This window comes from Salmo salar, chromosome 04 (assembly GCF_965601325.2).
Source record: "Salmo salar chromosome 04, fSalSal1, whole genome shotgun sequence".
In the NCBI taxonomy this organism is placed as follows: Eukaryota; Metazoa; Chordata; class Actinopteri; order Salmoniformes; family Salmonidae; genus Salmo; species Salmo salar.
The window spans coordinates 31,149,412-31,221,500 of NC_138294.1; the positions used below are offsets into that span (position 1 = coordinate 31,149,412).

At 40.6% G+C, this 72,089-nt stretch overlaps 1 protein-coding gene across 6 annotated transcripts; it reads left to right on the forward strand.

Annotated features, from left to right (window-relative positions):
- Positions 1-23,764: 23,764 nt before the first annotated feature.
- On the forward strand, positions 23,765-58,257 carry LOC106602781 (signaling lymphocytic activation molecule). 6 transcript variants are annotated; one of them, XM_045716748.2, is made up of 6 exons: positions 23,765-23,961; positions 50,719-51,042; positions 53,002-53,280; positions 53,422-53,538; positions 53,969-54,039; positions 54,886-58,257. In XM_045716748.2, exons 1-6 carry the CDS (start codon positions 23,910-23,912, stop codon positions 55,003-55,005), a joined length of 963 nt encoding a protein of 320 aa, XP_045572704.2. In that variant the 5' UTR covers positions 23,765-23,909; the 3' UTR covers positions 55,006-58,257. The 6 variants fall into 6 exon arrangements, with proteins under 6 accessions (XP_045572704.2, XP_045572705.2, XP_082830464.1 ...); XM_045716749.2 differs by having other exon boundaries at positions 53,969-54,031; XM_082974338.1 differs by having other exon boundaries at positions 53,485-53,538.
- The last annotated feature ends 13,832 nt before the right edge of the window (positions 58,258-72,089 follow it).

Consider the following 72,089-nt stretch of genomic DNA (forward strand, 5'->3'; position numbering starts at 1 on the left):
TGAATGGTGTCTGTGAGTATAACAGAACTCATATGGTATGCAAAAACCTGAGAAGATTTCAAGCAGGAAGTGCCCTGTCTGCGATTTTGTAGTTGTGCTTTTGCTTGTCTATCGAAACTACAGTATCCGTGGGGTTATGTTGCACTTTCTAAGGCTTCCATTGGCTCTCTAAAGCCGCCAGAAAGTGGATTGGGGGGTCGCCTGTCTCTGGGCAAAGTATACTAGCACTGTTTGTTGGTGGACTGCCTGAGGACAAAGGGAATGGAAATGCTCGTTCACGAGAGATCACAATTTTTTTTCTTTCCCTGTTTGAATGAATACAAGGTTGCCCGGTTGGAATATTATCGCTATTTTACGAGAAAAATCGCTTAAAAATTGATTTTAAAAACAGCGTTTGACATGCTTCTAAGTACGGTAAAGGAACATTTACACATTTTTTGTCACGAAATGCGCCCGTGCGTTACACTTTGGATAGTGACCTGAACTCACGAACAAAACGGAGGTATTTCGACATAACTATGGATTATTTGGAACCAAAACAACATTTGTTGTTGAAGTAGTGTCACAACATTCATCGTCTTCAGAAGAAATAGAAAAGTCCTCGTCAGAAAAGGTAGACCAATACGCAGCGGAGGTCGTGTTCATCTTTGAATTTAATAAATCTCTAACGTGAACACGATACAAAAAACAATAAACAACGATAGTGCAACAGTTTTACAGGCTACAAAACACGCAATGCAAAAACAATCTCCCACAATTAGACAAACAAACACACCCAACTAATATAGGACTTCCAATCAAAGGCAACACCACACAGCTGCCTTCAATTGGAAGTCCACCCCAATTAACCAAACATAGACATACAACTAACTAGATAAAACATAGAAATACATAAACACAGACCATAACCCAAAAACCCGGAAATACTAAATCAAACACCCTATTTTCCAAAACACAACCCCGAACCACATAAAACAAATACCCTCTGCCACGTCCTGACCAAATTACAATACCAATTGACCTTATACTGGCCAGGACGTGACAAGTAGATGTCCTGGGAGTGCATTCTGACGATGAACAGCAAAGGTAATACCATTTTTCTAATAGTAATTCTGAGTTTACTGAGCCTCGACGTTGGCGGGTGTCTGAATAGCTAGCCTTGATGGCCAAGCTATGTACTCAGAATATTACAAAATGTGCTTTCGCCGAAAAGCTATTTTAAAATCTGACACCGCGATTGCCTAAAGGAGTTCTGTATCTATAATTATTAAAATAATTGTTGTTTTTTTGTCAAGGTTTATCATGAGTAATTTAGTAAATTCACCGGAAGTTTTCGATGTATATGCTAGTTCTGAACATCACATGTCTGGTTTTTGATATAAATATGAACTTGATTGATCAAAACATGCATGTATTGTATAACATAATGTCCTAGGAGTGTCATCTGATGAAGATCATCAAAGGTTAGTGCTGCATTTAGCTGTGGTTTGGGTTTTTGTGACATATATGCTTGCTTTGAAAATGGCTGTGTGATTATTTCTGGCTGGGTACTCTCCTGACATAATCTAATGTTTTGCTTTCGCTGTAAAGCCTTTTTGAAATCGGACAATGTGGTTGGATTAACGAGAGTCTTATCTTTGAAATGGTGTAAAATAGTCACATGTTTGAGAAATTGAAGTTATAGCATTTTTAAGGTTTTTGTATTTCGCGCCACGGTCTTCCACTGGCTGATGAATAGAGTGGGACGCTCACGTCCTACGTTTCCCATAGAAGTTAAGATAACCTTCGGGCCAACTGGGGCCCCAAGGCTGGTTAGGGTAGCACTGTATTAGGGTAGCACTGTAATTCATTAATCATATGCTGTCTGCCGCTGTTCTTACCACTTTCCCTTTCTGTCTTCTACATCTCTCTCCCCACCTTCTCTTTTTTTCCTCGTTTTATAATGCACACCATATATGCATTGAAGTACAGACTGAACTTGTATTTATAATATAATATTACAATTATCATAATTATAATGCATGTATTTGTGTTTTTATAACACCTTGATAATGAACTTCTTTAAATAAAGCGTTTCACGTTCTCCACTGGTTGAAATTAACCTGTTAGGGCTAGGGGGCAGCATTTGCACGTCTGGATAAAAAAATGTACCCGATTTAATCTGGTTACTAATCCTACCCAGTAACTAGAATATGCATATACTTATTATATATGGATAGAAAACACTCTAAAGTTTCTAAAACTGTTTGAATGGTGTCTGTGAGTATAACAGAACTCATTTGGCAGGCAAAACCCTGAGACATTTTCTGACAGGAAGTGGATACCTGATGTGTTGTATTACCTTTAAACCTATCCCATTGAAAAACACAGGGGCTGAGGAATATTTTGGCACTTCCTATTGCTTCCACTAGATGTCACCAGCCTTTACAAAGTGTTTTGAGTCTTCTGGAGGGAGATCTGACCGAACAAGAGCCATGGAACGATGATGTCCCATTAGACACCTGGCGCGCGAGTTCATGTTGGGTACCCTCGTTCCAATACGTTATAAAAGAGTATGCATTCGTCCACCTTGAATATTATTCATGTTCTGGTTAAAAAAGGCCCTAATGATTTATGCTATACAACGTTTGACATGTTTGAACGAACGTAAATATAATTTTTCCCCTCGTTCATGACGAGAAGTCCGACTGGCTTAGATCATGTGCTAACAAGACGGAGATTTTTGGACATAAATGATGAGCTTTTTTGAACAAAACTACATTCGTTATGGACCTGTGATAACTGGAAGTGACATCTGATGAAGAGAATCAAAGGTAATGGATTATTTACATAGTATTTTCGATTTTAGATCTCCCCAACATGACGTCTAGTCTGTATCGCAACGCGTATTTTTCTGGGCGCAGTGCTCAGATTATTGCAAAGTGTGATTTCCCAGTAAGGTTATTTTTAAATCTGGCAAGTTGATTGCGTTCAAGAGATGTAAATCTATAATTCTTTAAATGACAATATAATATTTTACCAATGTTTTCTAATTTTAATTATTTAATTTCTGACGCTGACTTGACTGCCGGTTATTGGAGGGAAACGATTTCCTCAACATCAATGCCATAGTAAAACGCTGTTTTTGTATATAAATATGAACTTGATAGAACTAAAAATGCATGCATTGTCTAACATAATGTCCTAGGAGTGTCATCTGATGGAGATTGTAAAAGGTTAGTGCATCATTTTAGCTGGTTTTATGGTTTTTGACTTGACAAAACATTACACACAACTCTTGTAAATGTACTGTCCTAACATACTCTAAATTTATGCTTTCGCCGTAAAACCTTTTTGAAATCGTAAAACGTGGTTAGATTAAGGAGATGTTTATCTTTCAAATGGTGTAAAATAGTTGTATTTTTGAAAAATTTGAATTTTGACATTTATTTGGATTCAAATTTGCCGCTCTTGAAATGCACCTGCTGTTGATGGAGTGCACCACGGGTGGCACGCTAGCGTCCCACCTAGCCCATAGAGGTTAAAATCAACAATATTCTAGTGGAAAATGCTAGTGGATAATTCAAGTGAATAGGATCCTAAACCATTTTAGATGAACAGGAGTTTGGTATGTGAGTTTGTGTGGGTGAGACATAAACACAGAAAGATATTAACCTTATACCGTATGCATGCTATATTATCAAGTGTCTGGAGTCTGTACGCTGGAATCATCACCAATTTGCATACCTCATTCACTTAGATAATGTCAAAACAATGTTGTAGAGAAGCATTGTAAAGTTACACTCCCAGACCTACCCACCCATGTAGAATAGCCCTCTTTTTTCCAGTGTAACACTTTAACTTTTAGAAATCCTAAGGCCTACATGGATCCGACAAAACTATGAGTAGACCTTAAATATTAATGAGAACTATTTTGTTCGCTGCAGTAGAATGTATTCATAGCAGTGGTATTTCACCACATAGGCCTGTGTGTCAGACGGGACTCCTGTGCGCAGAGAAGACTGTGTGGGGCTGCTTCTCAGTGGGGTCAAACCACTAGTAACATGTGACAGAAAAGTGCTGACCACACAATGTGACAGACTGATGGGAAAGGAAATTAGTCTGTGATCACAAGCAGAGACAGTCGCATATGTACAGTGGGGTCCGCAATTATTGGATGCCTTGATAAAAGGTAAGCAAAAAATCTAAATAATACACCCATTGGTGTGCATGGCCAAAGACCTCTATTTTCATGACATCTGACCATATCACTGCCTGGAATTTGATAAATGGCATTGGCACTTTGATTGGAACCAGTACTATGGTCATATGACCTGAAAATAGAGCTTGTTGGCCACACACAGTTTTGCCTGTGAAAGAACAATGCATATGCAGAAAATACCTCATCCCTACTGTAAAATATGGTGGTTGATCTTTGATGTTATGGGGCTATTTTGCTTCAACTGGTCCCCTTAAGGTCAACGGCATTGTGAACTGTACAGTACCAGGACATTTTAGCCAAAAAAACTCAGACATGTTTGGACACAGGGTGCAGGTCAAATAAAGTGGCACTTCCTCTGCTTGGTCAGACAGCTGCATTTTTTTTTTACCTGTCTGATTCACTTCTCTAAATGTTGAAAAAGCAGAAGTAACACAAACACTCTAACAATGATTACTTGAATAGCTGGACTTCTGACGCCAAAAAGACTGCAAGCACAGACACAGATAGTACACATAGTAACACATGACTCCTGAGTGTTTGCAGAACCTTTCCTTAGAGGTGAGCATCTGTGTATCTCTGTCAGTTAGTCACACCCTCCCTAGCCATATATTTACTTTCCTTTATTTGTACTTCATCTCAAGAATGCAAGTTGACATTCAGTTCGCAGCCCTCATGGCTACAACTGTAGGCTTCAGCTCTGTGCCAGTGGGTTAATGTGGTCATGAGTGTCACAGACCACCTGAGTTTGATACCCAGCTGATGTCATTGCAACCAGTTTTGCCCATATGATATGGTTGGTTTGCACAATGAGAATCCATACAGCACATACAGTATATAGTAACGCCTTTATTATATTCATATAGTCTTTTACAGTATTTGCAAAGTCTGTGGACATTTGAAGCTTGGCTTCATGGTTCCTCCCACTACCTTTAGGAATGGTTCTAGATGTGTGTTGTGTTAACTGTTGAGTTACCTACTGCAGAACAATGAAAGTAGACAAGAGAGCTTGTCTTGTTTCTTTCCTCTGGCCCCAAGTATCTAATAATGAAACATATTACGATTTGAACTTTGTTGCTTTTCTACCCCCTCTCTCTGCCCCTCTTTCCCTGTCATTTTTAACCTGTCCCTCTCCATCCTTTCCTACCTCCCTCCCTCTGTCGAGGAGGCCCAAAAAGGTATACCAGAATCAATTCATGATACACTCCAGTTACATCGCATGGCTGCCTGCAGGGATATTGATACAGCATGAAGGAGCAAAACTAGTAGTCAATTGTGAGGCCAAAATGATAATTCACATCCTGGAGAGGACAGTCCTTCCTTAAAATAAGACGTTGAAACAATATGAACATATGTTAAGGGTATTATGGGAGAAATAAATGTTGCGCTGATGTCATCATTTCAGGCTTCCTGTGTTGGTCATTTCCACAGTCTTTCTCACGGGGTGGCAGGTAGCCTAGTGTTTAGAGCGTTGGACTAGTAACGGAGAAGTTGCAAGATCAAATCCCTGAGCTGACAAGATAAAAATCTGCAGTTCTGCCCCTGAACAAGGCGGTTAACCCACTATTCCTATGCCGTCATTCAAAATAAGAATTTGTTCTTAACTGACCTGCCTAGTTAAATAAATATACAATAAAAATAGGGGCCTCAATGACATCCACTGATACAGACCAGTTCAATAGCTATGCATTGAGTTAGTATCAAGATAATCTTTCTTTTTAGATGCCTTTTGTCCCAAATCCCAATGTATAGGTTAAAACAAATGGAACCTATCTTTTAAAACAATTCACTAGTGTGTTTGCTATGCTACTGCTGGGCCAAAGCTTCTTCAGTATTGACTGTTCTGTTGTTTAAATGTCCATTTTAGGTGCCTCCCCTGCCTGTATTTGTTATAGCTGTTAAATGTTAAGCTTGTCAGTGGATAGCAGCTGTATATAATAAAAATAGCAGGTGTTTGAGATAAATCCACCTACTCCTTCGAAGCAGTGGTTGTTAGGCTATGTTAGAAACAAAAGGTCCATAGGTTTATTTTTCCTTTCACCATGTAGATTCTGTTGAAACATTTCTGAGGGGTAGATATTGATTTCCATTTCGACTTAGAAAGTGATCTCGGGTGACATTTTACTCTTCGCAAAATTCAGACGTAATTCAGCGTAGTTCAGGTCTGGCTCCAACCCCATATTCATGATCCCCAGCACCATGACACCAGTGACTACATATGTGAAATGGCACGTTTTAAACTCTGAGACACATTCCAAAGAAGATCCTACAAGACATGCACACGTCATATAAGTGTTTACTGAGTGATAACTTGTTTAAAGACTATATTTACCTTGATTCATCTCAAACAGAGAGGGTGGATCTAGAGAGCACAAGACTGTCAAACTTCAAAAATGGAACTGAAACCACAATCTATAACTAGTTTTTCAGCCAAACAGCACCTCCATCAGTTGGTTTGCTATGACATTCATAGATGGAGCTATGGATATAATGAGTCCATGAGATCTGTCACGCCCTGATCTGTTTCACCTGTCTTTGTGCTTGTCTCCACCCCCCTCCAAGTGTCGCCCATCTTCCCCATTATCCCCTGTGTATTTACACCTGTGTTCTCTGTTTGTCTGTTGCCAATTTATTTAGTTTCATCAAGCCTACCAGCGGTTTTCACTCTGTTCCTGTCTCTTCATTTTTCCTGTTTTTCCCGGTTTTGACCTTTTCTGCCCACCATGAGCCTGCCTGACATCCTGTACCTTTGCCCCACTACACTGGATTACTGACCTATGCCTGACCTGACCCTGCCTGCCATCCTGTACCTTTGGCCCGCTAATCTGTATTATCGACCCCTGCCTGCCTTGACCGGTCATTTGCCTGCCCCTGTTGCTGTAATAAACATTGTTACTTCAACACAGTCGGCATTTGGGTCTTACCTGAATTGTGATAAGATCACAATTAAAGTTTTAAACATACAGTATTATGAGGAAAAACATTATTGGTTTATAAAAATATTGTGAGGCATTCAGAAGTTATATTATCATTAATTGTATCAATAATTGAAATGAGAATACAGCTGTAAATATTTTAGATTGTCCCTTTACTGTACAATGCATTCAGAAAGTATTCAGACCCCTTCCCATTTTCCACATTTTGTAACATTACAGCTTTATTCTAAAATGGATTAAATGCATTTTTTCCCCCCTCATACATCTACATCAATCCACACCCCATAATGACGAAGCAAAAAATGTTTTTTAGAAATGTTTGCAAAAAAACGGAAATATCACATTTACGTAAGTATTCAAACCCTTTGTTATGAGACTCGAAATTGAGCCCAGGTGTATCCTGCTTCCATTGATCGTCCTTGAGATGTTAGGACAATTTGATTGTAAATTCAATTGATTGGACATGATTTGGAAAGACACATACCTGTCTGTATAAGGTCCCACAGTTGACAGTTCATATCAGTGCAAAAACCAAGCCATGATGTCAAAGGAATTGTCCGTAGAGCTCCGAGACAGGACTGTGTTGAGGCACAGATCTGGGAAAGGGTACCAGAACATTTCTGAAGCATTGGAGGTCCCCAAGAATACAGGGGCCTCATCATTCTTAAATGGAAGAGGTTGGGAACCTCCAAGACTCTTCGTAGAGCTGGCCGCCCAACCAAACTGACCAATCATGGTAGAAGGGCCTTGGTCATGGAGGTGACCAAGAACCCAATGGCCACTCTGACAGAGCTCCAGAGTTCCTCTGTGGAGATGGGAGAACCTTCCAGAAGGATAACCATCTCTGCAGCACTCCACCAATCAGGCCTTTCTGGTAGAGTGGCCAGACAGAAGCCACTCCTCAGTATTATGCATTTGGCAGCCCGCTTGGAGTTTGCCAAAAGGCACCTAAAGGACTCTCAGACCATGAGAAACAAGGTTCTCTGGTCTGATGAAACCAAGATTGAACTCTTTGGCCTGACTGCCAAGCGTCACAATTGGAGGAAACCTGGCACCATCCTTACGGTGAAGCATGGTTGTGGCTGTGGGGATGTTTTTCAGCAGCAGGAACTGGGAGACTAGTCAGGATCGAGGAAAAGAAATGAACGGAGCAATGTACAGAGAGATCCTTGATGAAAATCTGCTCTAGAGCGCTCAGGACCTCAGACTGTGGTGATGGTTCACCTTCCAACAGAACAACGACCCAAAGCACACAGCCAAGACAACGCAGGAGTGGCTTTGGGACTGAATGTCCTTGAGTGGCCCAGCCATTGCCAGGACGAACCCAATTGAAGATCTCTAGAGATACCTGAAAATCGCTGTGCAGCGACGCTCCCCATCCAACCTGACAGAGTTTGAGAGGATCTACAGAGAAGAATGGGAGAAACTCCCCAAAAACAAGTATGCAAGCCTGTAGCAAGAAGAAGGCTGTAATCGCTGACAAAAGAACTTCAACAAAGTACTGAGTAAAGGGTCTGAACACTTATGTAAATGTGATATTTCATTTTTTACTTTGTCATTATGTGGTATTGTGTATAGATTGATGAGGGAAAAAAACGATTTAATCAATTTTAGAATAAGGCTGTTGCAGTGAATGTCTAAGGCACTGCATCGCAGTGTTAGTGGCGTCACTACAGACCCGGGTTCGAACTGGCTTACGTAGTTAAATAATTATTAAAAATGTTTTATTAAGATGCTGCTGTTAATCTTGTTGTCTATTTCTCAGCAAATGGAAGATAAGTTTTCAAATTAACACATCTCTCTGCCACGTTAGTGCATGCCAACCACCCCTAACACTAAATTCCGGTCAAGCCCTGCCCATCATTACCACATGGTGCCAGGCAACACATACAGCACTTTGGAATGGTATGGTTAATGTTTTTTATTGATCCAATATGGTGTGTCCCCTTATAACCCAAGGCAGCAAGATAATAAACTCCATATAAGACACTATTAGTAAAATATCAACCATACTGTGCATACAGTATTTCTGTAGTGACGCAGTCTTCTTTGACTTTGCATACATGTTTTATTATATTCTCCTCTGACAGAGAACAGAGGGATGTTTTATCAGGTGAGGTTAGCTACAGTTAAACCTAGTGTGATAAAGGCACAGAAAAACCAAGATGGAGGTGAAAATACACTGTGACCAATACTCTTAAAGTCTGAGAAAGTCACATCCAGACCTAAAATAGAAATGAGGAGTGGGAGTAAAGGAGATTGAGAGCATGGGTTGTGGCTTGAGCTGTATTGCGTAAGAGAAGCTGTACAGTGCTGGAGGAAGGTACCACATCTTTCATATAAGCAAGTGAGAATGAGAGTGACTGACCCATATAGGCTACTGACTACAAAGTGAAAAGACAGAGAAGCGATAACCACACGCTATGGTGAGAAAGAAGCTCATTTCTACACAGCATGCAATGCACATGCACACATGCATATTCACGCAACCACCATACTATGGGGATGATGAAGGGGTTGATGGAATACATGTGGGTTGACATGTTCATTTTGATACATGTGTATTTGCAGTCTTTATTGAGCAAACAGAAGCATCTACCACACTCTCTCTCCATTTGTGGGTGTTGTTATGAGACTAACGTCAGGGGCTTATTCAAAGAACCTTGCAGATAGAACAGTGATGTACAGAAGATCAGAAGTCGTCTGTGTAGGCCTATATTCTGTAAAAAACATTCCTATCAGCTATGCTTCTGATCACATGTAAATAAAATAACTACACCACAGCCATAGAAAGGGACATGCAACTCTGATGGTAGCTGCAGAATGCTGGATAACTTTCAAATATAGTGTTCTTTAATCCTGCATAGTGTTGAAAATATATAGCATCTGACAACTCAAACATTTATATTTCTACAAAGGCAATTTGTTTTTCAGGTATTTTCACCATGCAGTTCTGGACGTATTTATTCCATTTTCTTTTATTTACTGCGTTGTTTTGTCTTGACACATTTACTACCATTTTCCATTCTCTCACAATGGACATTAACATTCAGTAACCTTCATTGTAAATGTACACAATACCACAATAAATCTGCTCCTTTTATTCTCTGTCCCCAACGCACTAGACGACCAGTTCCTACAGCCTTTAGCCGTACCCTTATCCTATTCCTCCTCTGTTCCTCTGGAGATGTAGAGGTTAACCCAGGCCCTGTAGCCCCCAGTTCCACTCCTACTCCCCAGCCGTTATCATTTGTTGACTTCTGTAACCGTAAAAGCCTTGGTTTCATGCATGATAACATCAGAAGCCTCCTCCCTAAGTTTGTTTTATTCACTGCTTTAGCACACTCCGCCAACCCTGATGTCCTAGTCGTGTCTGAATCCTGGCTTAAGAAGGCCTACAAATATTCTGAAATTTCCATCCCCAACCACAACATTTTCCGCCAAGATAGAATTGCCAAAGGGGGTGGAGTTGCAATCTACTGCAGAGATAGCCTGCAGAGTTCTTTCATGCTATCCAGGTCTGTGCGCAAACAGTTCGAGCTTCTACTTTTAAAAATCCACCTTTCCAGAAACAAGTCTCTCTTATAGACCCCCTCAGCCCCCAGCTTTGCCCTGGACACCATATGTGAATTAATTGCCCCCCATTTATCTTCAGAGTTGGTACTGTTAGGGGACCTAAACTGGGAAATGCTTAACAGCTGGCCATGCTTTACACCTGGCTACCCCTACTCTGGTCAACAGCTCTGCACCCCCCACAGCAAATTGCCCAAGCCTCACCCATTTCTCCTTCACCCAAATCCAGATAGCTGATGTTCTAAAAACAAAATCAGCTGGGCTAGACAATCTGGACCCTCTCTTTCTAAAATTATCCGCAGCAATTTTTGCAACCCCTATTACTAGCCTGTTCAAACTCTCTTTTGTATCTTCTGAGATCCCTAAAGATTGGAAAGCTGCCGCAGTCATCCCCCTCTTCAAAGGGGAGACACTCTAGACCAAAGCTGCTACAGACCTATATCTATCCTACCCTGCCTGTTTAAAGTCTTCAAAAGCCAAGTTAACAAACAGATCACCAACCATTTCGAATCCCACCATACCTTCTCCGCTATGCAATCTGGTTTCAGAGCTGGTCATGGGTGCTCCTCAGCCACGCTCAAGGTCCTAAACGATATCATAACCGCCATCGATAAGAGACAAAACTGTGCAGCCGTCTTCATCGACCTGGATAAGGCTTTCGACTCTGTCAATCACCACATTCTTATCGGCAGACTCAATAGCCTAGGTTTCTCAAATGACCGCCTCGCCTGCTTCACCAACTACTTCTCAGATAGAGTTCACTGTGTCAAATCGGAGGACCTGTTGTCCGGACCTCTGGCAGTTTCTTCGGGGGTGCCACAGGGTTCAATTCTCGGCCAACTCTTTTCTCTGTATACATCAATGATGTCGCTCTTGCTGCTGGTGATTCTCTGACCCACCTCTACGCAGACGACACCATTCTGTATACATCTGGCCCTTCTTTGGACACTGTGTTAACAAACCTCCAGACGAGCTTCAATGCCATACAACACTCCTTCCGTGGCCTCCAACTGCTCTTAAATGCAAGTAAAACTAAATGAATGCTCTTCAACCGATCGCTGCCCACACCCGCCTGCCCTTCTAGTATCACTACTCTGGACGGTTCTGACTTAGAATATTTGGACAACTACAAATACCTAGGTGTCTGGTTAGACTGTAAACTCTTCATCCAGACTCACATTAAGCATCTCCAATCCAAAATTAAATCTAGAATCGGCTTCCTATTTTGCAAGAAAGTATCCTTCACTCATGCTGCCAAACATACCCTCGTAAAACTGACTATCCTACCGATCCTTAACTTCGGCGATGTCATTTACAAAATAGCCTCCAACACTCTACTCAGCAAATTGGATGTAGTCTATCACAGTGCCATCCGATTTGTCACCAAAGCCCCATATACTACCCACCACTGTGACCTGTATGCTCTCGTTGGCTGGCTCTCGCTTCATATTCGTCGCCAAATCCACTGGCTCCACGTCATCCATTAGTCTTTGCTAGGTAAAGCCCCGCCTTATCTCAGCTCACTGGTCACCATAGCAGCACCCACCCGTAGCACGTGCTCCAGCAGGTATATTTCACTGGTCATCCCCAAAGCCAACTCCTCCTTTGGCCACCTTTCCTTCCAGTTCTCTGCTGCCAATGACTGGAACGAATTGCAAAAATCACTTAAGCTGGAGTATCCCTCACTAACTTTAAGCATCAGCTGTCAGAGCAGCTTACCGATCATTGCACCTGACATAGCCCATCTGTAAATAGCCCAGCCAACTACCTCATTCCCATATTATATATTTTTTGCTCCTTTGCACACCAGTATCTCTACTTGCACATTCATCTTCTATCACTCCAGTGTTTAATTGCTAAAATGTAATTATTTCACCACTATGGCCTATTTATTGCCTTACTTCCCTTATCTTACTACATTTGCACACACTATATATAGACTTTCCTATTGTGTTATTGACTGTACGTTTGTTTATCCCATGTGTAATTCTGTGTTGTTTGTGTCGCACTGCTTTGCTTTATCTTGGCCAGGTCACAGTTGTAAATGAGAACTTCTTCTCAACTGGCCTACCTGGTTAAATAAAGGTGAAATAAAAAAAATTTAAAACCTGGCCATATCTAATTTTTTGGGCCTTCAGGCAGTTTACATTTTGTTTATCTATTTGGTCATTCCTTGTCATTTCAGCAAGCCATGTCACCCACCATCTCAGATTGTTCTGAAATGAGTTCTGTAGCTAGAAACAGATAAGATTAGCATTCCTAGATTAAAATATATATATATATATATATATATATATATATATATATATATATATATATATATATATATATATATATAATTTGGTCTCTGAGAAAATAAGCTAACTGATTGCACCTAAATTGGCCATTTTCATCTATAGGAATCATTCACATTAACCATAAGCACTCCCATTACATTGCGCATGATGTCATTCATTTGACATCCACAGCGGAGTGGAAATGCAATGCCCCCTTGTGGTTGAAGGCTCCATTGTGGTTGAAGGATCGAAACCATGTGTCTTCTTCAGTCCGGCCAGAGTCCGTCACAGAACAGGAAGTTTTTGATGATAATTAAAAACAGGTCGCAAGCTAGAATTTAGCGTAGCTTTTAGCTAGCTAGTTAGATGCTCTGTAGGCTTGCTTGACTTGCTAGAAAGTTACAGAAACAAGTTGATGAAAAAGTAACTAAACAAACATGTTTTATTATCAACTGAAACAATATTGTTCTACTGCATTGAATGAAAAGGTCATATTTTGCAATCTCCCAAAATAAATTAAATCCCCGACGAGAGACTAGGCTATATTTTGTCTTGCGTGTTGTGAAACCCTCCCTGAGCTCTTCGTCCAGTACCGGAACGAGATTGCATGAAGATAACGTACAGCATCATTAAATATGTCACGATGTATTTCAAGATCAATGCATGTGTTGTCAATGTAAGACTTCAAAATGTATGTGTTTTCAGATAGGCCTAACAAGATTCAGGTTTTACAATTATACAGCAGTCCCGGCGACGCTCTGTGTAAAATTTAATAATCCTCGGTTGCAATACGGTTTTGGAAACCTTTGAAACTTTACTTTCAAATCATCGAGAAATCATATTTAAAAACAAAAAGGATCCCACGGCCATATTTCCATATTACACCAACTCTGTGTGTGCTTGTTCATGGAACAGAAAAACGACCACTAATTATGTCACGTCCTGACCCTAGTAAGATGTCATTTTCTATATTAGAGTAGGGCAGAGTGTGACAGGGGGTGTTTTTGGTTGTTCTAAGTTTTCTATTTCTATGTTTAAGTTCTAGTTTTTCTATTTCTATGTTGTGATCGTTTGGGGTTGATCTCTAATTGGAGGCAGCTGATCCTCATTGCCTCTGATTAGATATCATATTTAAGTAGGGGGTTTTCTCTTCCTGTTTTCTGGGTGATTATATTTTGAGTAGTGTGTTTTCTTCTCTGCGTCACGGTTTGTTGTTTTTGTGGTTTCAAGTATTTAAGTTTATTGCATTCAGTTTCACATTTAATAAATATGTGGAACGAAAACTACGCTGCATTTTGGTCCAATCCTTCAAACAGCTGTGACAAATTAGCTATCCAGCATCTCAGAACACCTGTGTGTAACAGAAGAGGGAAGCCAAAAAAGTGTTCAACTGAAAATATAAATGTATTAATCAAGACTCGCAGACTGTTTTGGCTGCCAGAGCCAGTTCAATTCTGGACATAAAATATAAAGATCTTGGACGCTAATGGAGTAGACTAGCCATCATGGGGTAGGCTACCGGTTGCTTGCCTATCAGCAGATTCATTTCTCTTTCCACTGCTGTTATAGAGACATCCTCTTGTTTATCTTATCTGAGCATAGGCCTGTTTATGGCATTTTATTACACAAATATTTACAGAGGAGGGAGAGACAGCAGGTGAGAGAGAGCATGGGGGGTGGTGTGTGAGTGTAAGGGTGGTGGTGTGTGTGTGGTGATTTATAGGCCCCAGGCAGAGTCCATGTCTATTTAACACAATCATGTTTTCTGAATGAAGGGAAGTTCGGAGCCGGCTCTTTTAGGTGAATGAATCAGAATGAAAACCCTAGCTGATAATACTTTTCCTGAATGATTTTTTTCTTCGAAAGCTGTTTGCGGTGCAGAAAAAGGACAGGTATTTTAAAATATATAGGTCCATTATCATTTCTACATATTTTCTAACTCTTCTCTTTCAGTCGGTCACTCGGTATAACATACTACGGGGAGTTAACGACCAATCATATTTACCTGAAAACTGAAATCACGCCCAATGGGTCAATGGATGCCGAGCCCGCACTCGAAAGCACCTGTCTTCCTGGTGCTAATACCGGGGCACGCATTCATTTCTTATTCTTTGCTCTTCAGATTGCCTGAAGGAAGAATGTGTCAAGGAATTTACAAAATGTTCAATCACACAAAGACTACGAAATTCAGCTGTGACTTCAGTCTATGATAGTGGGTTGAGAGTACTCGTGCCCTTAGATGTTGTGAGTTTTGGGTCGTGGTATCGGTTTTTGTATTTGCTAAAAGCCAACTATTTTCTGCTCTGCTTGTGTAGCCAGTGCTTCCTTGCTTGAGTGAGATGGCCAGTGGTAAGATTAAGTTCACAAAGGCTAACCAGCCGAGTTTGAACCTCCGGCCATACCCTAGGGCATGTAGTTTGACAATGCAAATAAAAGATACTCAGGAGTGCTGTCCTGTTTGTCTGGGGTAGAAACACACTCAGGAGGCTTTGGCTCGTACCAGTTTGTGTGACCATTGTCTCTGGCTGCGTTCAACTTCCATTGAGCGTCGGGCTGACTTTGTGAGAGAGATTGAGACTGCTGGCAAATGGTCTTCCGGTGAAGCGACCTCGGCAATGACGAAGTCTGAGGCCGGAAGAGAGCAGAGACAATTTCTCTGGCAGTGTTTAGAGTATGGATTCTGGAATGATATACTATCCCTGGTTGGCTCTGGAGGATTTTCAGAGTTTGAATAGGATTAACTCAGTCTGGGGGAGCCTAAAGCCCCGGCTTTGGATTCGGCGGGGGAGAGTGAACTATTGGTCTTCTCCCCTGCAGTGGAGTTCCACCAGGTTTGGGGGAAGGTATTTATCTCCTGTCCCTGCATTGGTGAAGCCGTCGCTTACCCCTCTTTAAAGATTTTGCCGATGAGCTAAAGGCGAGCTGTGATACCCCTCTTTTGGCCAAGCTGGTAAAATTGTGTGCCGCCCTATGGGACTCCCAATCACGGCCAGATGTGATACAGTCTGGATTCAAACCAGGGACTGAGATGCAGTGCCTTAGACTGCTGTGCCACTCAGGAGCCCTGTAGAGGGTATGGAGGAGGCTGGGCTTGTTTGCACACCGCTGATAGATGGAATGCTGGCGAATTACTTAGCTCCAGATGCTAACAAGGGGCCAAATCCTAGCGCGGTGCTTCTGAATAAACACTGCCGATTCTCAGAGCATCAGCTGGACAAAGAGTACCAAGCTGCGGGTGTCGCGGACCGGTTGTTGAATGTGGTCACAATGCTATAGATGTATCATATCGATTTGCTGCAAGAGTTTAACAAGAACATGGAGGCGGGGTTCTCATGGGCCGGGTAGTGACTGCAGGGTCATCGTGACCGAAGCATCCTTACTGAGATATGGAGCGCTACTCAGAAAGAGGGATTTGGTAAACAGCGCAAAGGATGCTGCATATTAATTCCCTAGAACTACAGACAGTTTTGCTATAGCTGAGGTTTTTATTTCAGATGTTGGAGGGCCAGTATGTGCTGGTAAGGTCTATCAACAGGCAAGGGGGATGTGGTCTCTCTCTCTCCTAAACCTGGCACATTATCTGTTCTTAAGGAGCAGTGCGAATTTCCTGTCGCTCAGGGCGATGTATCTTCACAGCTATCTCTATGGCGTGGAGACTGCACCCTTCAGTGGTTGAGTTTCTCATTTTCAGAACTCTTTGGTGGACATTTTGACATTCTTGCTATAACTTTTTGTGTAGGGCCTTTCTTTTTCCGCATTGAAGGTTTAAATGGCAGCCATTTTGGCGTGTCATGTAGGAATTGATGGCTCTACCCCGGGGTCTCAGCCTCTTGTGTGCAGTTCCTAAAAGGCGTGCGTGAGCTCAGACCAGTGTCGAAGGCTATGGCACCGACCTGGGACCTGGCTTTGGTCCTGGACGCTCTGTGTGAGCCTTATTGGACTGTGGCTCTGACAATCCTTTCCTACAAGACTGTCCTGCTCATGGCCTTGGTGTCGGCCAAGCGTGTTTGGGATCTCCACGAGCTATCAGTACACCCTTCCTGTTTGGAGTTCGCACCTGGCGACTCCAAAATGATGTTACATCCTAATACATCTTTTGCTCCCAATGTTATAACTACTGTATGTCTTACAGGTCCCACTTTTCAAACTATTCCCTTTCTCATCTCCTCCATATGGGTGTGGCAGCTTCTTGGCCATTGTTCAGGGGCATGACGATTGGTGATAACTGTGCTGCAGTGAATTGGGGTTCCACACATACCTTTGTAAGGTTTTATCGCTTGGATTTAACGGCTCCCAGTGTTGCTCATAGCGTTTGGCAGCGTACAGGTTGTGCTGCCTGGTAACCCTTATCCGGTTTACCACAGTTCCCTGTGAGTTTGAGCCTTGTGCTGCCTTTAGGTGTGGCAGCACCTAAAGTGCACATTATCAGGATTACCTCAGCTTTCTGTGGATTTGAGCCTTTGGTTGCTGTGGCAGCGTGCGAGTATATAGTTTTCAGGTTACTGCAGATTTCCTGTGTGTTTGGGCCTCGGGCTGCCATGGTTAATCGACTCTAGTCTATGCTATGCAGCGCACATGTGTGTTTCACCAAGTCATGACAGGTGTTCTAATGTTTTGGCCTTGAGGTTCTGACATTTTAGACTCGCAAGGTGAGTATAGTTTTTGAAACCATGGGGTCTATGGAATTGGTCTACATGTGGCTCTGACAGTTCAGGCTTCTCTGGTAAATATTAGGGAAAAAGGTGGCTTCTGTAACTAGGGTTGCACGATATAGGCAAAAAATCATATAGCGTTATTAAAAAAACTAATATTACAATTGCAATTTGACTTGCAATAAATATCAAAACACTTGGGTGAACTGTTGGAATAATTGAAGTTTGATGATGTATATTTAGAAACAAAGTGGAAAGCAGCATCATTCTTGTTTGGAACAATCTGTTGACTGCATTTGACCTAACAGAACAGCATGCAAACTTATAGTAAATACTACAGCGAGGAGGAATTGTGCTGTTGGAGTGGCGGGGCCGGACTTGTTGTGTGTGAAAAGCAGCCGCAAGAGGGGAAAAAAACGGAATAAAAAAAGGACGCGATACATGGCCGGGTGGCGTTTCAAAATATTGCACACCATATGGATCTCTTGTGATATGGATATCTGAATTCAATTAATTGTGCAGCTGTAATCCCTTTTTGGAGCCGGTGGAACCTGTGTGTGCTTGGACTGCGCTGGGCCTCCTAGTTTGGTACCCTCTAAACTGACTTGGGGCGTGACCATTATCCCAGAAACCCTTGACCCACTCCAATTTGCATACCGCCCCAACAGATACACAGATGATGCAATCTCTATTGCACCCCACACTGCCCTTTCCCATCTGGACAAAAGGAACACCTATGTGAGAATGCTATTCATTGACTACAGCTCAGCGTTCAACCCCGTAGTGCCCTCAAAGCTCATCACTAAGCTAAGGATCCTGGGATTAAACACCTCTCTTTGCAACTGGATCCTGGACTTCCTGATGGGCCGCCCCCAGGTGGTACGGGTAGATAACAACACATCTGCCACGCTGATCCTCAACACTGGGGCCCCTCAGGGGTGGGTGCTCAGTCCCCTCCTGTATTCCCTGTTCACCCATGACTGCATGGCCAAGCACGACACACCATCATTAAGTTTGCCGACGACACAACAGTGTTAGGCCTGATCACCGACAATAATGAAACAGCCTATAGGGAGTAAGTCAGAGACCAGGATAACAACCTCTCCCTCAACCTGATCAAGACAAAGGAGATGATTGTGGACTATAGGAAAAGGAGGACCAAGCACAGCCCCATTCTCATCGACGGGACTGTAGTGGTGCAGGTTGAGAGCTTCAAGCTCCTTGGTGTCCACATCACCAACAAACTATCATGGTCCAAACACACCAAGACAGTTATGAGGAGGGCACGTCAAAGCCTATTCCCCCTCAGGAGATTTAAAAGATTTCGCATGTGTCTTCAGATCCTCAAAAGGTTCTAAAGCTGCACCATCACTATTTTTAATTAACCTTTATTTAACTAGGCAAGTCAGTTAAGAACAAATTCTTATTTACAATGACGGCCTACTCCGGTCAAACCCGGACACAGGGACAATTGTGCGCCGCCCAATCTTGGCCAGATGTGATACAGCCTGGATTCAAACCAGGTACTATAGTGACACCTCTGGCACTGAGATGCTGTGCCTTAGACTGCTGCGCCACTTGGGAGCTAAATTTTCCCTCTGTTTTGAATATTGGCCAACTGACAGAGCTCGCACTTCCTCTTGAACTTTTTCTGACACTGTAACAGGAACATTGAGTTGGGAAACACCCCCAAAATGTATTATTGAATCATAATTATTATTATGTTTTATTTAACCTTTGTTTACCCAGGTTAGTCTCATTGAGATTAAATACATTTTTCAAGAGAGACCTGGTCCAACCAAGATAGCAGCAGGGGGGAGCAATGTTTGATACAAATATCAGACATATTGTAACAACTTACAGACATAGACACACCATAAAAAAAATGAACATTTACATAGACAGACATACATTTCAATTACAGAAACATACAATCGTCTTAGATTTAAAAAAAATATATAATATGTACCACAGCATCAAGTCCGAATGACAATCACATTCCTTAGTAACATGTGAGTCAACCAAACATTCAAACTCCTCCAAGGAAACAAGATCGTGGAGATTCATGCTGGTCTGGACAGAATTACAAAACCATGGGTATTAGTTAAAATACATTTTGCCATGATACCTTCTGATTTTAGTAACTGTTAAAAGTAAGTAGTGAGACCGTAACTGGTATTTATTTCCTGACCTTATCAAAGAAAAACAGTGATAAATTCGCAGTTTTCCCAAAATGCCCTTCTAAATCATAGTATAACAATGTGTAAGCCTAAGTAGAGTCAACGACGAACAGTCAACAGCACTATAGAGATCACAGTGATGTGTCAGATGCTTTTGGTTGCTAATAAACCTAAGAGCTGCATGATACACGAAATCAATTGCCTTCAGGGTAGTGGTTGAGGTCTGTATATAAATTACATCACTATAGTCCAAGACATACAGGAATGTACCCGTACCAGCTATTTTCTGGCCTCCAAAGAAAAACAACCCTTATGCCGGTAATAAAAACCTATTCTCAACTTGATCTTCTTTACCAGGTTCTCAACATGATTAGGGAGACTCAGCTTCACTTGCTCTATGGAATTTCCTTCCAAGGTAGTAATGACATGGTTTTCAGAGTGTTTAGTATTGGAAAATACTATGTATTTTGTTTTAGAGGAATTCAGAAGAAGCTTCAAATCAAACTGATTGTGTTGACGGATGTTAAAAGCTGTTTGAGCTTTTTCAAAAGCCAAAGTCAAACTGCTGCCACTTGAATAGAGAACAGTGTCATCCACATAGAAATGTACTGTACATCAAATCAAATGTATTGGACACATACACATATTTAGCAGATGTTATTGCAGGTGTAGCGAAATGCTTGTGTTCCTAGCTCCAACAGTGCACTAGTATCTAACAATTCTGAAAAATACACACAAATCTAAAAGTAAAAGAATGGAATTAAGAAATATATAAATATTGTGAGAAGCAATGCCTGAGTGGCATTGACAAAAAAATACAGTATATACATATGAAATGAGTAAAACAGTATGTAAACATTATTAAAGTGACTAGTGTTCCATTTAAAGTGACCGTCAGCAATATCAAGTCTTCCAATGTTGTTGGGTCCACCAACAAAATGAAGAACCCAAGTATGGATCAAATCCAAAGAATGGCAAGTATTTAAGATGCATTCAATGGTATCAGACTGTTGTTCTTTAAAAGGAAATGTCTGTCACATAGAGAAGAGCGATAGCAGAACGATAGACAACTGGTTGAGGAAACAGGCAGTGGGCTTCACGTAAAACGTCAATGTGGTCAGAGCAGTAAATGAGATGGGGAAGATTGTTGAGAATGCTGTGAATGTCTCAATAATGATACTGTTATAGCGTGAGAAGAAAAAACCTGTGGGTTATGAGGGTGTCGCAGTTATCATAGTGTCAAAGTTGAGTGTCTGAACGTGGTGAACTGTTCTTGTTCTGGTTAAAAACACTCCCGTAGAACAAGAAAAGAGACTTCTTTAGTGCTGTTAGTACATCTGAATTAACTGACAACTGCTAAATGGTTTAACTAGCTAACATAAACGTCTCACAATAGGTTTCTAACCTCAAGGGTCTGTTTAAAGGAGAAATAAATACAATATTTATCTCTAATTTGTAATATTTTTTTCATAAATGTGTTTTTCTAGAGATGTTGTAATGTGTCAATATAAAAACTGTTTACTGGCAACATATCCATGTTCCATTCAATGTAGCCTAGTATTTACCAACTATCCTGTATGTGAATGACTGCCTTGGATGTCAAAATGATTGGGGTATTAATTTCAAGATTCAAGATTTTAAAGGTTCAAGATTTACAATATTTCTTAGCGTTAAAAGTTATACTTACTTACTCAGTCCTCTTATTCCCTTCTGGGACATTAAGCCGCTGTCACGGCTGTTCAAATGATCGGACCAAAGCGTAGCGTGTTCGTAGTTCCACATCTTTATTAACCATGAAACTAAATGCAATACACCAAACACTTGAAATACCAAAACAACAAACCATGACGCAGAGAGGAAAACACAGTACTCAAAAATTAACAACCCACAAAACCAAAAGGAAAAAAAAAACTACGTAAATATGATCTCCAATTAGAGACAACGAGAACCGGCTGCCTCTAATTGGAGATCATCCCAATAACCCCAACATAGAAATAGAAATCTAGAAAGCCCACATAGAAACAGAAAACAATAAAACCACCCAAAACACCCACTGTCACGCCCTGACCACTCTACTATAGAAAATGACCTCTTACAAGGGTCAGGACGTGACAGCCGCAACAATTGTCTCCCACTGGAGTATGTCTTTGACCACAGCTTGTGCCATCTGTCCCATAACCTATAAAGACTCAGCTCATCCAGCTCAGCAGCCACTACTGTCCGTCGCCATGTCGTTTTTGGCCGGTGTATCTTATAAAAGTTATAGTTCACCCTATTACAGAAATGTGCCCATTGTTGTCTTACCTCGGTCTTGTCCTGATTCCACGACATCTACTCCACAATGCCTCATAAATCACAAACTGCAGGATCTTCTCCAAAATGAATACGGGAAAAATATACTATACAATATCCCTATACTAACGTCACAAAACTTGAGAAAACCAATCAGAATGCAGGTGAAACATGTCTGTCCAGCTAACCTTCACAAATGTGTCAGTTCATGTGTTATAAGAATGTATTTAACGAGCTGTGAGGAACTGAAGAATAAATGAACATGTCTGTGACAAAGCTTATCTAGGTAGACATATTTGCTTGACATGCATATTATTTAAGAGTAACAGTAATCAATAATAATACATTTAGTTTCTTAACCTGCTTTCAGTTAAAAACAATCTCAAAGTGCTAAAGAGTAAGTATATTGTTACTATTGAGTGTACAGTAACTGATTTTAATTTGCTATTATTAGCTTTAGGTGTTGGGTTAAGTAGTTTTAGTTTTTACAGGCTCTGATTCAGACGGAGATAAATTGACAAATAATTCACTTAAGTACATTTTGGGGGGGCATAAGTCCATGTTAAATCAACTTATCTCAAGTCTGAATAGGGTCCCCATTGCCTACTGAAATGTTTTTTTTTAACCTTTATTTAACTATGCAAGTCAGATTCTTATTTACAATGACGGCCTAGGAACAGTGGGTTAACTGCCTTGTTCAGGGGCAGAACAACAGATTTTTACCTTGTCAGCTCGGGGATTCGATCTAGCAACCTTCCGATCTAGCAACCCAACATACCCTTGCGCAGTTTTCACATTTTGCCGCCTTAAATTAAAATATTAAAAGGGATTCAATTGGGATTTTTTTTTCACTGATATACACAACCTACAACACATTTTCAAACTAAAAGAACAATTGTAGAAATGTGACAATACTTTTGGTCCCCTAAATTGGGGGAGCTATGTACAAGAAGTGCTGTAATTCCGAAACGGTTCACCCAATGTTGATCAAAATAGACAGCTGACTGTCTGCACACAAAGACACTAAACACATTACGCCCTGTTCAAATCGATCATTATTGTGTCACCTGGTCAAATTGTTCACAAAACAAAACATACAATATCCTTTAAATAAATGCACGTCGCTACACCCGCAGTAATATCTGCTAAATATGTGCATGTGACCAATAAAATGTCATTTTATTTGATGTAAAAAAAAATATAATAATAATGTTTAATCAAGAATGATTAACGAGTGTCCCTGGCTGTTTTCTCTCTCTCCTCCCTTCTCTCGCTCTCCCCCCTCTCTCGCTCTCCCCCCTCTCTCACTCTCCCACCTCTCTCGCTCCCCCCTCTCTCTCTCTCCCTCTCCCCCCTCGCTCTCCCCCCTCTCTCGCTCTCTCTCTCTGCCTCGAAATGGAATGCTCATCCACCATCACTCAACATTCAAAAATTATCTGGAGAAGAAAGAAGGCACACAGGATAAGTTAATCTATAACAGTCTTTTGAGAGACAAATTAACAGGTGTTACCTTTGATGCGGTTTCATCATATTGAAAAACACAGCAAAGATTCCTGGGTACACCACCAAGGCTGCCGCTCCGATAACAGGATAATATCTCCCTCCATGCCCCTCCTCTTTTTTGTGTTGTGTGTGAAAAGCAAATACAGCTGTAGATGGAGTTATAGTTGTTACTAACTCCACCCACCCGGCCCCTGGGACAGCTTAAACTAACAAACTCAATGTCTGGGAGCTCTTGTCGAGTATCTTAGACTATGTCATTTGTAGATGATTGTGTGGAACCAGTTGGATGATTGGCTACAATGCTGTTTTCTCAAAGAAAAAAACTGAAGGTGACGCTACTGTATCTCTTCGGTATGTGCCCCTTGATTATTGTGACTGTGGTTGTAGACTTGAGACTAGAGACAGCTGTTGTTAAACTCATTTGTGACACCTTTAGACATTTTTCCATGTGATACAGAAATGTCATATATATGTGTAAGCTATACATGTCGGCTTATTAGTCTTATTAGTTATGTTCCCAAATGTAATTACTATATCTGCAGGCTTGGCTACCTGATGCTTTATACAATTTTATGGGACTTCCACTGTTGTTCCAGGCGTAGCCTACACCCTCAAGTTACACAACAAATATAAAAGGAGGCAGTGATCCATTTGCTAAGGTTGTAGGGAGATTTTCTGTGCAAAAGCAATTACACAAGCATAGCCGCAGAAAACAGTTTGATGGTGGGGGCTGGTTGCTGTTAGTTTTTTTCCTTCTTTTTTATTTTTCAGGGGGTGCTATAGCACCCCTATTTCCCGTGGCTATGTTCACAAGCGTTGATGGCTACACCTAACAACAGTTGTGTGAAAAGAAATTGTGCAGACAAACTCTGTTGTATCTCATAGAGAAAGCGAAGTTGATCCATTTGAGTAACTCGAGGTGACTATGTTATCTATTTCTCTGGGACTAATGATCTGACTGACTGAATTTGCCTCTTATTTGAATGTTGGGCTTGAATGTGAGCTCACACAAGTCATTCTCCTCTGTGTTCAGGATGGAGAAGAGAGAGCATTTTCTCTTGGTAACAAGATTTTATCAACTCACTGCATTAGATGTTTGTCCAACTTGCCTGAAGCGCTGCTCTTGAACAACTTCCCTTTTCTGAAACTGTAATATGAACAACTGTGTTTATATTTCGTGTGACAATTTAAAACATTATTGTCGTGATAAGAACTAGAGTTGGGAATCTCCTCCATGGTGTCGCATTATTGAATGACAATGAGCATAGGTCCATCAACAAAATGAAGAACCCCAGTAGATCAAACATTCAGGGCCTGTTTCCTGGACACAGATTAAGCCCTGGACTAAAGAGTATGCACAATGTAGAATCTCCATTAAAATAGGCTTTTAGTCCAGGACTAGGCCTAATATGTGTCTGGGAAACAAGCCCTCAAAGTATTTAAGATAGTGTGAGAAGGTTGTGATTTCAATACAGGCTGTTAAAAAAGAAGATGGTCTAAGTTAGGAACAGTGCTAACAGTGTAAAAATGAACCAGTTACATCTGAAGTTTCTAATCTTCGAATTTGAGAAAAAGACATTTGTTTTTTAACAATGTGTGTGAGCATGGTGTGTAGAGCATGGTGTATGCAACGCCAGGGTTGTGGGTTCGATTCCCATGGGGGGCCAGTACAAAAAACAAAACAAACAAAAAAAATGCATGAAATGTATTCACCACTGTAAGTCGCTCTGGATAAGAGCGTCTGCTGAATGACTAAAAATGTAAATGTAAATATCATCAGGTAGGCCTACAGTATATGCACTTGTAACTTTTTTTACATTCAGGAAACTATCTACTAATTTATTATATTTTATTCCATGATATTGTTGTTACAAAATAGATTTGTGTTGACTGTGGGCATGGGAATACAAGAACATCTGCTATGCTAAATTAACAAACTAGGCATGCGTAGCTCACCACATGATCCTCAAACCAAAGACTGGACAAACTCGTGTTTCTTAAAGTTAATTCAAAGGCACTGTAGAATGACTGTATAGCTTAGTAAGGCAATTTTTGTGTCATTATTGTTTAATTATAAGTAATTGTTATTGGAAATGTCTATTTATACATCCTAAATGCAAAATGGATGTGCATGTTGCTAAGGTTTGATTTTCTCCTACAATGGCATAACCAAATCTATAGCTCAGTACTTGAAGCAAAGATATGCATATTCTTGTTACTATTTGAAAGGGAACACCTTGAAGTTTGTGGAAATGTGAAATGAATGTAGGAGAATATAACACATTAGATCTGGTAAAAGATAATACAAACAAAAAAACATGCAAGGCCATACATTGAGATATGATTCTATGTGTAATTAAGATGTTGTCCACAACATGCCAGCAGTGTGTGTGCAAAATTTTCAGACTGATCCAGTGAAGAATTACATTACTACACAAAATGTTGTATCTTGTCTGCGAGGAGTTGCCGTGATAAAAGTGTTTTGTTATTGTGCACTATCCTCAAACAATTGCATCGTATTCTTTTGCTGTGATGGCTTCTGTAAATTGGACACTGCAGTTAGGTTAACTTCTTAAGGATGGTGGCAGTATTGAGTTGCTTGGATGACTGACGTGCCCAGAGTAAACTGCCTCCTACTCACTCCCAGAAACTAAGATATGCATATTATTAGTAGATTTGGATAGAAAACACTCTAAAGTTTCTAAAACTGTTTGAATGATGTCTGTGAGTATAACAGAACTCATATGGCAGGCAAAAACCTGAGAAAGAATCCAACCAGGAAGTGATTTGTAGTTCTTCTATCTAATCCCTATTCAAACTACAGTGTCTGTGGGGTCATTTTGCACTTTCTAAGGCTTCCATTGGCTGTCAACAGCCTTTAGAAACGTCTTTCATGTGTCTCCTGTTACTGGGCAGAGAACAGGAGCTCAGTCTATCAGTGGACTGCCTGGGAGCAGTGAATTGTTTACTGTGCGTTCACACTGGCGCTCCGCTCATTCTGTTTCTTCTGTAATGAATACGTTATTGTCCGGTTGGAATATTATCAACGTTTTATTTTAAAAGACCCTAAGGACTGATTGTAAACATCGTTTTGACATGTTTCTACGAACGGTAATGGATTGGTAGGCAACCCTGTTGATGAAGTGCCGCAGACACTTCATGTTATTGATTTAACCGACCTGGAAGACCAGGTGTGTTGAATTTAGCAATCACTGAACTGCTGAATTATCTCAGTTGGTCAGGTATGGTGCCTAGTTGGAACAAAATCCTGCAGTACCTGCGGAACTCCAGGAACAAGGTTCCCTACCCCTGGTCTACATGATGACATTATTATGGATTTTTTTATGTGTAAAACGGCAGTCAAGTATTGATCATCATGTCACCAGAATCAGATCCTCGATATTTATTGGAAAGGAGCATCAAGATCACAGTGCAATTTCAACACCCTGTGAAGTTCATAAGTTATTTCATCTATAGCCTAATAAACTGCATGGTTTCCGAGTCGTAGTGGGAGGACCACACACTGTATCATCGTGTGACTCCAAGTTTACTTCGATATGATGGTTTTTATATAAATATTTGCGCATAAATGCATTTCCACCAGAGAAGAGCTTTGACTGGGCTGAGCGGGAGCTGGGGTGCCAGGGCCAAGGGGTGGGAGGGCCAAGATTCCAGAGGTGGCGGAATGGAGTGCTCGGTTTGGGATGTAGGCTTTGAGCATAGCCTGAAGGTAAGAAGGTGCAGTTACCCTTGCTGCTCCATAGGTAACCACCAGGGTCGTAAAGATGATTCGAGCTTCGACTGGAAGCCAATGCAGTGTGAGGAGGATCGGGGTGACATGGGAGAACTTAGGAAGGTTGAACACCAGGTGGGCTGCGGGATTCTGGGTAAGTTGCAGGGGTTGGATGGGACAAGAGTGGAGCCTAGCCAACAGAGAGTTGCAGTAGTCTAGATGGGAGATGACAAGTGTCTGGATTAGGACCTGCACCGCTTCCTGTGTGAGGAAATATTGTACTCTACGGATGTTGTACAGCATGAACCTGCAGGAGCAGGTCCCTGCTTTGATGTTTACAGAGAACGACAGGGTGTTGTCCAGGGTCACGCGACGGCCTTTCCCGGGAGGAAGATCAGCTCTGTTTTGTCGAGGTTGGTCTTGAGGTGGTTGGCCGACATCTAAGCTTAGACCCATGTTGCCACTTGGGTGTCAGAAGTTGGAAGGAGAAGAGCAGGAAGGAGAAGATCTGATGGTCCATGTTGGCGAAGGTAGTGGACAGATCTAGTAGGATGAGAGAGAGAGTCAGCTTTGGCAGAGAAGAGAGCCTCTGTGACACAGAGGAGAACGGTCTCAGTTGAGTGAGCCGCCTTTAAGCCTGACTGGTTAGGGTTAAGAAGATCGTTCTGAGAGAGATAACCAGAGAGTTGGTCAGAGACAGCATGCTCAAGTGTTTTGGAAAGAAAAGAAAGGGATACCGGTCTGTAGTTTGACATCAGAGGGGTCGAGTGTTGGTTTTTTGAGAAGGGGAGCGATTGGCCATCATGAAGTCAGAGGGGCCAGTGGTTAGGGATGAGTTGATTAGAAATGGGAGAAGGTAACAAATGACATGACCCCTCCCCTGTACTAAATAAAAAAATACTAAACCTTCCCCTTGACTGAAATTGAAAAAGCATGACTCTCCTCTATTTTCCTCCGGGTCACAATAGTGTAAATTTCAACTACCCCCTAATTGGAAAAACACACCTGGCTGTTGACCAAGAAAATGCATTAAAGGGAAGGTAGCATAAAACTAACCACATATAACATGGATTTGCATTAGTACACGCATCAAAGTTCCACCAAACTTTTTTTTTTTTTGTTATTACATAAAACCGAGTCATGTAATGTAATATGGAGGACCCAGCAAACCAGCTTATTCCCTAGAATGTAAACTCCCACATAAATAACTTCAAATTAAACCAAATCGTTTGCACTCAATAATATTGGTTTCAATCAGATGTTTTGCTTCCAAAGAACAGCAAAGGAGCGATGTGGTTCAGAGCGAGTAACCGTTTATTCACAGCTAATTTAATTTTGTCTCCTAGAGATTTCTTTGTCAGATTTTGCAATATTTGTTTTACGTACAAGAAAATGCACTGCGATAGGAAACAAATTCATGACATACAGAGAGACATAAAACATACAAATTCATGACCAATAAAAACAAAAGTTTACATCTCAAATTCTTTTTTGGGGGGGCTTTCTTTTTCTGGGAGTGTTCCAGGAGTTCGACTTTCCACTTTCCACTTCCTGTCCAAATGCCTTTCAGGAACCCAGGGTCTTCACATGGATTTTTTTTATAGCCAGAATGAATCATATCTACACTGCACAACAACTGTCATTGAAAGCACAGTGCTTCCCTTCTGAATAATTCTACTTCCATCAAATATCCCCATCTCTTCAATGTATCAAATTACATAGACTAAGTCATCATTTATGAGACTGTAACAAAGCATAACATCTGCTAATTTGGGTTAGACTATTCATTTGTTATCTTAACACTATGACATGTTATATAACAGGCCTGAAAATTCTAGGTTTCACTGTTAGCCGCATCTTATTTTAGATAAAAGTGCATTGCACAAGCCACAACATGTCGCTCATAGTACATAATATGTATTTGAAAAGTACATTACCTGAATGATGGAATATGGGTTTATCGTTCTTAGGGTACTCAATCCATACCATGAAGGCCAATGAGGTGCTGCCTTCTGCCCTCTTCCCAGCTTCACACACCATCTTCATCTAGGAAGAGAAGGATGTGTTAGTAAGAACTACAAAAAATACAAAATGAGGATGCTACTACCACCACCACTACTACTACTACTACTACTACTAAAAGTAATTATCCACAGGTCGACTAAATGCTTGAGGACATAGATGTCAAAACATGAGAAGAAGTTATTAAGGGTAGAAAAATAGGAAATAGCCATTGTATTACTTTGATTAATAAAAATCACTTCTTGCATATCGGTAACTGCCAAGACTGACTATAGCCTATAATGGCCTTAATCTGGATTTACGCTCTACTAGGCATACTCTAATAGAGGCTCTGCAAATGTTTTGTAACTTTTAGCAACAAAAATATTTCACTTTCTGTCTTTTATTATTGCTCAGATTAATACCTGGACGAGTGAAAGCCAAGCCTCTGCTGACTACACTGGCTGACTAAGAATAACTACTCTCTGCTCAAGCGACCGCCATTTGGTCACAAAGCCCTCTGCTTCATTTGCCTCACAGACCGTGGACGTCAAACACATAAAAACGTAACAGGAATCAGACAACAAAATTAAGTACGAAATAATTTACAAGATATGATTGAACTGTGCTGTGTATAGTCAACTTTTTTCTTACCACCTCAGGTCTTATCCCAGCTTTGATTAGACTAGTACATGCAACTTCAATTGTAGGCCTATTTACTTTCCAGGCTTCATTTTGAAATGATATGGAACCATCATGGAAATGGTTGAAGTGGTCTCTATGTAGACTGACATGGGCTGGGAATGTCATGCCTGATTAGGCCTCTGTCTAATTGTCTCTTTTGCTTGTGTCTTGTGTGTTTTTGTGCTTTCTTTATACATATGTGAGCTGTGGAAAGGATTTAAATCTTCTGAGGACAGTACACTTTGTCTAATCGAATCTAATTTTGTTATCCCTGGTAATACCATGCCCTTCTGACTCCACATTGGAGATACTCAACTTCCCTTTTGATTAGCTGAGGTGATTTGGTCAAGTGTGAAATGCTCAATCGTGCAACAGTTGATCCTTGATTGTGATACAGTTTTGGAAACCTTGAACATTCAACTTAATAATCATCCAGAAATAACTTTAAAAGTAGGCCTACACAAGAAACTTAGTGTTATCTGTTTTAACACAGATTTCCACCAATATTTTTTTGTATAACACAGCTTTGAGCCAATGTTTGTTCTGTTTTCCTTTAGTGTCCTAGTTCAGGTAAATATTCAGCAAAAAACACAAATGTGGGAATCTGTGTCAAAACGATGCACATTAAGTGCATAATTTGTATTTGTAAAATGATTTTGGGGTGATATGAAGGTAAAGTTACTGTAGTTGCCGAAATCGTATTGCATGCAATGATTATTAGCCGGTTAGACAGAGCGTCGGCCATCGGGACAGCTGTACACAGTGACTCCACTGGGATCAATGGTTAGAATGAATGAATGACCTGTATGGCCTTGGTTTCTCATAAGCAGGTTAGACCTAGCTCTGATTTACCCAAGGTGTGTTTTGTTTTCGCCAGGCATAATGGGAAACAAGTCGTCCAAAAAGTTATACCTTTGACTCATCTGTCCGTAGAACATTCTTCCAAGAGTCTTGATGATCATCCAAGTGCTTCCATTTTTTTGTTTCTTGATGAGATGGGTCCCATTATGTCTGGTGAAAACCAAACATTGCATTCCACAGTAAGAACCTCATACCAACGGTCAAACAGGTGGTAGTGTGATGGATTGTGGATGCTTTGCTGCCTCAGGACCTGGATGACTTGCCATAGAAGGAAACATGAATTCTGCTATGTATCAGAGAATTGTCTGTGAGCTGAAGCGCAGCTGGGTAATGCAGCAAGACAATTATCAAAAACAGACAAGTCTACATGAAAATTGTTTAAAATCAACACATTTTTAGTTTTGGAATGGCTGGGTCAAAGTCCAGACCCAATCCCAATTTAGATGTTGCGGCAGAACTTGAAACAAGCAGTTCATGCTTGAAAACCTACAAATGTCACTGAGTTAAAGCAGTTATGCATGCAAGAGTGGACAAAATTCCTCCACAGTGATGTGAGAGACTGATCAACAACTACAGGAAGCATTTGCTTTGCTTTATCTTGGCCAGGTCGCAGTTGTAAATGAGAACTTGTTCTCAACTGGCCTAACTGGTTAAATAAAGGTGAAATAAAAACAATGGTTGCAGTTATTGCAGCTAAAGGTTATTGAGTGTAAGGGGGGAATTACTTATACACACAAGGGCATTTTGTTGTTATTTGTAAACTCAGGTTCCCTTTATTTAATACTAGGTTTTGGTTGAAGATTTGATAACATTCAGTATCAAAAATATGCAAAAATAGAGAAAACCAGAAAGTGGGCAAATATTTATTCATGGCACTGTAAGTTCCTGTAAATATTGGCACAGAAGTTGTCAATTGTCCTAGGGACATCAGAGATCATATCATTCCCTTTAACTGTTGAGTGGTGTTACTTTTAGAGTTACATTTATCCAGTATGAAAAAATAAGTAGAGTTCTGCTCTCCTTCAAGCCATTTTTTCATTGATCTGATGAAAGCACCTCCTGCCTTAACCTTGTTAATTTCAACCAGTTTGTTGGTTAACTAACTTAGCTTTATCCGTATCTGAAAGACGATTAGGAGGTCTCTGGAAGAGTGAGGTAATTCTTTATGTGTAACGCGGGTCGTACAAAGGGGACCAAGGCGCGGTATGTGAAGTGCTCATACTTTACTTTAATTGTGAAGACACTTAGAACAAAAACGACCGACAACAGTTCCGTCAGGTGAACATACACTAAACAGGAAACAACTACCCACAAACAGGAAAAAACACCCCTACTAAATATGACCTCCAATTAGAGGCAACGAGGAACAGCTGCCTCCAATTGAAGGTCAAACCAATAAACCTCAACATAGAAATAGATAACATAGAACAAACACAGAAACACCCCCTGTCATGCCCTGACCACTATATCATAGAAAATAACAACTTATATTGGTCAGGACGTGACAGTACCCCCCCCCCCCCCCCCAAAGGTGCAGACTCCGAATGCAACACTAAACAACAAAAAACCCAAACCTAAAGGGAGGGTGAAAAAATGTCTATGGTGGCAGCTCTGGTTCCGGGCGTAGTACCCCCACCGCCCGCTGATCCCCCCGCTTCTGTTTGTCGAGAGGAACCAGACCATGGATCATCTTTGGAGGCTTCGGACCGCCCACCACCGCCGAAGACTCTGGGCTAAAAGCCGCCGCCAAAGGATCTGGGCTGCAGACCACCGCCGAAGGCTCTGGGCTGCAGATCACCGCCAAAGGCCAAGTGCTCACAGCAGGTACTGGCTGTACCGGGTTATGGAGGCGCACTGGAGGGAGAGTGCGAGGAACAGGAATCGGTCTCACCGGACTGGGAAGACGCACTAATGGCCGAGTGCTCACAGCAGGCACTGGCTGTACCGGGTTATGGAGGCGCCCTGGAGGGCGAGTGCGGGGAGCAGGAACAGGACGTACTGTGCTGGGCAGGCGCACTAGAGACCTGGTGCGTGGGGCTGGCTTTGGAGGCGCCAGACTAGTAACACGCACCTCAGGGCTAGTGCGGGGAGCAGGAACAGGGTGTACTAATGGCCGAGTGCTCACAGCAGGCACTGGCTGTACCGGGTTATGGCTGCGCACTGAAGGGAGAGTGCGAGGAGCAGGCATAGGACTTACTGGACTATGGAGGCGCACTGGAGGCCTGGTGCGTGGGGCTGGCTTTGGAAGCGCCAGACTAGTAACACACACCTCAGGGCTAGTGCGGGGAGCAGGAACAGGACGTACTGGATTATGGAGGCGTACCGGAGAGAGAGTGCGAGAAGCGGGCACGTGCTCACCACAATAAGCACGGGGAGTTGGCTCAGGGCTCACCCCTGGCCCAGCCAAACTACCCGTGTGCCCCCCCCCAAAACAATTTTGGGGGCTGCCTCTCATTCTTCCCCGGTAGGCTCCGATATCTATCAATGACTTGGCCCCAAGTCCAGTTTCTCCTTTCCATCCACTCCACGTACGACCAGGTGTCCATCTCTGCCTGGGCACGCCGCTTGATCCAGTCATGGTGGGTAGTTCTGTAACGCGGGTCGTACAAAGGGGACCAAGGCGCGGCGTGTGAAGTGCTCATACTTTAATTGTGAAGACACTTAGAACAAAAACAACAAAAACAGTTCCGTCAGGTGAACATACACTAAACAGGAAACAACTACCCACAAACAACAGGAAAAAACACCCCTACTAAATATGACCTCCAATTAGAGGCAACGAGGAACCGCTGTCTCCAACTGAAGGTTAAACCAATAAACCTCAACATAGAAATAGATAAACTAGAAACTCAAACATTGAAATAGATAACATAGAACAAACACAAAAACACCCCCTGTCACGCCCTGACCACTCTACCATAGAAAATAACAACTTATATTGGTCAGGACGTGACATTATGTAAAATTTTTCTCTTCTATCCTTCTGGTCTTTGCAAGATCACTGTTATATTTTCTTAAATATTTAGCAGTTTCAAATTTTAGAAGTTCCCAGTTTGTCCTATATACACTTTCTCTCTGGGCTTTATTCCAAAAATGTATAATAAAACTTATGAAATTTGACAATTTCATGTTTTAATATAAAGCTATTCAATTTCCATTATGAAGCTTAGCAGTGACTCTCATTACAGTGCAATATTCACACTTGTATGCAAATAGCTCTATGGTCTGTTAGAGGCGTGTCAATAATTTGAAAAGAAACATCATTTTTTTAGCACTCTGAATCCAGCCAATAGTTAATACGTGAACGTCTAGTATATGTTTTGTTACACCAGGTATAGGATCTCTCAAGAAGAAACTCTCTCCATAAATCCACTAGATCAATCTTCTGCAGAAATAACTTTAGATTGGCAATCAGAGAAGTAGACTGCTGCGGTGGCCAGCTATCAAGATAATTATCTAAAGCAATATTAAAATCTCTACCTATTAAGAGTAAGGATCTGGGAAATGTAGAATATCAATTAAAATATATATTTTCTACAGCCTCAAGGACATCATTTTCTTGTTTTGAGTTGTATCCATAAATATTGACAGTATCCAAAATTATTTGACTAAATTAAATTATAAAGAAAAAAAGATAATGACCATTTGAAACACCAACAACCACACCATATGCATAGACCTTGAGTAAAGAAAATCTAAATATACATATAATTAACTGTCAATCAGCTAAATCAAAAATTAACTAGCTTTCAGTCAGCAACGAAAATACTCCTGAAGTAGCCTTTTCCTATAAAAGGAAATAAAAACAAGTACGACTGCAGTTTATATATAAGTGCCTTAGAATATTTACATTTTGGAGAATCTCTTATACAATGGGTTAGCGTTATGTATAGTAACCCTAGGTGTAAAATAGTAAATAATGGCTACATCTCAGAAACAAGTAAACTGTCAAGAGGAGTAAAACAAGGTTGTCCACCATCAGCATATGTATTTATTATGGCCATCGAAATGTTAGCTATTAAAATCAGATCTGACAATAATATCAAGGGCCTAGAAATCCAACGCTTAAAAACTTGAACTTGAATGCAGCCTCATAGATAATCTAACCTCTCTGGATTAGAACCAAATTATTATAACTGTACTATATTACATATTGGATCGCAAAAAAAGACAACTTTTGCATTACCGTGTAATTTACCAATAAAATGGTATGCTGGTGAAGTGGACATACTCACGCTGATTAACTCTTCAGTCATATCGCAGTTTACCTATTTGCTTACGGTCTTGTCTACACCTAGCGACTCGTTTTGTTAATTAGATGAAAGAACGAATATTCCATTTTATTTGAAACGGCAAGCCAGACAAAATTAAACAGTCCTATTTACAGTGGGGAGAACAAGTATTTGATACACTGCCGATTTTGCAGGTTTTCCTACTTACAAAGCATGTAGAGATCTGTATCATAGGTACACTTCAACTGTGAGAGACGGAATCTAAAACAAAAATCCAGAAAATCGCATTGTATGATTTTTAAGTAATTAATTTGCATTTTATTGCATGACATAAGTATTTGATCACCTACCAACCAGTAAGAATTCCGTACCTGTATTAACTTCCCTGGGCTAGGTGGGACGCGCGTGGCGCGAAATACAAATACCTCAAAAATGCTATTACTTCAATTTCTCAAACATATGACTATTTTACACCATTTTAAAGACAAGACTCTCGTTAATCTAACCACATTGTCCGATTTCAAAAAGGCTTTACAGCGAAAGCAAAACATAAGATTAAGTCAGGAGAGTACCCTGCCAAAAATAATCACACAGACATTTTCAAAGCAAGCATATATGTCACAAAATCCAAAACCACAGCTAAATGCAGCACTAACCTGATCTTCATCAGATGACACTCCTAGGACATTATGTTATACAATACATCAAGTTCATATTTATATCAAAAAACAGCTTTTTACATTAGCATGTGATGTTTAGAACTAGCATACCCACCGCAAACTTCCGGTGAATTTACTAAATTACTCACGATAAATGTTCACAAAATAGATAACAATTATTTTAAGAATTATAGATACAGAACTCCTTTATGCAATCGCTATGTCAGATTTTAAAATAGCTTTTCGGCGAAAGCACATTTTGCAATATTCTGAGTACATAGCCCAGCCATCACGGCTAGCTATTTTGACACCCACCAAGTTTGGGACAACCTAAATTCAGAATTACTATTAGAAAAATTGGATTACCTTTGCTATTCTTCGTCAGAATGCACTCCCAGGACTTCTATTTCAACAACAAATGCTGTTTTGGTTCCAAATAATCCATAGTTATATTCAAATAGCTCCATTTTGTTCGTGCGTTCAGGTCACTATCCGAAGGGTGACGCATGACTGCATTTCGTGACAAAAAAAAAGCAAAATATTCCATTACCGTACTTAGAAGCATGTCAAACGCTGTTTAAAATAAATGTCTCGTAAAATAGCGATAATATTCCAACCGGGCAACGTTGTTTTCATAAAAAAATTGCGAATTCTCATGAACGCGCATCTCCAGTGTCACTGTCCCCAGGCTGACCACTCACAAATTATCCTGCTGTTCTTCGCCCAGAGACAGCAGACACCCCATTCCACTTTCTGGCGGCTTTAAAGAGCATATGGGGGCCTTAGAAAGTGTCACGTTACAGCACAGATGCTGTATTTTCGATAGAGATGCAACAGAAGGACAACAAATTGTCAGACAGGGCACTTCCTGTATGGAATCTTCTCAGGTTTTGGCCTGCCATATGAGTTCTGTTATACTCACAGACACCATTCAAACAGTTTTAGAAACTTTAAGAGTTTTCTATCCAAATCTACCAATTATATGCATATTCTCGCTTCTGGGCAAGAGTAGTAACCAGTTTAAATCGGATACGTTTTTTTATCCAGCCGTGCCCCCTAGCTCCAACAGGTTAACTACACCTGTTTGAACTCGTTACCTGTATAAAAGACACCTGTCCACACACTCAATCAAACATACTCCAACCTCTCCACAATGGCCAAGACCAGTTAGCTGTGTAAGGACATCAGGGATAAAATTGTAGACCTGCACAAGGCTGGGATGGGCTACAGGACAATAGGCAAGCAGCTTGGTGAGAAGGCAACAATTATTAGAAAATGGAAGAAGTTCAAGATGACGGTCAATCACCCTCGCTCTGGGGCTCCATGCAAGATCTCACCTCGTGGGGCATCAATGATCATGAGGAAGGTGAGGGATCAGCCCAGAACTACACGGCAGGACCTGGTCAATGACCTGAAGAGAGCTGGGACCACAGTCTCAAAGAAAACCATTAGTAACACACTACGCCATCATGGATTAAAATCCTGCAGCGCACACAAGGTCCCCCTGCTCAAGCCAGCGCATGTCCAGGCCTGTCTGAAGTTTGCCAATGACCATCTGGATGATCCAGAGGAGGAATGGGAGAAGGTCATGTGGTCTGATGAGACAAAAATAGAGCTTTTTGGTATAAACTCCACTCGCCGTGTTTGGAGGAAGAAGAAGGATGAGTACAACCCCAAGAACACCATCCCAACCGTGAAGCATGGAGGTGGAAACATCATTCTTTGGGGATGCTTTTCTGCAAAGGGGACAGGACGACTGCACCGTATTGAGGGGAGGATGGATGGGGCCATGTATCGCGAGATCTTGGCCAACAACCTCCTTCCCTCAGTAAGAGCATTGAAGATGGGTCGTGGCTGGGTCTTCCAGCATGACAACGACCCGAAACACACAGCCAGGGCAACTAAGGAGTGGCTCCGTAAGAAGCATCTCAAGGTCCTGGAGTGGCCTAGCCAGTCTCCAGACCCGAACCCAATAGAAAATCTTTGGAGGGAGCTGCAAGTCCGTATTGCCCAGCGACAGCCCCGAAACCTGAAGGATCTGGAGAAGGTCTGTATGGAGGAGTGGGCCAAAATCCCTGCTGCAGTGTGTGCAAACCTGGTCAAGAACTACAGGAAACGTATGATCCCTGTAATTGTAAACAAAGGTTTCTGTACCAAATATTAAGTTCTGCTTTTCTGATATATCAAATACTTGTCATGCAATAAAATGCAAATGAATTACTTAAAATCATACAATTTGTTTTTCTGGATGTTTGTTTTAGATTCCGTCTCTCACAGTTGAAGTGTACCTATGATAAAAATTACAGACTTCTACATGCTTTGTAAGTAGGAAAAACTGCAAAATCGGCAGTGTATCAAATACTTGTTCTCCCCACTGTATATTAAGAATATGAATTCAGAGGGCAGAAATGATTAAATATTAAACCATTAGACCTCTCACTAAAGGCCTTAGTCATACAAAAGTTATACTTAATTAAATACAAACTGGTTCTCTAACAGATTAGTAAGAATGTCTCACCACATGTTCAAGAATGGCCTTTTTCCCTTCATTAAGATTACAACCATTCATTATATGTTTCACGTGTGATAGGCCAAGGCCAGAGTGACCCCAAGGGCCAAGCGTGAGCAGCCCGGCAGCTAGGGATTGCCTAAGTGGGTATCTCACCTGACGTGGGCATGTTTTCAATGCAGACTCCAGTTATCATACAGTATTCCATTTAAGGAATACAGACCTTATGAAAGTTGCAAAGTATACCCTTAATTGTGTAATAAATCAAATCTAGTGATACATAACTTGACATTTCTGCCATCCATTGTGACATTTTGGGAGGATAACCAACCTTCCAATTACTGGCAATGCATTTCTTAGCCGCTATAAATGCTAGGTTACACAGTTTCTTCTGATAACAGTCTCCAGTATCAACATTTCCAAGCAAACAAAAACAGGGAGAAAATGTGGACATAATGAGATAAAAGAACATACTCTTTGCCAAAATTCATCCACCCTTCACAAGACAATAACATTTGCAAATGTGCCTCCTTTTGTGCTTTACACCTCCAGCAGAATAATGCAATTCAATTTAACTTGCATATACAGTGGCAAGAAGAAGTATGTGAACCCTTTGGAATTATCTGGATTTCTGCATAAATTGGTCATAAAATGTTATCTGATCTTCATCTAAGTCACAACAGACAAACGCAGTCTGCTTAAACTAATAAAACACAAATTATTGTATTTGTATTGTCTATTTTGAATGCATCATTTAAACATTCACAGTGTAGTTTGGAAAAACCCTGGGCTTTCTCCAAAAGCTAATTGGAATCAGGAGTCTGCCAACCTGGAGTACAATCATTGACACGAGATTGGAGATGTTGGTTAGAGCTGCCCTGCCCTATAAAAACACTCACAAAATGTGAGTTTGCTATTCACAATAAGCATTGCCTGATGTGAACCATGCCTCAAACAAAAGACATCTCAGAAGACCCAAGATTAAGAAAAGTTGACTTGCATAAAGCTGGAGAGGGTTACAAAAGTATCTCTAAAAGCCTTGATGTTCATCAGTCCACGGTTAGACAAATTGTCTATAAATGGAGAAAGTTCAGCACTGTTGTTAATCTCACTAGGAGTGGCCGCCCCGCGAAGAGGACTGCAAGAGTACAGCGCAGAATGCTGAATGAGGTTAAGAAGAAACTTAGTGTCAGCTACGGACTTAAAGACACCTCTGGAACATGCTTACATCTCTGTTGACAAGTCTGTGATACGTAAAATAGTAAACAAGAATGGTGTTCATGGGAGGACAACACGGAAGAAGACACTGCTGTCCAATAAAAACATTGTTGCACACACTGAAGTTAACAAAAGAGCATCTGGATGTTCCACAGCGCTACTGGCAACATTTTCTGTTGACAGATGAAAATAAAGTTTAGTTGTTTAGAAGGAACACACATCACTATGTGTGGAGAATAAAAAGGCACAGCACATCAACATCAAAATCTCATCTCAACTGTAAAGTATGGTGACGGGAGCATCATGGTTTGGAGCTGCTTTGCTGCCTCAGGGCCTGGACAGCTTGCTGTCAACGACGGAAAAATGTATTCCAAAGTTTATCAAGACATTTTGCAGGAGAATGTAAGGCTATCTGTCCGCCAATTGAAGCTCAACAGAAGTTGGGTGATGCAACAGGATAACGAACCAAAACACAGTAAATTAACAACAGAATTGCTTCACAGAAGAAAATATGCCTTCTGGAGTGGTCCAGTCAGAGTCCTGACCTCAACCCAATTGAGATGCTGTGGCATGACCTCAAGAGGGCGGTTCACACCAGACATCCCAAGAATATTGCTGAACGGTCCAACATTCCTCCTGACCGTTGTGCAGGTCTGATCCGCAACTACAGAACACTTTGGTTGAGGTTATTGCTGCCAAAGTAGGGTCAACCAGATATTAAAACCAAGGGTTCACATACTTTTTCCACCCTGCACTGTGAATGTTTACACGGTGTGTTCAATAAAGACATGAAAGCATATAATTGTTTGTGTGTTATTAATTAAAACATCTTTGTGATCGGCGTAAATTCTTGTTAATCTAACTGCACTGTCCAATTTACAGTAGCTATTACAGTGAAATAATACCATGCTATTGTTTGAGGAGAGTGCACAGTTTTGAACATGAAAAGCTATTAATAAACAAATTAGGCACATTTGGGAAGTCTTGATACAACATTTTGAACAGAAATGCAATGGTTCATTGGATCAGTCTAAACCATTGCACATACACTGCTGCCATCTAGTGGACAAAATCGAAATTGCACATTCCTTTCACATTTCCACAAACTTCAAAGTGTTTCCTTTCAAATGGTACCAAGCATATGCATATCCTTGCTTCATGGCCTGAGTTACAGGCAGTTATATTTGGGTATGTCATTTTAGGCGAAAATTGAAAAAAAGGGGCTGTGTTGTGAATTAGACTCCAGGTAATATCAAAGGGTTCACATACTTTTCTTTCCACTGTAGTACATTCTATGGATGATCTTAAACTGCAGTTATTTATGTCTGAGATTATTTGAACATGACAGGGCATATCTGTATCCATTCATCATCATCAATAGTGTCTCCCTGGTCTTCCACACATTTTTATTTTACATATTTTGTGTCATCGTGAAAAGCCACTATCAACCCATGAAACAGTTTGGAAATCAACTTTAGAGGTTTGTCTAACTGCTTTAAAATAATTTTAATATTGAAGCTTCTTGCCTGTCCAGTGTTTGCTGCACTGAGAGAGTAAAGTGTAGCATCTGCAAAATTTCCCCTCTGCGCAGTGACAGACTGGTCTTCCCTGACTGCCTGACCCTGATGAGACCCCTGTCACCATCTGATACTGCTCAGATGACGCATGACAAAGAATTACCTTGGTGTACATTTATACATTATATTATCCAAGAAAACAATCAATGGTTCAATAATTGAAATTACCATTATTCCCAGATCACACTGTAGCCTACCCATCAACTCAAGATGGAACTTTGTATCCATTCACTGATTGTTATAATATATTGCAAAATTCACCTGAGCTCCATAGACTGGTCTTCCCTGGCTGTCTGACCCTGCTGGGACACCTGTCACCATCTGATCCTGCTAAGACATGATGAGCATAGTGTTGTGTACTGACTGTGCACCATGACAGTGAAGTCTGTAGAGCTGTTTATACCGTGTAAGTGTGAAAAGTAGGGAGTTAGCTAGTGAAACTGACAGATCAATAACGTTACATTGCTATACTGACTAATAACAACTCACATTACGGTGGAATATATTGCTGTTTAATAGTTTGGCCGCTTATTTCATTGTTTGATTCAGGTCTAGTGTGACTGAGGCAAAAATAATAGCTAAAGTTAGTGAACTAGCAAGCTAACGTTTGCCAACTTTTGCCTAGCTCTAGCTAATGGTACATCACAACATTTACTTCGGTATACAGTGCCCTTTTGCCTAGCTCTAGCTAATGTTACATCATAACATTTACTTCGGTATAAAGAGCAAAACGGGTTGTGAATTATTGTTGTTGTTGCTGTTTATCCTATTTGGTTTTTCATTCAAAATGTTCACAAAAATAGAACCTTTTAATTGAAGTAAGATTATTGAAAAAAAATTATGTGATTAATATTTCTCTCTGAAACATGTGTGCCACAATTATTGGCACCCCTAGAAATAAATCAAGTAAATTCCCATTCATATTTTACGTTTTTAAGTTAGGAACACTTAAGTGGTAAGCCATGACTTCCTGTTTCACTGGGGTATAAATATGAGGACATACAATTTCCATATTTCTGCATCACTATGGGAAAGACCCGAGAATACAGTAATGATGTGCAACAAAAGGTTGTTGAGCTGCACAAATCAGGAAATGGCTATAAAAAAATTGCTAAATGCTTGAAAATGCCTATTTGTAGAATAATAGTGAAAACTATGAAATAACACACCTCAAAACAATGAAATAACACATATGGAATCATGTAGTAACCAAAAAAGTGTTAACCTCTATGGGCTAGGTGGGACGCTTGCGTTACCTACGTAACAGCCACTGGCAGCCTGTGGCGCGATTTTCAAAACGTTAAAAATCCTATTACTTCAATTTCTCAAACATATGACTATTTTACAGCAATTTAAAGACAAGACTCTCGTTAATCTAACCACACTGTCCGATTTCAAAAAGGCTTTACAACGAAAGCAAAACATTAGATTATGTCAGCAGAGTACCAAGCCAGAAATAATCAGACACCCATTTTTCAAGCCAGCATATAATGTCACCAAAACCCAGAAGACAGCTAAATGCAGCACTCACCTTTGATGATCTTCATCAGATGACAACCCTAGGACATTATGTTATACAATACATGCATGTTTTGTTCAATCAAGTTCATATTTATATCAAAAACCAGCTTTTTACATTAGCATGTGACGTTCAGAACTAGCATACCCCCCGCAAACTTCCGGGGAATTCGCTAACATTTTACTAAATTACTCACGATAAACGTTCACAAAAAGCATAACAATTATTTTAAGAATTATAGATACAGACCTCCTCTATGCACTCGATATGTCCGATTTTAAAATAGCTTTTTGGTGAAAGCACATTTTGCAATATTCTAAGTACATAGCCCAGGCATCACGGGCTCGCTATTTAGACACCCGGCAAGTTTAGCACTCACCATAATCATATTTACTATTATAAAAGTTTGATTACCTTTTGTTGTCTTCGTCAGAATGCACACCCAGGACTGCTACTTCAATAACAAATGTTGGTTTGGTCCAAAATAATCCATCGTTATATCCGAATAGCGGCGTTTTGTTTGTGCGTTCCAGACACTATCCGAAATAGTAAAGAAGTGTCGCGCGCATGGCGCAATTCGTGACAATAAAATTCTAAATATTCCATTACCGTACTTCGAAGCATGTCAACCGCTGTTTAAAATCAATTTTTACGACATTTTTCTCGTAGAAAAGCGATAATATTCCGACAGGGAATCTCCTTTTCGGCAAACAGAGGAAAAAATCCCAAAGGCGGGGGCGGTCGGGTCACGCGCCTAAGCCCAGTGTCCCTTGATCGGCCACTTGAGAAAGGCGATAATGTGTTTCAGCCTGGGGCTGGAATGACGACATTCTGTTTTTTCCCGGGCTCTGAGCGCCTATGGACGACGTGGGAAGTGTCACGTTAGAGCAGAGATCCTTAGTAAATGATAGAGATGGAAAAGAAGTTCAAGAAATGGTCAGACAGGCCACTTCCTGTAAAGGAATCTCTCAGGTTTTGACCTGCCATTTGAGTTCTGTTATACTCACAGACACCATTCAAACAGTTTTAGAAAATTTAGGGTGTTTTCTATCCATATGTAATAAGTATATGCATATTCTAGTTACTGGGTAGGACTGGTAAACAGATTAAATCGGGTATGTTTTTTATCCAGCCGTGTCAATACTGCCCCCTAGCCCTAACAGGTTAAACAAATCTAAATAAATTTTATATTTGAGATTCTTCAAACTAGCCACCCTTTGCCTTGATGACAGCTTTGCACACTGTTGGCATTCTCTCAACCAGCTTCATGAGGTAGTCATCTGGAACGCATTTCAATTAACAGGTGTGCCTTTTTAAAAGTTAATTTGTGCAATTTCTTTCCTTCCAGCGTTTGAGCCAATCAGTTTTGTTGTAACAAGGTAGGGTTGGTATACAGAAGATAGCCCTATATGGAAAAGACCAAGTCCATATTATGGCAATAACAGCTAAAATAAGTGAAGAGAAATTACAGTCCATCATTACCTTTAGACATGAAAGTCAGTCAATCCGGAGAATTTCAAGTGCAGTCGCAAAACCATCAAGCGCTATGACGAAACTGGCCCTCATGAGGACCACCACAGGAAAAGAAGACCCAGAGTTACCTCTGCTGTAGAGGATAAGTTCATTAGAGTTACCAGCCTCAGAAATCGGCTATTAACTGCACCTCAGATTGCAGCCCAAATAAATGCTTCACAGAGTTCAAGTGACAGACATATCTCAACATTAACTGTTCAGAGGAGACTGTGTGAATCAGGCCTTCATGGATGAATTGCTGCAACAACAAAAAAATTACTAAAGGACACCAATAAGAAGAAGAGACTTGCTTGGGCCAAGAAACTCCAGCAATGGGCATTAGAGATTTTTGGTTCCAACCGTCATGTCTTTGAGAGACGCAGAGTAGGTGTACGGATGATCTCCGCATGTGTGGGTCCCACTGTGAAGCATGGAGGAGGTGTGATGCTGTGGGGGTGCTTTGCTGGTGACACTGTCTTTGACTTATTTAGAATTCAAGGCACACTTTACCAGCATTGCTACCACAGCATTCTGCAGCGATACACCATCCCATCTGGTTTGCGCTTAGTGGGACTATCATTTGTTTTTCAATAGGACAATGACCTAAAACACACCTCCAGGCTGTGTAAGGGATATTTCACCAATAATGAGAGTGATGGAATGCTGCATCAGATGGCCTGGCCTTCACATTCACCCGACCTCAACCCAATTGAGATGGTTTGGAAGGAGTTGGACCACAGAGTGAAGGAAAAGCAGTCAACAAGTGCTCAGCATATGTGGGAACTCCTTCCAGATTGTTGGTAAAGCATTCCAGGTGACTACCTCATGAAGCTGGTTGAGAGAATGCCAATAGTGTGCAAAGCTGTCTTCAAGGCAAAGGGTGGCTACTTTGAAGAATCTAAAGTCTAAAATATATTTTTATATGCTGAACACTTTTTTGGTTACTACATGATTCCATATGTGTTATTATTCTACAATGTAGAACATAGTAAAAATATAGAAAATCCATTGAATGAGTAGGTGTGTCCAAACGTTTGACTGGTACTGTATATTTGCGAAAAAATATTTGTTTTATGATAAGCATGTATTTTTTCTTTCAATTATTTTGCTTTAATTAAAGGTTGGATTTGTGTGAATTTATTTAATGAAAGACCAAGAGGATAAACAATAAAGACGTTTTTTTCACTGCCCATTTTGCTCAGATTTACCAAGGGTGACAAAATTAGTGGAGAGCACTGAATATATTGTATCTGTCTCTAACTATATAAACAATTTAAATTCATGCCACTGGCTTTAGCCAGTACAAAGATATTTCGGCCAGTTCTGAAGTTATATGTTGCTGTAACAAGTCATGCATGCGAAGAGCTTTTGTCGTCTTTTGTCCTGGTCAATTTTGACTAAGATTAATGTGTTTCTCTATTTTGTTGTAGACCTACTGTATGTTCTGACCGTTATAATGCGTGAACACGTTTTTTTGTGATTGTGTTGATTATTAAACATAGTCTTACATCCTAACATAACAGTTTGAGGTGTTTTCTGACACTTGCAAAATTGTGGCAGCTAGATGCAATAGTGGTTTTATTTTTCAAAATACATGTTTTTAACAATTTATTAAACAAAGCTATGGTCTAACCTTTGTTTTTGTATGTCAGTGTTTGCTTATCCTGGATGAGCAGGAAAACAAATAGACAGAGAAAAACAGAGCACCACGTCATTGTAGACATTTAGGGCTGGTTTCCCGGACACAAATGAAGAATTAACATTTTCATTGAAAGTGTTTTTTAGTCAAGGACCAGTTTGACAAAATTAATGAATCTCTAATCAACTGTCAACTTAGATCTCTGCTAGCTACGAAATCTATTCTAAATGAGTATCAGTCAGGCTTCAGACTAAGGCATAGCACCATCTCAGCAACATCACTGGTTTTAAATGAAGCAGTGGTGGAAAAGGTACCGAATTGTCATCACTTAAGTAAAAGTACAGATACCTTAATAGAAAATGACTCAAGTAAAAGTGAAAGTCACCCAGTAAAATATTACTTGAGTAAAAGTCTAAAAGTATTTGGTTTGAAATATACTTAAGTATCAAAAGTAAATCTAATTTCTAAAATATACTTAAGTATCAAAAGTAAAACTATAAATAATTCCAAATTCTTTATATTGAGCAAACCAGACGGCATAATTTTCTTGTTTATTTTAATTTATGGATAGCCAGGGGCACGCTCCAACACTCAGACATCATTTACAAAGGAAGCATGTGCTTAGTGAGTCATCAGATCACAGGCAGTAGGGATGACCGGGGTTGTTCTCTTGGTAAGTGTGTGAATTTGATAATTTTCCTGTCCTGATCTCAAAATGTAAAGAGTACTTTTGGGTGTCAGGAAAAATGTATGGAGTAAAAAGTATATAATTTTCTTTGGGAATGTAGTGAAGTAAAAGTAAAACATGTCAGAAATATAAATAATCAAGTAAAGTACCGATACCCCAAAAAACTACTTTTAATAGGACTTTGAAGTATTTTATTAACTTGTTATGGATAGAGGGCAGTATTTTCACGGCCGGATAAAAAACGTACCCGATTTAATCTGATTATTACTCCTGCCCAGAAACTAGAATATGCATATAATTATTAGCTTTGGATAGAAAACACTCCAAAGTTTCTAAAACTATTTGAATGGTGTCTGTGAGTATAACAGAACTCATTTGGCAGGCCAAAACCTGAGAAGATTCCAAACAGGAAGCACCCTCTCTGACTATTTCTTGGCCTTCTTGATCATCTATATCCAAAACAGGGGATCTCTGCTGTAACGTGACATTTTCTAACGCTCCCATATGCTCTCAGAAGGCACCAGAACGTTGAATGATGACTTTGCAGGCCAGGGCTGAAAAACAGTAGCGCATTTGGATAGTGGTCGATCTGAGAACAATGAGACTGGGGCCGCGTGCACGAGACGACTCCATGTTTTTATTTTTTCGTCTCTGAACGAAAACAGGGTTTCCCGGTCGGAATATTATCGCTTTTTTACGAGAAAAATCGCTTAAAAATTGATTTTAAACAGCGTTTGACATGCTTCGAAGTATGGTAATGGCATATTTTGAATTTTTTTGTCACGAAACGCGCCGGGCCTTCTTTACCCTTCGGATAGTGTCTTGAACGCACGAACAAAACGCCCCTATTTGGATATAACTATGGATTATTTGGAACCAAACCAACATTTGTTATTGAAGTAGAAGTCCTGGGAGTGCATTCTGACGAAGAACAGCAAAGGTAATCCAATTTTTCTTATAGTAAATCTGAGTTTGGTGAGTACCACACTTGGACGGGTGTCAAAATAGCTAGCCATGATGGCCAGGCTATCTACTCAGAATATTGCAAAATGTGCTTTCACCGAAAAGCTATTTTAAAATCGGCCATAGCGATTGCATAACGGAGTTCTGTATCTATAATTCTTAAAATAATTGTTATGTTTTTTGTGAACGTTTATCATGAGTAATTTAGTAAATTCACCGGAAGTGTTCGGTGGGAATGCTAGTTCTGAACGTCACATGCTAATGTAAAAAGCCGGTTTTTGATATAAATATGAACTTGATTGAACAAAACATGCATGTATTGTATAACATAATGTCCTAGGAGTGTCATCTGATGAAGATCATCAAAGGTTAGTGCTGCATTTAGCTGTGGTTTTGTTTTTTGTGACATTATATGCTAGCTTGAAAAATGGGTGTCTGATTATTTCTGGCTGGGTACTCTGCTGACATAATCTAATGTTTTGCTTTCGCTGTAAAGCCTTTTTGAAATCGGACAGTGTGGTTAGATAAAGGAGAGTCTTGTCTTTAAAATGCTGTAAAATAGTCATATGTTTGAAAAATTGAAGTTTTGGGATTTTTGAGGAATTTGTAATTCGCGCCACGCCTATCATTGGATATTGGAGCAGGTGTTCCGCTAGCGGAACGTCTAGATGTAAGATTAAGTGGTAAATTGTTTGGATCAGTGTTAATTTCATCAACAAAAATAGTGACAAAAATATTCGCCAAACACTGGCTAAATAGACCAAGAACAAACTATAGGCTCAAATATTTTTCATTTCAGTTTACTAAAATGAAACTTGACTAAATTATCTCTGCTACTAAAATCGGACTGCTAAATAGACTGGACAATAGTTTTTGGAGAGATTGAGAGCTTTTCTGTGTCTGCGCAGGAACAGTTCTGTTAAGCAGAAGGAAAGACGTCACAGCCTTCTATACATCAGCTGGTGAGCTGCAGGTGAGCAAACTATGAGTGTGGGCAGAAAGGCAGACAGATTCTTCTCTGATTATCGGCTACACATCGCGCAGGCGACTGGTGCAGGTGACTCTCTCTTTGCCTGGATAAGAAACACAAGCTGCTTTACGAAATTAAAAACAATAGCAGCATTGATTTAAATAGTGATGGAACAGTCTAGCTATGTTTTTCTCTTTCTTGAGTATAGAGGTAGGTTGTCTTTGAGTTTATAGTCTCGCTCAATCCTCTCACTTTCCCCACTGCATTTCGTGGCCAGGTTCGGTGTAGCCAAGTCTCACTCTTTTCCTCAGAGAAAACAGCTTGGTTGTAGCTTTTACGGTTCAAAAGATACGACCCATAATACCGGCGCTACGTTTTTGTGGGCCTCATTTTCATTTTTAAATTACAGACATAAGAGCTACCAGTCCCGATCACAGGGATGACTAACTCTAGAAATCCTGTTGATCACTACGGAATTAAGTAAATCTGCATTCAGTTTTTTTTGCGCCCCATATATGGAATGATCTGCAGAGCTCTCTGCACTGTGAATGTCTGGTGCCTCTAGGGCAGTTCAGGCATATTTTGTATAATTTGTGCACATGCAGGGCTTTCTTGCAAAAGAGGTTTTGGTCTCAATGGAATTTGCCTCTTAAAATAAAAGTACCAAAAAAGAAAGTAATAAAGGATTGTTTTTTTCATTCTCACAATGATGGCATTTCAGTTATTGTGCCATCAACAGCAGAATAAGAATTTGTTTACTTAATTTCAGTGTGTAAAACCTAACACAGTTCTTCAGCTGTCCCCATAGGAGAACCCTTTGAAGAACCATTTTTGGTTTCAGGCAGAACCCTTTTGGGTTCCATGTAGAACCCTTACCCCAGGGGCCCCTACATGGAACTCAAAAGGGTTCAACCTGAAACCAAAAATGCTTTTTATCTAGAACCAAAAAGGGGACATGGGGACAGCCGAAGAACTCTTTTGGAACCATTTTATGTACTTTCTTTCCTGACCGTCACCATCACATCAGGCCTTTACAGTTTTGACCTCTTTAAACCATGAATAAGCACTGATTGCTGAGTGAACAATTGTGTAAAGAAGTGTGAACGTGTGCAGAAGAGGTTCACATTCATAGGAGTAATTTGTATCAGCTGTCACCAAATGTTTTACGTCTTTTGTAGTGAGTTGTTTTTACTGTTTTGCAAAAATGTGCTTAGCATTTGCATTTTGTGTGAAAGCAATGAGTAATGACTTACAGTTTTACAAAAAAATAATACTGTTGTGCGCATTAGGTTATGATAGAGATCAGTTCCATTAAAAGTTTAATTGAGAGGTCACTCACTTCTGAGTTGCTGTTTGCAAGAATGGACCGAGTAAGAAGCCGAGGGAAAGGACAAAGGAGAGGTAGAGGGGCCCATAGATGAAGAGGGGTTCAGATGTGTGGAGGTGGAACGTTTATGATTACCGTCCACATGACCAGATGTCCCTCCTAGACACAATGAATTCCGGTTATACGGCAATCACTGAAGAGGACTGCCAAGCGTGGATGTGCCATGCAAGGAGATGTTTTCCTCACTGCATTTTAACGGAAAACATCCAGGGTGATGTTGATGAAAACATGTGGCCTGACTGACAAGAACAAATGGACTGAATGTGGTGTATACTGTATTGGTGTTGCCTTTTTTACATTGCTTTGTTTTTGCAGTGATTTGTTAGCTTGGTGTATTTTAATTTTTATTCTCTGTATATACTGTACAGCATTATTGAATTTGTGAAGGACAACATGGTAAAAGGTCAAATAAAGCCTTTTGTTTCTGGATATTCATGCTCTTCAGTGACATTCTTTCTGCATTGGTCAACTTTGGTAAAATCATTTTAGGAAATATAATAATAATACAGCCCGTGCTTTGATATGTTTACATGACTTTATGGTGCATACTATAATTATAGTATCAACAAATGCACAGAAATATGAAAGAAGGTAAACCATGTTAGAGTATATTGATAGTTTAGTTCGTATTTATTGGGCTATTGTGTAACGATTTATTGAAATAACTTTTCAATAGATTACAAGTTGTATGTTTTGATGGAGGTAGTTGATTTTGTTTCATGTATTTAATATTTTGAGTCTTAATGCATTTTGCTAATTAAATGTGTCATTTTGGCCAACGTGTTTCAGTTTTTATGGCTGCATGTTAGTTGTTTATAAAATGTTAATTCTGTTTGGACACATTTTATCAAGAAATCGAGAAAAACTAATTTGCTACATTGCTATATTATTAGAGAAGAACTATGATATTTATTAAGTCAATGCGTTGAATATTGAGTCTCTCTTTCTCTCCACAGTACTCTGCTCAGCACAGTATTCAGCCCATTCAGAGACTCGGCAGGTGAATGGCATCGTGGGAACGTTTCTCTCTTTTCCAGAAAGGGTGTTGAAGTCTGGCAATTTACTTTATGGAGACCTTGGCAATATTGCACAGGTGTACCCTGGTAAACAAAGTAATACCAACCTTGTGAAGAGATTTAAAAACCGCCTTCACTGGAACAATGTTACTGGATTCTTCACTTTGTCAGACCTACAAATAGACGATTCTGGGGTTTATAATGTGGAGAAGGCAGATGAAGATGAAGGGAAGACGACACATACATTTCAGCTTACTGTGTACTGTAAGTGTGTGTGTGTGTGTGTGTGTGCGCACGCACGTGCGTGCGTGCATGCGTGCGTTGTAAATTACAAAATCATTAAAGCGGCAATCAGCAGTAGAAACAACACTAAGGCTGTCACCTTTTGGCTTGGTAAAAAGCAGAGGGATGGGTCTGGAAAAATGTAACCACTCTCAAATTCAGACAGAGCTATGGATGCAAGGACTGATCAGCCATTGTATAAAAATTATAGTTTTCAGATGAACTCAGCAAAAAAAAAATTTCCCTTTTTCAGGACCCTGTCTTTCAAAGATAATTCGTAAAAATCCAAATAACTTCACAGATCTTCATTGTAAAGGGTTTAAACACTGTTTCCCATGCTTGTTCAATGAACCATAAACAATTCATGAACATGCACCTGTGGAACGGTCGTTAAGACAGTAACAGCTTACAGACGTTAGTCAATTAAGGTCACTGTTATAAAAACTTAGGACACTAAAGACGCCTTTCTACTGACTGTGAAAAACTCCAAAAATAAGATGCCCAGGGTCCCTGCTCATCTGTGTGAACATGCCGTAGGCATACTGCAAGGAGGCATGAGGACTGCAGATGTGGCCAGGGCAATAAATTGCAATGTCTGTACTGTGAGACGCCTGTGACAGCGCTACAGGGAGACAGGACGGACAGCTGATCATCCTCGCAGTGGCAGACCACGTGTAACAACACCTGCACAGGATCGGTACATCTGAACATCACACCTGCGGAACATATACAGGATGGCAAAAACAACTGCCCGAGTTACACCAGGAACGCACAATCCCTCCATCACTGCTCAGACTGTCAGCAATAGGCTGAGAGAGGCTGGACTGAGGGCTTGTAGGCCTGTTATAAGGCAGGTCCTCACCAAACATCACCGGCAACATGGTCGCCTATGGGCACAAACCCACCGTCGCTGGACCAGACAGGACTGGCTAAAAGCGCTCTTCACTGACTAGTCGCAGTTTTGTCTCACCAGGGGTGATGGTCGGATTCGTGTTTATCGTCGAAGGAATGAGCATTACACCGAGGCCTGTACTCGGGAGCGGTATCGATTTGGAGGTGGAGGGTCCGTCATGGTCTGGGACGGTGTGTCTCAGCATCATCAGACTCAGCTTGTTGTCATTGCAGGTAATCTCAACGCTGTGCATTACAGGTAAGACATCCTCCTCCCTCATGTGGTGCCCTTCCTGCAAGCTCGTCCTGACATGACCATCCATCATGACAATGCCACCAGCCATACTGCTCGTTCTGTGCGTGATTTCCTGCAAGACAGGAATGTCAGTGTTCTGCCATGGCCAGCGAAGAGCCTGGATCTCAATCACATTGAGCACGTCTAGGACCTGTTGGATCAGAGGGTGAGGGCTAGGGCCATTCCCCCCAGAAATGTCCAGGAACTTGCAGGTGCCTTGGTGGTAGAGTGGGGTAATATCTCACAGCAAGAACTGGCAAATCTGTTGCAGTCCATGAGGAGGAGATGCACTGCAGTACATAATGCTGCTGATGGCCACACCGATACTGACTGTTACTTTTGATTTTGACCCCCCCTTTGTTCAGGGACACATTATTCCATTTCTGTTAGTCACATGTCTGTGGAACTTGTTCAGTTCATGTCTCAGTTGTTGAATCTTATGTTCATACAAATATTTACACATGTTAAGTTTGCTGAAAATAAACACAGATGACAGTGAGAGGACATTTCTTTTTTTGATGAGTTTATATAGTGTTTGTTTACATTTTCTTTGTTTACAAACACCGGAGTTAAACAAGTTTATGGGTTCTCTGATGGGGACTAAGCTCATGAGGCATTTATAAATATTCTTCAAGAATCAATGAGTGCATATCATTCATTTATAAGTCCAAAAATGAATGTAGCAACTGGTCTTTGCTACTTTAAAGATCAGTTCCATTTCACTAATTCCAATTTTTTCATTATTTGTCTTCCAGATGTTCTGTCCAAACCTCAAGTGACGGTCCATGATAACATCTCCTGTACAGTGGTGTGTTCTATGGAGAACGGGAGAGAGGTGACCCTGTCCTGGTACAGAGGAGAGGACATACTCAACCAGACCAGCAGCCCTGACCTCAACATCACCCTCTCTCTACCTCTCAAGGTGGATGAACAGAACAGAGACTCTTACAGATGTGAGGCTGCCAACCCAGTCAGCAAGGAGTCTGCTGATGTTCCAAATTCTTGTATAGAGAGTGATCCCTCCAAGGTGACAGGTAAAAACATGTACAGTAGCAATGTTACATTGCAAATATCCAGACAATACCAACTTCGATATGAAACAATAAGTATGGTAGAGCTCATTTTATGAAACACAATGTTTTAATTAAAATATAGCTGCTATCTTTTTACTTCAGATGGTGATGAGAGGACTCGAGGTTCTCTTATTATTGCTGTAATCAGCGTTTTGGTTGCTTCAGGACTTGTTGGACTTGCAATCTATCTTAAGAAGAGAAACAGACACTCACATGCAGGTATTTAGCTTTTAACGGGGTGAGGTCATTCTCCTTGTCAAAGTCAAAACATGTTGTGCACAACCTTTTTTAATCATCATGGATAGTGTTTTGGAAAAGGTAGGAAATGTTTGCCTGAACAACGGATGCAGGTCAAATGAAGTGGTGTATCTTCTACACTTCCTCTGCTTGGTCAGACAGTTGCATTGTCTCAGACCACTTCTCTAAATGTTGAAAAAGCAGAAGGCACACACACACACAAGCACACTCTGACAATCATTACTTTATAGCTTCTCTTGTGCCAAAACGACAGCTAGCACAGACACAGGAATCCATAGTAACATGAGTTCTTAGTGTTTTCAGAACCTGTCTTGGGGGTGAGCATTTGTGCATATCTGTCAGTTACTCCCACCCACACTGTATATTTCATTTCCTTTATTTGCCTTTATAGACTCACCTGAAAGAAAGCAAGATGACATTCAGTATGCAGAGATAACTCACATTAAACCAGCAGGTAAACAGGTTAGTAATAATGCTACAGGCTGATAAACATAGGAGATGTAATACAGCAGCTTTAGCAGCCCTCATGGCTACAACTGTAGGCTTTAGCTCTGTGCCAGTGGGTTAATGTGGTATTGAGTTGCACAGACCACCTGAGTTTGATACACGGCCAGATGTCATTGCAACCAGTTTTGCCCATATGAAATGTTTGGGTTGCACAATGAGAAGCCACACTGCATATTGTACATACAGTACCAGTCAAATGTTTGGACACACCTACCCATTCAACTGGTATCACAACTGCAGACCACGTGTAACCATACCAGCCCAGGGTCTCCACATCAGGCTTCTTCACCTGCAGGTCTTCTGGGAGGGTTGGGGGTGTGGGGGGACATGGCTCCTAAGTGGGTGGACCTATGCCCTCCCTGGCCCAACCATTGCTGCTCCCTTGCCCAGTCATGTGAAATCCATAGATTAATTTATTTCAATTGAGTGATGTCCTTTTATGAACTGTAATTCAGTAAAATCTTTGAAATTGTTGCATGTTGCATTTCTACTTTTGTTCAGTATAGTAATGCTTTTGATCTTCCTGTGTCTTTTACAGTATTTGCCAAGTCTGTGGACTTTTAAACTTGGCTTCATGGTTCCTGCCACTAGATTTAGGAATGGTTCTAGATGTGTTGACTGTTGAGTTACCTAGTCCAGAACAATGAGAATGGACAACAGAGCATCAGACTTGTCTTGTTTCCTTCCTCTGGTACAAAGTATTTGATAACGAAACATATGATCCTTTTTTCTTTCCTACCCCACTCTTTCCTTGTCCCTCTCAATCCTTTCCTCCCTACCTCCCTCCCTCTCCCTGTCTAGGAGGAGCGGACAGGTATACAAGGACTGGAGTCGCTTACAGACAACCCTAACCTGACGTTAGTTTATGATACACTCCAGTTACATCGCATGGCTGCCAGTGAGGATGTTAACACTGCATGAAGGAGCAAAACATGAAGATTCTGAGTGGGAGACGTGATAATTCACATCCAAGAGAAGGCATTACATCCTAAAGAGGACGTTAAGACAAAATTATAGTCCATATTCATTTTAGAAAACTTAATGGAGGCACAGTTGTTCCTGGAGAAAATGTCCATTTAACCATTGTGCTGTTGTTATCATTTCAGACTTCCTTTGTTGGTCATTCTCACAGTCTTTTGTTGAATTGGGGCCTCGATGAGATTCACTGATAAAGACAAATTCAATAGCTATGCCTAGAGCTATTAGTAGGGTGATCCCTCTTTTCAAGTGCCCATTGTCCCAATGTATAGGTTAAAAGAAATGGAACCTAATACAATTCACTAGTGTGTTATCTATGCTATTGCTGTGCCAAAGCTTATTTCAGTACTGTCTGTTCTGTTGTTTAAATGTAGGTGCCTCCCCTGTATCTTTTTATAGCTGGTCATTGTCTGGCTTGCCAGTGGATAGCAGCTGTGTACATAAAAAGCAGATGTTTGGTGAGATAAAGCCACCTACTCCTCAGCCAACGCAGTCTCACAATCAATTAGTGCAAAACGCACAAAAACGCACGAAATTTGCTGTAATGATTTATGTGCATATATGCACAAATTGATTGTGAGACTGAGTTCCTCAGCACAATGGCTACTGGCTACGTTGGAAACCACCATATAGATTCTGTTGAAACATTTCTGAGTGGTAGATCTTGATTTGCCTTTGACTCAGAAAGTGTTCTTGGTTGAGATTTTACTCTTACTGCTTTTCACAAAATGCAGTCGTGATTAAGTGTAGTTCAGATCTTGCTTTGACAACAACTGTGTTCATGCAGTTTGAATGTATGAAATCAACAGTTTAGTTTATTATGATGGACCATTTATTGCTTGTCCTTATCTACACAGTATTTAGCTCATCATATCTTAAGAATACAATCACTCGGGACTCCCGAGTGGCGCAGTAGTCTAAGGGACTGCATTGCTGTGCTAGCTGCGATCCAGGATCTCCACTAGAGATCCTGGTTCGAGCCCAGGCTCTATCACAGCCGGCCGCGACCAGGAGACCCATGGTGCACAATTGGCCCAGTGTTGTCCGGTTTAGGGGAGGGTTTGGATGTTGTTGTCCCATCGCGCTCTAGCGACTTCTGTGGCGGGCCGGGCGCAATGTTCGCTGACACAGTCGCCAGGCGTACACATTGGTGCGGCTGGCTTCCGGATTAAGTGGGCATTGTGTCAAGAAGCAGTGTGACTTGGCTGGGTTGTGTTTCGGAGGACACACGTCCCTTGACCTTCATCTCTCCCGAGTCCGTACGGGTGGTGTATATTTACAAATAAAATAGAATACAATTACTCCCTCCTGCAGACATTCCTTCTATTAGAGCATTTTGTGCTCCACCTACATTAGCCCACATATATAACTGTGAAAAAATACCAAATCTACTGATACCATAGTGAGTTGTTGCACTGGAGGCCATTACATTTCTATTTCAGAGTAGTTATTGAGACTGAATATTAAGATAATATAATTCACATTTCACTATTCTAAAATAAGCTTATGACTTATTCAAAGTGTTAAAGATTTGTTTACTGAGCTTTTTTTTTTACCTGAGCTTCAATACATTACGTCAGACTTACCTATACATTCCATTTAAAAGTATACAATCTTTGATATTTCCTAATGTTAAATAGTCGTCAATCCCCCATACATGCTTGAAAAATATACTTACCTTATCACAACCCACAATATGATTTAATTTTACTCCATTGTTTATATTTTTGTTGTCATTAGAATTTTTGGAAACAAAGATTGTACTGCTACAACATACCTGTGAAAAAATGTCAGTCCTTGCGGCCATAGCTACGTTTTAGAGTTTGAGATTGGCAACATTTCTCCAGAGACACACAACCTCTAGATTCTGGTTTTAATGTTTACCCTAGATAGTTTGTGTGTATGTAGTGATATGTAGGCTACGTGTGCCTTTTTTTATTGATGTAGTTCTGTCCTTGAGCTGTTCTCGTCTATTAATGTTCCGTATTATGTCATATTTTGTGTGGACCCCTGGAAGAGTAGCTGCTGCTTTTGCAACAGCTAATTGGGATCCTAATAAAATACCAAATACCAAATTTAGCCTACTTCTAGGGTCTAGGAGAGACCACTGTAATTGTTGGGGTTTTTTCAAGTGTGTTTCTCTATTGTATTTGGGATGTTTTGTCCTGTTACTTTTAATGCCAGGCAGCTGTACATTTCTAATATTAAAAGAATGATGACTAATCCTATTACATTTCAAGTATTGCTTTCAAGGAAACAATGTGTTTTTCTTCTAATGTATTTTTCTCATCTAGTGGTTGAATGTTTTTATATTTCAGTATACTGTACTGTACATACTACACCATGTTGTAGTCTGAGCCAGTGTACTGTATATTGTAAGTGTAACTTAAATCATGTGTCAGTAAAATGTTCTCAAATGGTTCCCTTTCTATGCTTTTACATTTGGACTGTGGTCATGCATTATTGTGCCAAATTATTATATTTTCTACAAAAACATGTCTTGTAAATTATGACATGCCAATGATATGTTTTATCACATTTTGGTCAGAAAACATGAGTGCCTCAGTTATCATTCTGTGTATTTATGTGGTGTATTTTTCTACAAAGGTCAGACTGCGTAATGCTGTGACTCCAGTGTTTTGTTACAGGAAATTAGAAACATTACTGTATAAAAAACAGATTAGGTGTACACTCTTTCAGTCTGCAGCAGCATGGACAAGGTATTGAGTACCTTTACATTTTAACTTTGATTCCTGATCTTTAGCATTATGGTCAGTGTGCAGAACTCCCTTTGGCTCCCCCTAAAACAGATGTTTCTGCAGGACACACTGACAACCCCTCCTTCCGGTGCAGAGGTGTCTGGTTGTTGAACTTTTTCACCAGAAACCAGCCTATATGTATAACTAATTAAATGTATAAAATATATGTAGTGAACAAAGTGAAAACCAAATTAAATAGAGCCTCTATGTTGTGAAGAATTTATTAATATCATCAAGGAACTCAGGGAACAGACAAGACAAGATTCAGATTGGAAGACATTATATAGGCCTAATGTAGAAGAGTTGGCAGAACAGTTGTCCTGCACTAAAATGAAAACATTTCATCTTAATATTGATTAACTGAATGAAGATACTGGGCAAATCATTTCCTTACCTGTATGTAAAAAATGTTTTACGATAAAGTGGTCTGACTTAACATCACCATCTATAAGTTGTTTTATTCAAAACCCCCATGCTCAAATGTACGTTTCCTCTTCTCTCCATCTGTATTCTCCACAGTATAACCCTGTAATCTTCTATCTGAAAGTCTGACACAGTTAAGTATCCTGTAACATTGTCCCAGAGTAGGTGGTTTTCTAATCTCTTATCAGGGTTGATAATGCTTTGTTTAGTAGGCTACACCTGTGCAATATTGCCCTTTATAAATTTAACTGCCCACTTCCAACACCTGCTCTGGGAAAAAGAAAGACTTTCCCACAATCTCTTTCACCTACTCTGTAGTTATTGTGCCAGACTGGACTCAATGGACAGACGTTTGGTATTTTACTCCAATAAGTAGTATTGATTATAAAGGCAAAAGTTTACTTAAGACAGAAATTATAGGAGGGAGGTTGGTTGGGGAGGATGGGTAGGACATATATCACGACGTCTAGCAATCCAAAGGTTGTGTGTTCAAGTTGCATCAGGGTGAACTGTAGCATTTTAGCTTCCCCTTCACCCAATTCACTTTACATTTTATGTAAATTATCCTAACCTTTGTCGTTAGTTTTCCGAACCACTAACGTAAATTCTCCCCATAATTCGAATTGTTGTTACAACACAACAAGCAACCTGGTCTCAGAGAAACACGTGTAATACGATACATCCTCCAAGATGTATGATAGGTTACGTCATCCAATTCGTAAGGACTGTGATGCCGTCCTCTAATTTGTGTGATATTGTACGACCGCTATTCCATTCATAATGTAACCTAACCTAAAGTAATGTATCATACTAAATGGTGGGGAACATATTTATATAGTAATCTTACGAATTCCCCTGAGACCATGTTAGAGATATTGTGTAGACCACAACCTGTAAGAGCTTCCTTCTCCCATGAAAGAGCTCAATTTACTACCCTATTAACCTCTCTCTCTCTGCAACAGAAGGAAAGAGTGGAATGGTTTGCACTGAGATAAATAAAACATATTGTTTCAATACAACAAACCAACCTATAGGTAAAATAGTAGGACATCAATGTTGTAATGAAATTCATTGAATGACTTAAATTAAAGTCTGTATCTACTCAACCTCTGCACCATCACTCTTATATTAGCATAAATATATCATTATTTAATTATTACATGATTGACAAAACTATTTATTTATTAATTATGTTGTGTAGGGAATATGGAAAACCCATTCCCCAGATGTCTAATAAGACGCACGACTGACTGCAAGCCTAATCCCCCTATCAGGACTAAGACTACCCCAATCAATAAAGCATCCATATCGTAGGCCTATGCAATGTCCTTTCATTTTAATTATATTATTAGGACATACAGGATTACACTTAAGGTTTAGGCGTAGCTGTAAAATAGGCTGCTGGTATGTTCAGCACTAACATAATTCCCACCATATTAGGCTGCAATCAATAAACCAAATGCACATAATTTAAGTAAATAAAGGTAAACATAAATATAAACATAAAACATAAATAAAGGCCTACATACCGACAAGACATAACAGCCTAAACTTAAGTTGAGCCCTCCATGTCTTAATGGTTAGGACCTTACAGGTGCATGTGAGAGCTCAACAGACCTGATCTCACCACCAATCTAACCTCTCACTCCCTCTGGAGGTAGAGAGAGAACATTACAACTCCATTTACAGCTGTGTAGCTGCCAGCCCTGTTAGTAACCAGGTCATCACTGTCAACATCACTACACCCTGTGAAGATGGAGAGCCGGGAGATGAGCAAGGTAAGATAAATCATTATCCTTTATTGCCATCAGCTCTGAGCTCTATGCACTATTGTATAAATCTCTCTTGTGACAAGGGCTTAGTAGACTTGTTGTATTGTGATGAACCTGAGCGTAGATTGGTCAAGAGCACCTTCTATTGGAGAAAATGTAAAATTTCACTGTGAACTTATACAGTTATATACTTGAACTTGTGGAAGAATAACTGCTGCTTCTTCAACTGTTTGCAGTTTGCATTACCTTGCTTCTGTGTTGTATTATGTGAGGTACAGTATAAATGTAACGTATTGTATTTGTTTTTCACCCACACAACACCACACAACAAATATGAGAGGCATGGAAGAAAATACTATATTCTTATCCCAGCAGCCTTTGTGGTGTACCCAGGAATCTTTGTAGTGTTCTTCAAAGGACAAAAGGCAATTTTAAAACTGTCTCGCAACTCCTGCCGTGTCCACAGACATCCCCAAATAATAAAAAAACGACTCTCGGAAAATGAATGCACCAGAGGAGGCTGGTGGAAGGAGCTATAGGAGGAGGGGCCCATGAAATGGAATGGTACCAAACACACTAAGCACAAGGAAACAACGTGTTTGACTCCGTTCCACAAATTCCGTTCCAGCCATTACAATGAGCCCGTCCTCCTATAGCTCCTCCCAAAACCTCCTCTGGAGTGCACAACTGGTAAATATTCGCTTATAGATATGTCAGTCAGTCAGGTGTCTAGCTGCCGCCAGATACTTATTTTGCAGTAATGTTGAAGGGCTCTGGCTAGTATTACTTAGCCAGCTAGAAGGATGAAGTAAGAAGCTAACATTAAACGGAGCCTACCTCAGCAGAAGCAAAAAAATACCCTACTAAGCTCTAATAACTTTGCTTTACAGAGAGTAGAATACTGGACAAACATTGATGTAGCGTTCAGTGGTGAGGCTGAGGCAGGCTGCAATGCATGCAGGAGGAAGCAGAGGACACAGAGGGGAGGGAGGAAGTAAGCAGAGAGAAGTTAGTACATTGGTTCCCAAACTTGTGTGAATCAGTTCTCATATTTCCCTCCTTTCAGAGGTATAACATTACAAAAAATGTAGGTGGGCCAAAATGTTTTAATTATCAGAAAAGCGTACACAATACCCTACTGTAATCGATCGAACACAACAAATCATCTAACATGATTTCACAATAGAGATAAAACAGTCTTGTAGGCCTACGACTCACATAATAAACCATAGGCCTATAATTAATAGACTATGAGACTAGAACATCATGACCTGAAATAACAGTAATAATCACAATAGGCTTGACAACCTCATCGACCAAGAGATAGTAGGCTAGGCTAGGCTCAGTGACAAGGAGATAATAGGCTAGGCTCAGGACCCAGGAGATTTTTTATTTAACATTTATTTAACTAGGCAAGTCAGTTAAATAAACACCGTAACAAATATAATTCATTATTAATTTGTTAAGAGCAGGTCTTAAGGAATTAATTCATGAATTTCAGAAAAGTATTTTCAAAACAACAGAATGGCATTTTTTTAGTTTAAATTACTGTGCATTGAGTGTTGCAAGTGCATGTGGGGAGCACGTGTAATACACTAATTTTGCCCAGAATGTTGAAATAGAGCTCAAGGTGTCAGAATCTGATCTTTATGATACTTTATAGACATCAAAACGTCTTATCTGCTTGTGACTAGAGGAATGAGCAAAAGTCACTTTTTGGCACTCCAGTTCATTTCCCTGCCTCTGTGTCAATTCCAAGCTGCACTGTTAATGAGATTCTTCATATACATTTAACAATTGATAATATTCTCACCCATCAGACTACTGGCAATTTAATATTGTCTTTAGGCTGACTCTATTATTATATGTGAGAAATTAGTTTCAATATAGTTTAGTTCAGCCCCCCCCCCCCCCCCCCCAAAAGACATGTCCTCGTAAAACTGTTCATAACACAAATTCTGTTTGTGATATTAAGATTCTAACCAGGATAGTGTGTTAGATAGACTGATTTAGGAAAGGTCAAGAACGGGGTGGACATAACTTTAAAAATGCTAAGTAATTAATGGATTCTCACACTTGAGTTGTGGTGTTGTAGTGGTTTTTATTTTGTACATACAGCCTAAACTAATGGAAATGCTATTGTGTTCTTTGAAATACATTTTCTTTCGTATCATAATGTTACCTAAGACCTTCATAAACACAACCAGATTATAATTTTTACGATAGCATAAATGAAATGTATTTATTAGACTGCTAGAATGTTGAATTTCAACAGACATGTCATTGGTCCGAAGGGGGGTCCAACGAGGCCAGACTTTTCTAGTGTTAATCACTTGCACAGATGCCAATCAAAGTAGATCAGGTTTGCATTAGGTTACATGTTGCATATTATTAAAGCTTGCTGTTAGCTAGCTAGCTAACATTACGTGTATGAAGTGTGTATAGTGATGTTATCTCAGAATGCCATTTCGCATCTATTGTATAATAATGCTAACATATTTGTATCTGGAATTTGTCTTTCAGCATCAGTAGAACACACCTGACTCTCCTCCACCAGTCATACAAGGAGAATGGTCTAATGCCTCCCATCAAAAAGAGAGCTGGCCCAAGCAAGCAAAGGCAGCAGCGCAGTCATCAACTAAATGCACCATTTCTTCACCAACTACAGAGTTGGGGAAACACCTGTGGACCTGAATTGTGATAACTGCAGTGGCCAAAACAAGAACAAGTTTGTGCTCTGGTATTGTGCCTGGCAGACCATGCACAAGCTCCACCACAGCATGGACCTTCACTTCCTGATCACAGGCCAAACCCCCGACTGGTGCTTCGGCCTCATCAAGCAGCTCTTCAGAAAGACCAGAGTGAACACTTTGTCTGAGATTGCTGGTGTTGTAAAGGACAGCGCTCTGACAGGTGTCAACATCCAACAGCTGGTTGGACTGGAGGATGGTACGGTGCTGGTGAAAAGCTACGGCTGGCAACAACACCTGACAGTTCATGCAGTACCAGCACTTCAGTTGAAAATAATTTTCATTGTATAAGGTTATTCTTATCTAAACTTGAGAGTTGAATTGACGTTGTGCAAGGTTGTAATGTCTTCTAATTTTTTTGTTATTTCCTGTTTTACAGCTTCGATGCTCTGGAGCCTGGTGTTGTTGTCGCCAAGGAGCGTCCGGACTGTCAAGACCAGGTTTCTGCTGCGCAACGCTGACATCCTTCCTCCCATAGATGGTCTGCCTGTACAAGCACCACCTGGACTGGACACAGCTAGACAAACATATATTTTTGAGAAGATCAGGGAGTTTTACGACGAAGAGGCTATGGACATCACATGCCCTGCACCAAAGTCAAGGGCAAGACAGAAACAGGCTCTCCGAATATAGATTCCCTTGTTGATGCGTGTTTCGGATGGACCAGTCATCAACACTATCTGCAGTGCCTCTATTCAAATGACTCTCTCCTAGCACACGTTGCCGCTACATTTTTGCTATCCTGCTGCTCAGCCACTTTACTCCTGATTTATATCGTTATTGATATTGTTCTTGTACATACTGTATATTATTTTATTTATATTGATACTATCTATTTCTGATATTGCTACTATGCAAGTAACCATTTGGCTATACCGTTTCCACCTTCTGTAGAGACCCATCCACTTGGCAAGATGTGGCTGGGGGTTTTAGCATTTCTTTCACATGACCCCTCAATTTAGACAAGTGTGTCTGGGTAAGCATCATCTAATAATTCTAAAATATTTTTATCTGGACACTGTTTACCTGGATTGTTTCCTTATTGTAGGCTACTACCACTTTTAGTATTAATCTTTTATACACTACTCACTGTTTAGCACATGACCTCATGTGAATCCTTAAAGAGATGGGTGGGGCTGGCTTAAGAGGGTGTGAACAATGCTGAATGGGTGTAGACAAAGGAGAGCTCTCCAGTAGGTACCAAAACAAACAAAGGCCCTTTTCTCAAAAGTGAGTTTACAAGTCTATCAACATTCAAAGCAGATTGTACTGTATGATATACCATTTTGTGGCTCTGAGTCTCTACTTTTATCCAATGTAAAAACATATATAATTCAAATTTTGCTACATATGGTGAGATTATTATATGCAAAAGTGCCAGATTATTTTAATTTGTCAAATGGCAGCCAAGCATCGATCATCATGTCACCAGAATAAGATCCTTGATATTTATTGAAAGGAGCATCAACCTCATCACCATACACTTTCACCACCCTTTGAAGTTTATCATAATTTATTTAATCTGTAGCCTAATAAAATGCATGCATTCCCATGATATGGTGACATTTTAATCCGACATGTACTTAACTCGCAGAAAAAGGTTTATATTATATTTTGGACTAATGTGCACATCCCTACAGCAGACTTTTGAAGTGGCCTAATCAGATTGAAACATTGTGACTGGTTGTGTTTATGCCACATACAAAAGGTTATACATTTGAAAGTTAAATGACAAATATGTAGGCTATATTGAAGCATTAGGTTCTAGGTGCGCGAGGAATAGCCACTTGGATTGGAGAGAAGGAAGAGCACCCCTGCTGAAAAAACTAGCATAGACCAGAATACATTTCAAGCTGGTCCATGCTGGTCTATGCTGGTCAGTGCTGGTTGGATGCTGGTCAAGCTGGTCTGACCAGCATGGTGTAGCTGGTCAAGATCTAATGTAACTACACAAAATATACCTTGAAATAGTAAGAATATGTTTTGCTAACTATTTCATGGGTTATTGTTGTTGTCATGTTTAATGTGTCAAAAGCTTCAACAGAGAGGCTGGCCCATGTTGACCCGAATACTTCCCACAGTTTTATGAAGTTGGCTGGATGTCCTTTGGATGGTGGACCATTCTTGATACACACAGGGAACTGTTGATATTGAAAAACCCAGCAGCGTTCAATATTTGTTCTTGCCCATTCTCCCTCTGAATGGCACACATACAAAATCCATGTCTCAATTGTCTCAAGGTTTAAAAATCCTTATTTAACCGGTCTCCCTCCTTCCTCTACACTGATCGAAGTAAATTAAACAACTGACATCAATAAGGGTTCATAGCTTTCATCTGGATTCACCTGGTCAGTCTGTCATGGAAAGAGCAGGGGTTCTTAATGTTTTGTATACTCGGTGTACATACAATTTGATGGTTTTATATGCTAGACAGAATACCTTGTGCATTACTTGTAAGTAAATAACCTTTATTTTCGTACAGATACTAATTCATTGATTAGGAATAGCTGTATGTACTGTTAAAGATATTGAATTTAGAATATGAAAGTATGTGAATCAGGGGTTGGAACCGGTTCAGGGAACAAAACCGTAAAATAATGACATTTTTCAAGGAACAGAAAGGAACCTGGAACGAAAGTGATCCAGAACGTTATTTTTTAAAGCATGGGAACCAGTTAATAACGTCATTTTACGTTCCAGGCATTTTTTCTAGTCACGCAACAAAGTGCCTATGCAAAGCCCTCACTCTGTCACTCAGAAACGTAATCTAGTGTCTACCTGCAATCGGAAATCTTCGCCTGTATTTGTTTAAAACTAAACCTGACCCTCCCCCCTCTAAAGCCTAGGCTAATGTACTGATATTACAAGCTTGATTTGACATTACAAGCTTGATTCAGAAGATAGGGAGAGATAATTTGAATTGTCTAGAGAACAATGGATTAACTTTTTCAATGCTAGTTAAGAATACTATAGGCCTAGTTTTCACATTTCATGTTGGATTTATTAACTACAAAAAGGTAAGACTTGGTGATACTCAGCACACACAAGCTTCTTAGCTAGTTAGCTCAAAGTGTCACATTCGTCGTAGTGAATGGATCAAGGCGCAGCGGGTCGAATGCTCATCTTAACTTTATTTGTGAACACTTAAATAAACAAAACAAGCCACGACCTAACAGTCTTGCAGGCTAAATACAGCCGTGCAAAGAACAACCTCCCACAATACCCATAACAAACATACTCCTAAATATAGGACCTTCAATCAGAGGCAACGATAACCAGCTGCCTCCAATTGAAGGCCCCAATCCCAATTACCTAAACATAGAGCTAAATACCCTAGAACAGACATAGAACTATACAACATAGAACTAAACCAAAAACCCCGGAATACATAAATCAAACGCCCCTCTACATAAACACACACTCAAAACCATATAAAACAAATACCCCCTGCCACGTCCTGACCAAACTATGATAACAAATAACCCCTTACTGGTCAGGACGTGACACAAAGGACATTAAAAGTTCCTCCATAGATGCCGCTCCACCTAGGTATTAGTCTGTGGACCTAATTCATATAATGCATGTCATAACAAGATGCCCAGCGACTTCAAGCCTCCTCCTCAACCCACTCTCGCAAAATTTCAATGACATCTTGCGCCATAGGCTACACTTGTCTGGCCAACACTCATGTAAACAACTAGCTTGACTGCGTTATCCGCACTGATTGTTGAAGTAACTTAATGAGCTAAATGTACAATACTGATGATTTTACAGGTTAAAAAAAGGAACAGAAAGAAAGGATATTGTTAGGTTCTTATTTTTCAGAGTAAATAACCCACAGACACTAGAGACGCTTTAACCAAGTTTATTCTTCCCAAAGGTTCTGTACAGCTGTAATCAGACAGCTAAAGATTTCAGACTTCACAGTTTATATGCATCCTACTTAAGACACTCCCCTTTCTCTCCAGTCCTTACATTTTACAGGAAGCTAATAAAGAGGGTAACAGGATTCCAAACATTTATTACTCTCTTAAGAGAATCTGTCCTCACCTCCTGACCTCCTGACCTCAACTGTCACGACTTCCACCGAAGGTGGCTCCACTCCCTGTTCGGGCGGTACTCGGCGGTCATAGTCACCAGCCTACTAGCTGCCACCGATCCCATTTTCCTTTTCATTTAGTTCTGTCTGGTTTTACACACCTGTGTCTTGTTTTGTTGATTTCGGTGGCTTTATATTTCCCCGCAGCAGGTTAGGCTTTGTGCGGGATTATTTTGCTGTAGGCAACATGTAAGGGGTGCGTGCCTGCACCACTGGCGTTGTTAGTTGTTTGTACGGTATGTGTTACCGTGGACATTTTGCTTGTAGGCATTATGGAGTTGAGGTTTCTCCCCTGTATGTGTCGTTGTGTTTTTTCGGATCTGCCAAAATAAACGGTGGATTTGCCTGGAACCCTTCTGCTCTCCTGCTCCTGATTCCACACACCCCCCTCCATAGAGAGGCTCTGTTACATCAACCCCTCTTTCATCTAATACACAGATGTCCATCTGTCTCCCCTGTATCAACACATCACTCTCCTCTCCATCAAACACATTCCAAAGTCTTCTTTCTTCTGAGAACCATTAACTTCTAACATAACCCAGTCTCTTTCATTTCCTATCATTCATTTAATATCTCAATGTTCAAAGTTTAGCCGATTCCAACAATGTAAACCAGTACTTTGTTTTGGTTCGAACCGGTTCAGAACTTTATTATGCTTGTCGGAACAGTGGAATGAAACAAAACAAATTGTGGTTCTGTTCAGAATGCTGAACAAAAAAATGTACGCAACTTGTAAAGTGTTGGTCACATGTTTCATGAACGGAGATAAAAGATTCCATGAAGTTTATGCAGAAATGTGTTTACATCCCTGTTAGTGAGCATTTCTCCTTTGCCAAGATAATCCATCCAACTGACAGGTGTGGCATATCAATAAGCTGATTAAACAGCATGATCTTTACAAAGGTGCACCTTGTGCTGGGGACAATAACAGGCCACTCTAAAATGTCCAGTTTTGTCATACAACACAATGCTACAGATGTTTCAAGTTTTAAGGGAGCATGCAATTGGCATGCTGACTGCAGGAATGCCCACCAGAGCTGTTGCCAGAGAATGTAATGTTAATTTCTTTTGCCTAAGCTGCCTCCAACATTGTTTTAGAGATTTTAGCAGTGCGTCCAACCGGCCTCTCAACTGCAGACCACGTGTATGGCATTGTGTGGGCGAGCCTTTTGCTGATGTCTACGTTGTGAACAGAGTGCCTCATGGTGTAGGTAGGGTTATGGTATGGGCAGGCATAAGCTACAGACAACAAACACAATTGTATTTTATCGATGGCAATTTCAATGCACAGAGATACCGTGATGAGATCCTGAGGCCCATTGTCGTGCCATTTATCAGCCGCCATCACCTCATGCTTCAGCATGATAACACACGGCCATGTAGCAAGGATCTGTACACAATTCCTGGAAGCTGAAAATGGCCCAGTTCTTCCATTGCCTGCATACTCACCCAGACATGTCACTCATTTCGACAAGATGGCGCCGACAGAGATGGTTGCCTCGCTTCGAGTCCTTAGGAAACTATGCAGTATTTCGTTTTTTATGTATTATTTCTTACATTGTTAGCCCAGAAAATCTTAAATGTTATTTATTACATACAGCCTGGAAGAACTATTGGATATAAGAGCGACGCCAACTTACCAACATTACGAACAGGAATACGACTTTCCCGAAGCAGATCCTTTGTTCGGACCACCACCCAGGACAGTGGATCTAATCCCAGAAGCCGACCCAAAACAACGTTGCCGCAGAAGAGGCAGATGGAGCGGCCTCCTGGTCAGGCTCCATAGGCATGCACCCGCTCACTGCTTCTGAGTATACTATTTGCAAATGTCCAGTCTCTTGACAACAACGTAGACGAAATTAGAGCAAGGGTTGCATTCCAGAGAGATATCAGAGATTGTAACATTCTCAGTTTCACGGAAACATGGCTCTCTCGAGATACGTTGTCGGAATCGGTTCAGCCACCGGCCTTCTTCATGCGTCGCTCCGACAGAGATAAACACCTCTCAGGGAAGAAGAAGGGTGAGGGTGTATGCTACATGATTAACGACACATGGTGTAATCATATCAACATACAGGAACTCAGGTCCTTCTGCTCACCCAACCTAGAATTCCTTACAATCAAATGCCAGCCATATTAATTCCCAAGAGAATTCTCGTCAGTTGTCATCACAGCGGTGTATATACCCCCTCAAGCAGACACCACGATGGCCCTCAAGAAACTTCATTGGACTCTATGTAAACTGGAAACCATATATTCTGAGGCTGCATTTATTGTAGCTGGGGAATTTAACAAAGCAAATTTGAGAACAAGGCTACCTAAATTCTATCAGCATATTGATTGCAGCACTCACGCGGGCAATACACTCGATTACTGCTACTCTAAATTCCGTGATGCATACAAGGCCCTCCCTCGCCCTCTCTTCGGCAAATCCGACCATGACTCTATCTTGCTCCTACCGTCTTATAGGCAGAAACTCAAACAGGATGTACCCGTGACTAGAACCATTCAACGCTGGTCTGACCAATCGGAATCCACACTTAAAGATTGGGAAATGTTACAGGCAGCCTCAGAGAATAACATCGATCTATACGCTGACTCGGTGAGTGAGTTTATAAGGAAGTGCATTGGAGATGTTGTACCCACTGTGACTATTAACACTTACCCTAACCAGAAACCGTGGATGGATGGCAGTATTTGCAGAAACTAAAAGTGTGAACCACCGCATTCAACCATGGAAAGAGGACTGGGAATATGGCTGAATATAAAAAGTGTAGTTATTCCCTCCGCAAGGCAATAAAAGAAGCAAAATGTCGGTATAGTGGAGTCGCAATTCAACAGCTCAGACACAAGACTATAAAAATCACGGACTACAAAAAGAAAACCAGCCACGTCACGGACACCGACGTCTCGCTTCCAGACAAACTAAACACCTTCTTTGCCCGCTTTGAGGATAATACAGTGCCACCACCTCGGCCCGCTAACAAGGACTGCGGGCCCCCTCGCCTTCTCCGTGGCCGACGTGAGTAAGACATTTAAATGTGTAAATCCGCGCAAGGCTACTGGCCCCGACGGCATCACTAGCCGTGTCCTCAGAGCATGTGCAGACCATCTGGCTGGTGTGTTTACGGACATATTCAATCGCTCCCTGTCCGAGTCTGCTGTCCCCACATGCTTAAAGATGGCCACCATTGTTCCTGTACCCAAGAAGGCAAAGATAACTGAACTAAATGACTACCGCCTCGTAGCATTCACTTCAGTCATCATGAAGTGCTTAGAGAGACTAGGATCATATCACCTCCACCTTACCTGCCACCCTAGACCCACCTCAGTTTGCAAATACCTTAAAAATGCTATTACTTCAATTTCTCAAACATATTACTATTTTACACCATTTTAAAGACAAGACTCGTTAATCTAACCACATTGTCCGATTTCAAAAAGGCTTTACAACGAAAGCAAAACATTAGATTATGTCAGCAGAGTACCCAGCCAGAAATAATCAGACACCCATTTTTCAAGTTAGCATATAATGTCACATAAACCCAAACCACAGCTAAATGCAGCACTAACCTTTGATGATCTTCATCAGATGACAATCCTAGGACATTATGTTATACAATACATGCATGTTTTGTTCAATCAAGTTCATATTTATATCAAAAACCAGCTTTTTACATTAGCATGTGACGTTCAGAACTAGCATACCCACCGCAAACTTCCGGTGAATTTACTAAATTACTCACGATAAACGTTCACAAAAAACATAACAATTATTTTAAGAATTATAGATACAGAACTCCTTTATGTACTCGCTATGTCCGATTTTAAAATAGCTTTTCGGTGAAAGCACATTTTGCAATATTCTGAGTAGATAGCCCAGCCATCACGGGCTAACTATTTAGACACCCACCAAGTTTAGCCCTCACCAAAGTCAGATTTACTATAAGAAAAATGTTATTACCTTTGCTGTTCTTCGTCAGAATGCACTCCCAGGACTTCTACTTCAATAACAAATGTTGGTTTGGTCCAAAATAATCCATAGTTATGTTCAAATATCCTCTGTTTTGTTCGTGCGTTCAAGACACTATCCGAAAGGGTAAAGAAGGGTGACGCGCCCGACGCGTTTCGTGACAAAAAAATTCTAAATATTCCATTACCGTACATCGAAGCATGTCAACCGCTGTTTAAAATCCATTTTTATGCCATTTTTCTCATAAAAAAGCGATAATATTCCGACCAGGAAACCGTGTTTTAGTTCAAAGACAGAGAAAATAAAAACATGGGGTCGCCTCGTGCATGCGCCTCAGTCTCATTGTACTCTGATCGACCACCATCCAAATGCGCTAATGTTTTTCAGCCAGGGGCTCCAAAGACATCATTCAGCTTTTTCCCGGTTTCTGAGAGCCGTAGGAAGTGTCGCGTTACAGCAAAGATCCTCAGTTTTCAATAAAGAGAGTCAAGAAGCCCAAGAAATTGTCAGACAGGCCAGTTCCTGTAAGGAATCTTCTCAGGTTTTTGCCTGCCATATGAGTTCTGTTATACTCACAGACACCATTCTAACAGTTTTAGAAACTTTAGGAGATTCCTTTACAGGAAGTGGCCTGTCTGACCATTTCTTGAATTTCTTTGCCATCTCTATCTTTTACAAAGGATCTCTGCTCTAACGTGACACTTCCTACATCTTCCATAGGCTCTCAGAGCCCGGGAAAAAACAGAATTTTGTCATCCCAGCCCCAGGCTGAAACACGTTATCGCCTTTCTCAAGTGGCCGATCAAGGGACTGTGGGCTTAGGCGCGTGCCCTGGCCGCCCCCGTCTTTGTGATTTTTCCTCTGTTTGCCGAAAAGGAGATTCCCGGTCGAAATATTATCGCTTTTTTACGAGATAAATTGCCTAAAAATTGATTTTAAACAGCGGTTGACATGCTTCGAAGTACGGTAATGGAATATTTAGAATTTTTTTGTCACGAATTGCGCCATGCGCACGACCCTGATTTACCATTTCGGATAGTTTCTGGAACGCACGAACAAAACGCCGCTAATCGGATATAACGATGGATTATTTGGGACCAAACCAACATTTGTTATTGAAGTAGCAGTCCTGGGAGTGCATTCTGACGAAGACAACAAAAGGTAATCAAACTTTTATAATAGTAAATCTGATTTTGGTGAAGGCTAAACTTGCCGGGTGTCTAAATAGCTAGCCCGTGATGGCTGGGC

What these genes read in the sequence shown, in the direction of transcription:
- LOC106602781 (XM_045716748.2), top strand. Translation starts at nt 23,910, where the DNA reads ATGCTGTTTTCTCAAAGAAAAAAACTGAAGGTGACGCTACTGTATCTC. An exon ending in GACGCTACTGTATCTCTTCG is followed by an intron (nt 23,962 to 50,718) that starts GTATGTGCCCCT and finishes TTCTCTCCACAG; the next exon opens with TACTCTGCTCAGCACAGTAT. An exon ending in TGATCCCTCCAAGGTGACAG is followed by an intron (nt 53,281 to 53,421) that starts GTAAAAACATGT and finishes TTTTTACTTCAG; the next exon opens with ATGGTGATGAGAGGACTCGA.